The following is a 66942-nucleotide window of genomic DNA, read 5'->3' on the forward strand; positions in this document are numbered from 1 at the left end:
CTTTGTTAGGACCGTTGGCTGAACCTCTGATGCATATGGCACTCAAAATTTAAAACACTTAAGGAGTTTCAAAGCCGTCATTAGAATGTTTGAATTCTATAGGATTTCTGGGAGGTGTGTGTGTGTCGCCCATTTTTGACATTACACCTGGAAAAAAAGATGCCAGACCCCCTTATGGAAAAAGAAAACCGTTGTGTTTACAACTGTGACATTGCAAAGTGATGGTTCACCCAAAACTGAGAAGTTATTAAAGGGGTCATCGGATGCAAAGTTCACTTTTACATGTTGTTTGAACATTAATGTGTGTTGGCAGTGTATGTACAAATCTACCATGTAATGATAAAAATCCATGCAGTGGTTTTTAATTAATCTGTAAAAATAATATCCCCTTTTTCAGATCGAGCCATTCTCAGATGCCTGTCGGTGTGAGGCCACTCCCACGGTAGTTGATTGACATGAGCGTCTTACCTCAGATCAGCTGTAACAGTCCATCCTCCATTGTTTCAATGCCAGAGCAGGGATGTAAGTTAGACAAGAATATCTCTGATTGAGCGATTGAGGTGTTGTGTTGCTGGATGTAATAATGAACATAGTGGTTGTCATTTACTCCTGATATCTGAGCCTGAAGATGCAGTTTGTTTGTGAAGGGAATGCACCTCTTGATCTACATAAAGGCGTCTATGTTCGCGCAAATCATTCGTGATCCAGCTTCACCTACAGCAGAAGTGAGTATAAGGGGTTTATTATGAATCTCTGCAATCACCTTTCCTAATAATGTGCTAGTTAGCAAGTTTAGTGGCTAAACGCGGCTAAAGTAAACAGGCTCGTCACTCCACACAGAGAAGAGAGGGGCGGGGCGAGCAGAGCTCATTTGCATTTAAAGGAACAATTCATCAGAATGGGATGCACAAACACGTTAATGCGCATTAGAAAATACATGTGACTTTGCAATGGGACAGCAACTGGATTAACCAACGAACCGATCTCTTTACACAGCATCCGAAATTAGTAAAATTTTATTGTCATTCTAAAATGTTTAAGCAAAGTCTTGTTGAAGTGCTTGTTATAATTAACTCAGAGATCTGTGTTCCCGAACAGCAGGCTCAGAAAATAGGCTAACATGTTGTATCTGCACGCTCTAAACCTTTTACAGTTCCAAATAATGTCTTACTCTAATCTATAAGTAGAAGTATAAGTAAGTAGAAAAAATGTAAGCGATTGCACTGGAGCCTCTCGTGGGAAATATTAGTATTTCTGCCGAATGAGAGATGCATCAGTGCATTTTAGTTTCTCTTTAAATTTGTTTTGGTTAGACTTTTATATGTTTATAACCAATGGCATTATAATTTGTGTTATATTTTTTAATTTGTCTGTTTTTTGCCATTATTATTTGTTTTATTTTTCTAATTTGTCTGTTTCCTTAAATTTGTTTTGGTTAGACTTTATATATGTTTATAACGAATGGAATTATAATTTGTGATTTATTTTATAATTTGTATATATAAATTTGCACTACAGTTTTACAGGTGCTCATAATTGTGCCCCCCTATGAAAATGAAATGCCCCCCCATTGAAGATTTTCTGGCGACGGCCCTGCTGTCGAAATCTTCAGACATGTTTATGAAGACTTTTATGTAGAGTGTGTGTCTTCTGCTTCTCCAGCATCCTTATACTCTTGTGAACGCACATTGAAGACTGACACAGAAGGAAAAAAACTGTTTAATAAAGTAGTTATTTTTGCTTTCTTTGCATACAAGGAGTATTAAACCACCACCGTTTGAACCACTGATGTCACATGGACTATTTTAACGATGTCCTTGCTACATTTCTGGGTCTTGAACATGTCAGTTGCATTGCTGTCTATGCAGGGTGAGAAAGCTCTCAGATTTCATCAAAAATATCTTAATTTGTGTTCTGAAGATGAAGGAAGGTCTTACAGGTTTGGAACAACATGAGGGTGAGTAATTAAAAACAGAAGTTTAATTTTTGGGTGAACTATTTCTATGCCCCTAAACTTGACGTGGCACAAAACAAAACATGATTTGTTGCTTTACCTGTCAGTCATATGGCCTCTTGGGTGGTCCTTGGCCATTCAAAGCAGCCATGGTTCCCAGACCTTCTGCTCTGTTTTCAGATCTGAAGGTCTGACGTTTTGCTGTCATTTTCTTCATCTAGCCTCCGTAAGGTAGTGTTTATAATTAGTTTTTACCGTGGTAATAGCCGTATTACTGCTTTTTCATACGCGCCACCTATTGTCAGAGTGGGAATCTGCATTTTCACTCAGCCAGTTTAACAATTTAGTTTAGACCAGTATGTATATCATTTATACAGTCTAAAATGTGAGATTTATTTTTACAGTTCAGTTTTGTTTCACAACAATATTGCTGCCAAAACATGTAGTTCTATTTTAAAGGAGAAGTTCACTTCCAGAACAAAAATGTACAGATAATTTACTCACCCCCTTGTCATCCAAGACGTTCGTGTCTTTCTTTCTTCAGTCGATAAGAAATTATGTTTCTTAAGGAAAACATTTCTGAAATGTTCTCGATATAGTGTACTGATATGGTGCCCTGAGTTTGAACTTCCGTTATCTAGCAAAATGATCAGTCATTTTCAAAACAAAACAATTTATATACTTTTTAACCTCAAATGCTCGTCTTCTCTCATCTCTGCAATGCGTAACAAAATCGTCATTGCTTTTTAACCTTTTTTTAAAGGGCATTTGATTTTCTTTGCATGTTCCCTTTGTAAACACTGGGTCGGTATTTCTGCAGCGATGTAGGATGATTTTAAAGTTGGGGAAGAAAACAAGATGGGAGTTTTTCGACATACCCTAACTGTATTGACCGCATTGAACCGGAAAAATTTTTTTTAAACCATTTAAACAGTTCACACAGACTTAGATAAGATGAGCATTTGAGGTTAAAAAGTATATAAATTGTTGATTTGTTTCTAAAATGACCGATCGTTTTGCTAGATAATGATCCCTCGGCTGGGATCATTTAGAGCCATTTGAAGCTGCGTTTAAACTACATTTTGGATGTTCAAACTTAGGGACACCATTGAAGTCTATTATATGGAGATAATTCCTGAATTTTTTTCCTCAGGAAACATAATTTCTTATCGACTGAAGAAAGACATGAACATTTTGGATGACAAGGGGGTGAGTAAATTATCTTTACATTTCTGTTTTGGAAGTGAACTGCTCCTTTAATATCAGAATTTTCTTATTTTAACTGCAGCCTAATGAAGCATGTATTTAAGTGACGTGCACTGTTGCAATATTATGTAACTATATTGTAGGATAAAAAGGGTAAAACCCTGTTCAAGAATAGAAGTATATGAATAACACACAAGACCTTCTACATGTACTGCAAGTACATGGAACGTTTCCATTTCTTTCAGCTAAGTTTAGATGACATTGCAGCATTGTAAAAACAAATACATGCCCTTCAGCACACTTTAAACAACAGTTTACTTACCAGCTCTCAGAGCAGAAAGGACCGTACAAGAATAAACAGACGTATAATGACAAGTCATGATTCAGTCCTCTTGACATTTCGGACATAAACAGTGGATTTTTTTCTTTCATTTTGTTTACACAGAAGATCCTGGATTCTATAAAAATTCTATTTAACACATTAACAATCATCAGTCATCATCAAATTGAGAGCAAATACTGACAAAAGGCAAACAACTGGTGTGTAATATGTTTATTGTTGGTTGAATAGAAAAAAAATTACATTACAGGATCAAAAAAATACTTTTCACATAAACACAAAATTACACATTTCTAGCAGCTCAGCTTCAATAATCCTTTAAAATCGCTAATATTTCATGACGATGAGGATGAAGATTGAGGTTCAGAAATCAAGTGCTACAGTTGTGTAAAGTGAGAACAGTTGAATAAGAGAAAAACAGAGAGACGCTATCGTGACTGGCTTTACTGACCTGTTATGATCATTTAGAATGACAAATGACTGTTAATTGAAGCCCTATTGCCTGTTGAAGGCTTTACAGCACGTGTCGCTATAGTACATGTAAGCACCAGGTGGGACGGACACTCTCCAGACACAAGAGGTCAAAGTGCTTGACCCTTCCACCGACCCCTAGAGGTCAACTCTGTGTGTGTATGCATATATATATACGAGAAGTGTACTTACATGTAAGTACTGTTTTTGTTGTGTCGACAACTGTAAACGATATAATTGAGAAGCCTGGTGGAAATGTAGTTTAGAGGACTTTGCGTGCAGGCACATGGTAACATCAGAAAGGGCAGAGAGCGGTCTAAAGTATCGATCCGAAAGCTAAAGAGACCTTTACTGTGTTTACGCACCAGTTCAACATTTACAGAAAAATAAAGTTTATTGCATCCCCTAGATTAGATTCCTTCTGCAATATGCAGCAACACAAACAGATAAATAAAAGTGTATTATCTGGCCTTTAAACTGCATTTTGAAATAAAGTGGACGGGATAAAAAGGCAGTGATGTGAGGTCAGAAAAAAAAACGTTAAATCATTATTTTAGTAGGAAAACTATGAGATCGGTGAGTGTAACAGGATTTTTAAAAAAATTAACTAGTAAAAATATGTTGAGCAGTAATAAAATGAATTATAGAAAGCAGATTTACATATAAAAAAGAAGCTGAGTGGTTGGTCAAGGTTAAAAAATAAAAGCGAGCTCTCATTTAAGTTACATATTCAGAAAGTAAATAGGGTGAATTTTGCACTGACCTTTAATAATTAAAAGCAAAACCAGAATGAAAGAGAAGAGAGAGACGGACAGACAAACAACAGTCCCTACATACAAATTTGGCAGAAACTGGACTAAATTATCAGTGGAAGACATAATCGACGTGAGTCAGACTGCGTCTGAGTCAGTCTGAATCTAGGACAAGAACATGTGAAATTAAGATTATTATTTAACATTATGACATTTTCATAAATCAAGCATTTTCCTGTCCTTTAATACAAAAACAGCTCATTAATGTAGTGTGAAAAACATGATAGTCATATTAGCTGTACTGCCTTTATACAGATTTTAATTGACTGTAATATTTTTGACGATATCACAATGCATATACAGTCATGTGAAAAAGTTAGGACACCCTATTGAATTACATGGTTTTCTGTATCAGGACATCATTAAAAAAAAACTGGTCCCTGGCTGGTCTTAAAATTTCAAAAATAAAACCTCTGACGAACAGCAACGCATGATAAATTGTGCCGTGTCATTATTTACTGAACAAAAATAAAGCCAAAATGGAAAAGCCATGTGTGACAAAGTTAGGACGCCCTTACTGTTAACATTGAAATTAAGAGGGTAAATATAACATCTTATATATGCCTCTATAAAAGCATAAGATTTGGCAGTTTGCTGGTCTGGAGCCTTCAGGTGTGTGTTAACACAATGCCAAGGAGTAAGACATCAGCAATCATCTTAGAGAAGCACTTGTTGCTGCCATTAATCTGAGAAGAGTAATATGGCCATTTTCAAACAATTTGAAGTTTATTCGCAAGTAGAAGACATTTAAAACAGACACCTCTCCTTCCAGGAGTGGACGTCCCAGAAAATTCACCCCCAGATCAGACCGTGTAAAGCTCAGAGGAATGGCAGACAACCCAAAAACTACACCTCAGACTCTGCAGGCCTCAGTTAACATGTTAAATTATAAAATTCATGACAATACCATTAGAAAAATATGGGACAAAAATGGCATGTTTGGAAGGCTTGGCAGAAGAAAGCCTCTTCTATCTAAAAAAAAAAAAACATTGCAGCACAGTTTAGGTCTGCAAAGTTGCATCTGAACAAAACACAAGTCTTCTGGAATAATGTCATTTGAACAGACGAGACCGAAGTGGAGATGTTTGGCCATAATGCACAGCGCCAAGTTTAGAGCATATCAGCACAAACACCTCATACCAAAAGACAAGCATGCTAGAGGGGGGGCTGATCATTTTGGGCTTGATTTGTATCCACAGGACCTGGGCACCTCATAGTCATTGAGTTGGCCATGAACTCCTCTGTATATCAAAGTATTGTAGAGTCAAATGCGAGGGCATCTGTCCGACATCTAAAGTTGGGCCAAAATTGAGTCATGCAACAGGACAATGATCCCAAGCACACCAGCAAATCTACAACAGAATGGCTGAAAAGAAAAGAATCAAGGTGTTGCAATAGCCCAGTCAAAGTCCAGAGCTCATCCTGACTCAAATGCTGTGGTGAGAGCTGTGCATAAGCAAATGCCCACAAACCTCAATAAACTGGAGCAACGTTGAAAAAAAGAGTGGTCCAAATTCCTCCAGAATGATGTGAGAGACTGATGCTTCAAGTTATTGCTGCTAAAAGTGGATCTGCAGGCAATTGACTCATAGGGTGTCCTAACTTTGTCACACATGGCCTTTCCCTCTTGGCTGCATTTTTGTTAAATAAATAATGACACAGTGTGATATGTCATGTGATGATGTTTATCTGAGGATTTATTTTCCAAATTTTAAGACCTGCCAAGGACCAGATCATTTTTTATTATGTCCTGATACACAAAACCATGAAATTCAATAGGGTGTCCGAACTTTTTCACATGACTGTATATAGAAGTTTGGGATCAGTAGGATTTTTAATGTCTCTTATGCTCATCAAAGTTGCATTTATTTGATCAAAAATACAGGAAAAAGTAATATTTTTAAAACGCTTTTCTATTTTGACATACTTTAAAATCAGGGCTCAGTTTAACAAGTTATCTTAATTAATAATCTATGAAAAATAGCGCAATTATAATATTTTAACACACTAGCCCCGCCCCCAGACCTGTACTTCGTCTTATATTTCATATAGTTGACTGTTGACAAATATGATGCAGGGCAACAACTCCATAAATGCAATTATGCCCTAAATTCAAGATATTTGTGCAAAAAATGCCCTGTATGCGTTTTGTCTCATATTTACATATGGCACACAATATCACACGGGCAGCAAGAGCAATATGACACCAGTGCTTATTTTGTCCTGATCTATTACGAGCTTAAATGTGATTTTATACAACAGTTCATTGAATAAGAAGTTGATAGTGTGTTATTTTAAACACTATATTATGTGTTTTGCCCAATTTTGCAGAGAACATATTACCTTTGAAGCCATAGCAGAATTGTTGCGCGTCTCAGAGCAACACAGTTGTGTTTAGTTTTTGAATGAATACGCATTTTGAACGAATCGTGTGAATCAATGATTCAAAGGCTCATTCATAAAGAGAGCCATTTACTTTCTTCCTCAATCAACCGTTTGAACAAATCGAAGACATTTACCCTCACCTGCTGGCAGATTTACTTTCTTAGAGTGTCATTTCATTAAAAAATAATATCAAAAATAAAAACATTAAAGGGATAGTTTACTAAAAAAAAATTTAATTCTCTCATCATTTTCTCACCCTCATGTCGTGTCAAACCTTTCTTTTATGGAACATACAAGAAGGTATTTTGAAGACTGTTGGTAACAAAGCTGTTTTGGTTACCATTGACCATTGTATGAACAAAAAATGCTGAGATGTTTCTCAAATTATCTTCTTTTATGTTCCACAGCTCATGTTAATTTAGATTAATTAATCAAAACATCATGTAATTAATTAGATTAAAAATTTTAATCGACTGACAGCCCTATTTTAAATATAATTAATTTCTGTGATACCAAGCTGAATTTTCAGCATCATTACTCCGTTGTCAGTCTTCAGTGTCTTCATAAATCATTGTAATATACCAATTTATTTATTCTTTCTTTCAAAGAAAGAAAAACGTACTGGCCCCAAACTTCAAACAGTAGTGTATATTGTTACAAAACCTTTCTATTTTAAATAAATCCTGTATTATTCATCAAAGAATTCTGAAAAAATGATCAGTTTCCAAAAAATATTTATTCAGTTTTCAACACTGATAATAAATCAGCATATTAGAATGATTTCTGAAGGATCATGTGACACTGAAGACTGGAGTAATGATGCTAAAATAAAAATTTAGCTTTGCATCAAAGGAATAAATTCTATTTTAAAGTATATTAAAATAGAAAAGCACTATTTTAAATTGCAATAATATTTCACAATATTACTATTTTTTCAGTATTTTCAATCAAATAAATGCAGCCTTGATAAGCAGAAAACTTCTAAAAAGACTTCTTTAAAAATGTTTGTAATCCCAAACTTTTGTATATATATAGATTCACCCCATTCACCTATTCAGACTCCAAATGCCTTTATCAATAAAATATGTGTTGAGTAACAGTTTATGAATCCAGCGTGCACTAATACGTGGGCGGGTGATGAAAGATGAAAAACTGCACTCCCTGAGTTACTAAAAGTCTGAATGTGTCTGTCTGTCTCATTCTTTGTCCCTCACACATATAAAAATGGCACGACCACAACTCTAAGGAAGGATGATCATTTGAATGCAGGGACTGCTATATATGATGAGCACTGACAATCACATGCTGATCAGGAAGAGAGACATAAATGACAGGAATCATGGCTTTGAGGCTCAAAGATTCGCACGGCAGTGCATGAATCTGCACAAACAAACTACTGCAGGAGGCAAATCAGAACTACTAAGTGCACCAGGGTCTAACATTTATCAGTATGAAACCATAAAACAGACATCTGAGGTATGCACGATTTCGTCTTCTTCCTATAAAGACATCAGTTCGTCTAAAACAAGCATCTTTAGTCACCACATTTACATCATCACACAGTACTAGAATCTGAAGAGGTGTCTTGTGGTCTAGTTGCTTTAGTGTAAAAGCGCCGCCTCCTGGTTAAACCTGCAGGACGGGGTCGGTTGAGGCAGTTTGGTTAAGATCGTGACCATCTCTTGTTTTTTAAACAGGGCATCTAATGAGTTCTGAGGAAAATGTACCCGAAACAACGTTAATTAGCTCATACGGACAGATCTCCATGACAACACGGACAGAAACTGGTGGTTAAAGGGCTTCTGGGAAATAGTTGACAAATGGAAAGATGAAAGCGCAGAGAGAAACTACAGATCTGTTCCAAATACTAGTGAGCTGCCTTGAAGCCTATGGGCTAAATCAGCATCCTAACCTCACAAATCTACATACGCAAATAGTGGTTGATTCACAATTGATTTTAATGTATAATAATTACGGCTGTCAGTTTAACGTGTTAACATAATTAATTAGTTATGAAAAGTAACACGATTAATAACGTGATTCAAATATTTTAACGCAGTTAACACAATCATCTTATATTTCATACAGTTGACTGCTGACAAATATGATGCGGGGCAACAACTCTATAAATGCACTTATGCGCTAAAATTCAAAATACTGGTGCAAAATATACCTCTATGTGTTTTGTCTCATAATTATATATACACATCACATATCACACAATATCACACGGGCAGCAAAAGCAATATGACACAAGTGCTGATTTTGTCCCGATGTATCACCAGCTTCAATGTGATTTCATACAACAGTTCAGTATCAAGAAGTTGATATTGTGTTATATTTTAAACACTATTATGTGTTTTTGTTTCATTTTGCAGAGAACCTGCAAATTTTGAAGCCACAGCTGAATTGTTGTGCATCTTTGACCAACACAGCAGTGTTTAGTTTCTGAATGAATCCGAGTTTTGAACAAATCGTATGAATCAATGATTCAAAGGTCCATTTATAAAGAGAGCCATTTACTTTACACTTACATTCCTGAATCAACCGTTTGAACTAATCGAATCGAATAAGTGAATGACTCATAACGACATTTATCGCCACCTGCTGGCAGATTTAGTTACTTTTTTAGAGTGTCATTTCATTAAAAAAATTAAATAAATAATAGTGCTGTCAAATGATTAATTGTGATTAATCACATCCAAAATAAAAGTTTTTGTTTACATAACATATGTGTATGCACTGTGTATTTATTATGTATGTGTGTGTGTGTATATATATATATATATATATATATATATATACATACATACAGTATCAGTGTACATTTCAGCGTTTCCCCTAGGTTTACTGTACTCTCTGTGTAATAACAAAAACATTTATTTCAGTGAAAAAAGAAGTACCAGAATTCTCAATTTCAACATTTTAAACAATAGGGCCCTACAATCTTTTTCTTTTTTTCCCCCCAGAGATTCTTGTGTTTTAATTTTTCTGATAATCAAACGAAGGCATTAAACATTTTTTTTTAAATCAAATGTAAATGAAACCTTTTTATTAATTTTTTGCAAAACAAACAGAGGTTTTCTGTTAAAATTAATATATATATAAAAAAAAACTGTGTGAATATTCAGTTTAAGAAGTTTTGGTAATAATTGTAGCATTATTTTCTACAATTAAGTGGTTAATCTTGTAGTAATATTTATTTTTATCATTTAATTATTTTATCTAAATTTGGCAGAAATAGGAATATATAAAGACCTGTATATATTTTACTGTACATTTTACTGTACAAAAGTAATACAACACTTACATATTTCTGTTACATGTTAAATTGTACTTTTATATTGACCCCCACAGTACACACATATATATTATGTAAACATAACACTTATTTTTGATGCAATTAATCGCGATTAATCATTTGACAGCACTAATAAATAATAATAATGATAAAATTAAAAACATTAAAGGGACAGTTCACCCAAAAAATTTAAACACTGTCATCGTTTACTCGTTTACCCTCATGCCGTTTCAAACTTTTCTTTTGTGGAACATAAAAGAAGGTAATCTGAAGACTGTTGGTAACAAAGCTTGTTTTGGTTACCAATGATTTTCATCGTATGAACAAAAAATACTAAGATGTTTCTCAAATTATCCACTTTTATGTTCCATAGTTCATGTTAGGACATTCCAGCCTGAATGTTTATGTGTAATAAATTTTATGTCGAATCAAATAAAAGATTTCTTTTTAAAGCTACAGTTTGTAATGTCTACTTGATACTTTCTCATTTAACCCAAAAATAGTTTTAAACAATCTTTTGTGGATATTTTCACAGTCTAATTTAATTCGCGATTAATGATCGACACATCATGTAATAATTAGATTCAAACTTTTAATCGACTGACAGCCCTAATAATGATGTATAATCAATATTTCTCTTGGCTGAATAGTTTCAGCTCACTAGTTTTTGGAAGAGATTGAGGAAAGCTGCTCTCACTAAACACGTGAGACATGTTAATGTAATCAACGATACAACAACAAATTATCAGAAAGAATAAACACAGCTTCAAATGTCACATAGTAACTGATTAATACTCATAAACATGGCCCACTTTGTGTAATACTACTATGTCATTCTGCTCACAGCATTCAGTTCTTTCTATTCTTGAACGAATCACAGATGTGACATGTTTATAGTGTCGTCACTCGGTTCAGATCGCGCTTTGATTGTCTTCGTAAGTCCATTCAACTCGAATCCAAATGCCGGATTGGTTTTTTAATATAACAAGACACAACACATATAACCAAAATATAATTTCTTAAAAAAATACAATAAATGGGAGTCAAATGTGGAGAAAGGACACAAGAGAGATTTTAAAAAATAGAAAATGTAGTGATTTTGTCCTTGAGTGGATCTCAGGAAAATTGTCAAGGAATATCTGGGTCATATTTGACCCCAAAAATAAGAAATTATATTTTGCATAAACGGTGGACAGGAATAAACTGATGTAGAATTTACTTTAAATTTATTTTTAAAGTGTCGATGAAATAATTTTATCTTGCAAAAACTACTCCAATGTTTAATTTGCAACTTTGAAATGTTTTTATACTGATTCATGTACATAAAACGAAAAAAAAAGGATGCAAAATATAATTTCTCTTTATTTTCCTTTGGCATTTTTTCATGAGATTCACCGCCTTTATGAATATTGATCCTTTATTTTTCATCTGGCTCAATGGTCATGGCACAGTTTGTGAACTCCTTACTGCATAGCTGATTACTGAACTAAATGTAGCAGATATTATTAAGGACAGAGGATTAGCTTTTAAAAAAATTCATAAAAATGATTCCTCGTTTAGTTTTCATTTCTACAATAAGTCATAAGCGATACACAGCTGCGGTACGTTATGATAAGAAAATCACGGCTGAGGTTATCAAAGTCGGTAGCAGAAAGTGCACGAAGAAAGACGGATTTGTCTCATAAAAGGTTCCGAAATCAATTCCGAGCAAGTCTATGGAGGATTTTTTAAAAATCGTATTATGAAAACATCTAAAGCTTACAAATTTGATTTGCATAATCTAGACAATAAACTATCAAGCTCAATGAAAACAGCACTTTTCTCCGTGCCGGAAATGCTACTCTCTCACATCAAATTAATGTTTCCTTTATAAAGGTGCTAAAGCTAATTCAACTGACGGCTCCCGCACTACCTGAGCTCTCCGAAACGTGAGCAGGAGGTGATTTCGGTCCAAATCTGCATGCGTAAGTCGTTCGGTCACTCGGGAGCCGGTGGAAATGGCAGTGCGGGCCACTGGAGGAGGGTTTGGGCTCTTGATGGATGATCACATCTCCTCTCCAGAGGAGCAAACGAGCAGGGGGAAAAGCCTTGAGACTTCGAGTCTGATTAGAGCCAAGCAAAGAGGAAATACATCACACACCATCTCTGACACACACTCACGAACACACGCCACAAGCAGTGCTGGTGAGATGAATCCCTGCAGAAAGACAGAAACAACAGACGTCACACACTCAGCTGGGTTGCCAGTTTTTCATATCGCACATCAAATATTAAGCTTGAGTAACCCCTAAAAAAGTGAAAGACAAAAGGCATAAAAAATTCTGAACCATGCATGAAACTCTATTGTGCATTTTCTGTCTATTTCTGTCTTTGGTAACGCCCTAGAAAAGTGAGGTTTTAAACAATATTGGCATGAATAATTTTTAATTTGTGATAATTTTACACTGATAAGGGACGCACAAACTACGAAAACATATTTTATTGCATAAACAGTTTATACATAGAAAAAACTTGCATTTTCGATTAATCAAAATATCCACCATTAGCAGCTATTACAGCTCTGCATAATCTGGGCCTAAATTCATTGCATTATAAACTTAATTGGCAATCAATTGTTGAAGCTATTAAGGTGTGCTGACCCAAAAATCTTTTTAAAAACCAGTAACCAGGCATCACAGCTGGCAAAGGGGCATGTCTGACTTTGACAAGTATATATTGCCATTATTATGTAATCAAAATGAAAATTATTATTGCTGGTCTTCAATGATAATGTCAAGTTACTTTAATGTATTTGCAACAAAAAATGATGAGGATTTATGCTGATATTGTCCAAAACCACTCTGTGCCAGGGGTGTTTCCAAACTTTTGGAGGGCAGTGTATGAAAAACTCTCATCTCATTTTCTCCTCCAACTTCAAAATCATCCCACATCGCTGCAGAAGTGAATGTGCAAGGAGGGACAAACACCCTTTACAAACAAAAAAACAAGATAAAAAATGATGTAGGACGATTTTAAATTGGAGGAGAAAATGAGATGGGAGTTTTTCCACATTCCCCCACTGTCTTGAACAGCAGTAAAGAGACAGAGTACGCATATGCCCCTTTAGAGCTAGACAAGATGAGCATTTGTGGTTAAAAGTGTATAAATATTATGTTTTTTAAGAAAATGGACGATCGTTTTGATAGATAAGACACTTATTCCTCGGCTGGGATCCTTTAGAGTCCTTTGAATCTGCATTGAAACTGCATTTTTTAACCTTCAGTCTGTTGAGCACCACTTAAGTCCATTATATGAAGAAAAATCCTGGAATGTTTTCCTCAAATATCTTACATTCTTTGCAACTGAAGAAAGACATGAACATCTTGGATGACATGAGGGTGAGTACATTAACAGGAATTTTTTATTCTGAAAGTGGAGTAATCCTTTAAAAATTGTTGCTCTCAAAAATTGTGGCGTTCAGTTTCTGAAATGTGCTGCAAGCAGTAGACCAATCACAACAGACCGGGTCATCGGACCAATCACTGCAGATTAGTGTCATTCAAAGGAGTGGTTTGGACAAATCATTTGTTGAGCATATCGTTTGGGAGTCGTTGAGCAAATAAGACAATAAAAGTGTTTTTTGACCTTCAGTGCATGTTAACCTGTTTTTGGGGACTTCTAAAACCAAAATATGAACCTTTCATAATCCATAATAGGGGCACTTTAAGCACTGATTGACTATTAGTTGCACATTTATTAAAGGAGAAGTCCACTTCCAGAACAAAAATGACAGATAATGTACTAATCCCCTTAACATCCAAAATGTTCATGTCTTTCTTACTTCAGTCGTAAAAAAATTATGAAATTATTGAAATTATTAAGAAATTATTGAAAACATTTCAGCATTTTTCTCCATATAATGGACTGATATGGTGCCCCGATTTTGAACTTCCAAAATGCAGTTTAAATGCGGCTTCAAACGATCCCAAATGCGGTTGTAAACAATCTCAGCCAAGGAAAAAGGGTTTTATCTAGCAAAACGATCTGTTATTTTCATAAAAATAATACAATTTGTATACTTTTTAATCTCAAATGCTCGTCTTGTCTTGCTTTTCTGAACTCTGTGTATTCTGGCTCAAGACAGTTAGGGTATGTTGAAAAACTCCAATCGTATTTTCTCCCTCAACTTCAAAAATCATTTCACAATCATCCTACATCACTGCAGAAGTACTGACCCAGTCTTTGCAAAGTGAATATGCAAAGAAGATTAAACACCCTTAACAAAAAAGGTAAAACAGTGATATAGGACGATTTTGAAGTTGAGGAAGAACATGAGATGGGAATTTTTCAACATACCCTAACTGTCATGAACAGGAACAAAAACAGTTCAGGCAGAGTAAGACAAGATGAGCATTTGACATTAAAAAGTATATAAATTGTATTATTTTTATGAAAATAACTGATAGTTTGGCTAGATGAGACCCTTCTTTCTCAGCTGGGATTGTTTACAACCGCATTTGGGATCGTTTGGAGCCACATTTAAACTCTTTTTGGAAGTTCAAAATCAGGGCACCATATCACTCCATTATATGGAGAAAAATCCTGAAATGTTTAACTCAAAAAACACAATTTCTTCATGGCTGAAGAAAGACAGACAAAAACGTCTTGGATGACAAGGGGGTGAGTACATTATCTGTCAATTTTTGTTCTGGAAGTGAACTTCTCCTTTAAACCATATAAATCATAATAATGAGCCTTTAATTGCCTACATAGACTAATAAGCATTCAAACATACAAAAAAAAAAAAGCTTGTCACAGTGCACCGATAGATATAATAATTACAAATGTGTCAAGGAAAAACAGCAAGGAGACTGTATTAACGTTTTAATAATTTATTAATTACACTGACTTTCGTCATCTCCGCAATAGTGGATGTGCCTATATGGATTTTGCGTGTTTCATACGGATTACATAATATAAGATTTTTTTTTCTATTTGAATTGGTTCATTTAAAAGTATTTTACTCTCTATAGATATATTTTTCATGTTTGTAAAGCAAGTATACACAGAGTTTCGGCATTTCATGCTCAACGTTTTGTTGTTATTCTGAGTACACACAAATAAATTTAAAGTCTTTACAGATTTGAAAGATTTATTACTCTTACCTATATGACCAAAAATGACCGCACTGGCACCTCCATCTGTCATGCAGTGAGCGCACTACTATTCAGCTTCCACACTCCGCACACACTTTTCAACAGTGCACATTTTTCTAGGTTATCATTAGACTGAGCTGCAATGTAAAGTTGCTACTACATAAAAAAAGCCATATTTGAGGTTGATGAATGATAGGTGAATGTTTGGACGTCCTGCTCGATGTACTATATTACCACATAGACCACCCGTTAACAATCTGTCCTGCATGACGTTGCCACTTCCAGTGCCACTTCCTTTTTTCTGCAACTAAGCAACTAATACAATTTTGGTCGACCAAGCCTCTTCTCATCAACTAATGGTTAATTGACTAATAGGGGCAGCCCTATAAATAATACTGTTTTTGTGTCATGTAATGTAGTTTTAAGATTTTTAAGGCAAGAATGTACTTGTTTATAGTTCAAGTATGTGGTTTGTTAATAAAGATAACGTCTGTTTAAAAAATTGCGTCAACATTTTTGGAGATGTGAGCTTCAGGGAGTCACCGACCGTTCAGCGCTCATGGAATTTACCTGGAATTTACAACTGGCTCTGATAACTCTATAGTGGTTAAACATGAGATATAATTTGTTTTGGTTAAATCTAAACGGGTAGTCTTAAATCTAACTTCCCAGAAAAAAATTTTTTTTAAACAAAACAACACAAAAAATGACAATGATGCAACACGCACTACCTTTGTGTGGCTGTGGGTTTCATATGTGTGTCTCCATGTCTGTGTATCCGGGCAGCATGTCTCCGTTAGAGCAGTTCTTCAACATCTTGTCCATGCTGGGGTCGTTGGCCTCTTTTCGCCGTCTTTGCATGCGCTGGTGCACCAGAGGCACAAAAAACATCACGATACCGCCCACTATCGGAGGAACACCAGCCAGATAAAACGCCACGTGGTAGTTTCCAAAATAGTCGTGGAGAAGTCCTGAGAAAGAAGACAAGACACAGAAAAAGAACATATGAGAGATAAAAGAGCACTAACAACACATTTTAATTCCAAGTGAAACAGAATATTCAGGCGCAGAACTTCAGCCTGAAGAGGATCTCGTATAACCCAATGATTATATTCAGAATAATAATGTGAATTTTATCTGTAAAGGAAATGTATGTGTATTTGAATTAAAAAAATTAATAAAAAAATACATTTATTTATTAAATAAATAAATACATTTATTTAATAAATAAATAAATAGTGAATTTGGTAAATGCTTATTCACATATATATAATATTTTTTATATTACACACATCACAACATAATACATACTTACATAGTAATGAAATAAATAATATATATATAATATACAGTATATGTATAAAAAGATTAAAATTTATTAATACTTTGATACAAGATTATGGAATTGTGTTTTTTGTGTATTTGTGCACTGACTTCTTCATTTTGTGTGTTACATGATTTATTTAATTAATTTATTGCACATCAGAGTCAGAAACTAGATACTCTTATCAACTGAATTTGTGTGTGTGAAAATATGGAAGCCCTTTTTCACCATTGAAATTTTTTTAAAAAAGGTTATTGTGACTTTTTATTTCACAATTCTGACTTTTTTCTCAAAATTGTGTGATATAAACTCACATTTGCGAGTTATAAAGTCAGAATTGCGTGCAATAAACTCAATTGCGAGAAAAAACCTTGCAAATTCGGACTTTTTTCTCAAAATTGCGTGATACAAACTCAATTGCGAGTTATAACATCAGAATTGCGTGAAATAAACTCACAACTGTGAGAAATAAAGTCAGAATTGCAAGAAAAAAAACTCACAATTCTGAATTTTTTCTCAAAATGGTATGATATAAACTCAATTGCGAGAAATAATCATAATTGCATGTAAAAACCTTGCAAATTCAGACTTTTTCTTAAAATTGCGTGATATAAACAACTACAAGTTATAAAGTCAGAATTGCATGAGAAACTCACAATTGCGAGATAAAAGACAGAATTGCGAGAAAAAAACCTTGCAAATTCAGACTTTTTGTCAAAATTGCGTGATATTAATTCACCGTTGCAAGTTATAAAGTCAAAATTGCGTGAAAAAAAACTTGCAAATTCGTACTTTTTTCTTAAAATTGCATGATATAAACTCAATTGCAAGTCAAAATTGCATGAAAAACTCAACTGCGAGAAAAAAAAGACAGAATTCCAAGAAAAAACCTCGCAAATTCTGACTTTTTCCTCAAAATTGCATGATATAAACTCAATTGCAAGTTATAAAGTCAGAATTGCATGAAAAACTCACAGTTGCAAGAAAAATAAAGTCATAATTCAGAGAAAAAACCTTGCAAATTCTGACTTTTTTCTTAAAAATGCATGATATAAACTCAATTGCAAGTTATGAAGTCAGAATTGCATGAAAAATTCACAATTGCAAGAGAAAAAAGACAGAATTGCAAATTCTGACTTTTTCCTCAAAATTGCATGATATAAACTAACAATTGCAAGAAATAAAGTCAGAATTCCGAGAAAAAACCTTGCAAATTGACTTTTTTCTTAAAAATGCGTGATATAAACTCAGTTGCAAATTATAGTCAGAATTGCATGAAAAACTCACAATTGCAAGAAAAAAACTTGCAAATTCTGAGTTTTTCCTCAAAATTGCATGATATAAACTCACAATTGCAAGAAATAAAGTCAGAATTCTGAGAAAAAACCTTGCAAATTCTGACTTTTTTTCTTAAAAATGTGTGATATAAACTCAGTTGCAAGTCAAAAGTCAAAATTGCAAGTAAAAAAAGAAAACTGCAAGAAAAAACCTAGCAAATTCTGACTTTTTCCTCAAAATTGCATGATATAAACTCATAATTGCAAAAAATAAAGTCAGAATTCCGAGAAAAAACCTTGCAAATTCTGACTTTTTTCTTAAAAATGCGTGATATAAACTCAGCTGCAAATTATAAAGTCAGAATTGCATGAAAAACTCACAATTGCAAGAAAAAAACTTGCAAATTCTGACTTTTTCCTCAAAATTGCATGATATAAACTCACAATTGCAAGAAATAAAGTCAGAATTGTAAGATAAAAACTTGCAATTCTGGCTTTTTTTCTTGCAAATGTGTTTAAATCTCACAATTCTGACTTTTTCCTCCAAACTGTGAGATATAATTCCGAAATTGCGAGTTATAAAGTCCAATTCTGAGGGGAAAAAAGACATGATATGTTCTCAGAGTTTATATTTCACAATTTTGACTTAATAACTCATTATATCTCGCAATTCTGACTTCATTTCTGAACTGTATCACACAATTCTGAGTAAAAAAAAAGAAGTCCGATCTGTGAGAGAAAATGCTGGTGTTACATTTTTTAAATTTTTTATTCAGTGGCGGCAACGGGCTTCCATATGAAAATAAAAAATAAAAAATAAAAAATGTTAAAAAAGATTTACTATAGAATAACATACACCGATTGTTCACAATAAGAGCTGGATGGAAGTAAATGGAGTCAGTTTGGCTTTTATGTTGACTTTAAATAAAAAGACTAAAGAATGGAACTAATCCAATTCAACCGAGACTCCCCGCTATGATGGCCACATTCATCTTCAAATGCTCTCGATTTCAAAATCCTTCTCCAGGAATCTCAATGAGGCTTGCAGTCTGGAACACATCTGAAGCAAAACAACTATGAGCTATTTAGACTTTCAAGACTTTGGTAAGATGCTCCCCAGCCTCCAATACAGAAGATATAAGATCACTTGAAACTTAAACATTTAGAAGTCAGATCGCGGTTCCAAGTATGTGAAATAACAGTACGTGACAGCCAATCCAAACCTAGTTGTAATGCCCCTGCCGTGAAGGCAATGCTTTGAAAATAGATCCTACAAATGATGCATCGCGTTCTCGGATGAGGACTCGGCCTTCCCGTAACCGACCCAGAGTTCAGAAAGGTAACATCAGTATTCCGTAAATGAACCTTGAGACCTGAAAATATAAGGTCCATTTATTGGAGTACAGATGGAGCGGATGTTCCGGTGGGTCTAATTCTTCAAAACGAGGCTGCGGAACTAGAAACATATGGAGATCGTCGTTTAACAAGAGCATTTATATCAGCAGTCCAAACTAAATGTGCTCACGGGGAGACCTTGGAATTTACCCTCCGAAATAAATCTCATTCCTGTCCACCGGACCAGAAACTGGAGAAACACTTAGTCTGCTGTATGTGTGCAAGTCTTATCTGGGGAACGCAGCCAAGATCAGCATGCTGGCTGATTAAATCATGTTTGCAACATATTTATCTACAAGTCAGGGTTCCAACTCTTTCACGAACACCAGATTCAAGGACTTTCAAGGAATTTTAAGTTGTAGTGTCATGAAAGACCTCTTACAGTACTTAACATTTCACTTACACTTAACATTTACGTTAAAAATTACGTTAACAAGGTTCTGAATCTGTAGGTTTCATAAATTTAGACCATTTTGAGCAGTCGTGTTCAAAGTAATTTTGAATTTCTTAAATATTGATAAAAATATCTATTCTTGCATCAAACTGTTTTTTGCTGTAATTCTTGTAAAAGATTTCAATTTGACAGAATTTCTCAATTTTTAAATTAATACACTTACTTGTCTTTTTAGGAGCACTTGTACTTCTAATTCCAAAAAAAATAGGAGCACGGTCAAAAATTTCAGGAGCACCTTCCAATCAATAATCAAATTTTGATCAAATATTAGCTTTCCCATTACAAGACAATATTTGACAGTGATTTACAGGAAATTCTTTTATCTTTGTAATGCCATTTTTCTAACTTTATAAAAAGTATGTCATCTTTTGTCAAATTCAAAAAAATATATAAGCTTATATTATATAAATTTCTAATTAAAACAACACTAAAACAAGCAGAATAAGTTACCAATCAAATGAAATCAGTATAAAAAAAATGTACTACAGAAGTGGCACAGAAGAACACAAAAGTGGCTTGTGGGTGTATTTTCAGATGGTTTAATGAGGCTCAGTGGTCACATGAGTGCAATGAAATTCATAACTTCATGCTGAGGTTAATGTTTTAGATATAACATTTTGAATATAGAAATACTCATTCAATAAATGATTTAAATAACAGAAAAGATACTTTAAAATGAAAGTAAAACTGCAGCAAGTCAATGATTTTCTCACTGAATCGTTTACTGAATTGATTCGTTCGAACGGCTGATTCATTCAGGAACGAAACAAGTGATTGTCTTTATGAATGGGTAATTGAATCAGATTCATTTAAAAACGCCCATTTCATGCATATCATCATATAATGGACTGCTATGGTGCCCTGATTTTGAACTTCCAAAATGCAGTTTAGATGCAGCTTCAAACAATTGATCCCAGCCGGGAAGAAGGGTCTTATCTAGTGAAACGGTCGGTTATTTTCATTTAAAAAATACAATTTAAATACTTATTCTCAAACGCTCATCTTGCCTTGCTCTCGTTGAACTCTGTGTTCTGGCTCAAGACAGTTAGGGTATGTCGAAAAACTCAGATCGTATTTTCTCCCTCAACTTCAAAAATCATTTCAAAATCATCCTACATTGCTGCAGAAGTACCGACCTAATCTTTGCAAAGTGAACATTCAAAGGAGATCAAACACCCTTAACAAAAAAGGTAAAACAGCGATATAGGACGATTTTGAAGTTGAGGGAGAACATGAGATGGGAGTTTTTCGACATACCCTAACTGTCATGACCTGGAACAAAGACAGTCCAGGCAGAGTAAGACAAGACGAGTGTTTGACATTAAAAAGTATATAAATTGTATTATTTTTATGAAAATAACCGATCGTTACGCTACATACGCCCCTTTTTTCTCGGCTGGGATCGTTTACAATGGCATTTGGGATTGTTTGATCGTTGCTGCAATTAAACAGCATTTTGAAAGCTCAAAATCGGGGCACCATATCCATCCATTATATAGAGAAAAATTCTGAAATGGCAAGGGGGTGAGTACATTATATGTGAATCTTTGTTTTGGAAGTGGACTTCTCCTTTAATATTAACTTCTTGTTAGGTGAACTGTTGTATTAAATCAATATAATTTGCAAACTCCCTCAAACAATAAATCTGTCTCTCTCCAGAAATGGATAAATATTATTTCTGCTGCTAAAAATAAATAAAGAAACAGAGTAGGAGAGTGGTTATTATGTGCAAACAATCAGAAACAATATATATGCACAGTGTGCAGATGTCAAAAAAAAAAAAATCAAATTTGAAGCTTGTGACAAACATGCACATCAACCCGATCACTTTATTTAGCGTTCATGTAAACACTACATTCAGATTAATCAACTGGAATTAATTCAGTATGATTGAACCAAAAATTGTGCATGTAAACATAGTTGTGTTCAAGGAATCAACATGTCTGTGATACATTACTCACCGCTGCATTATCACGTTGTAAGTATGTTAGAAACCTCTGAAGCTCCCCTCAGCGCAAGCACAAATATGCTGATAGTATCATTTGCACTGATGCTCTTAAATATTTTTTCATAGTCGCACGCAGTAGTTTTCAGTCACAAATGCACTGCTTCTCATAGGTTCATGCAGGGCTGCACAATGCGTACATCATCTCGCATGCTAAGCTTTTTTTCTAACGTTTTAATTAGTCGTTGATTGCACATATAGGAAAAATTCTGAAATAGCATTATTCTACTAAAAACGTATTTCAAGCACTTTCAAGGACCTATATTTGTTTTCAAGTACTTTCCAGGCCTTGAATCCATGTGTCTGATTTTCAAGTACTTTCAAGAAGCGTGGGAACCCTGACAAGTACTAATGTATGTATTTGTGTGTGCACAACTGTTTTTCTGTTAAAAAAAATATTTAACTTAAACAAAAGTGTTTTTTCAGAATATTGCTTTACAAGATGATATTTACAAGTTAAGACATATATTACATATTTAACTCTTACAAGTTAAAATTACATTTAAGTTCCAAAAATAAAAACAACTCATTCCAAGCAAGCAAATGAAATGCAAATTATAATGTATTTACTCTAACAGATGAAGTTCTTTTTTAAGCTCCTCACCTGCGATTGGTGGTCCCGCTGTCATTGGTATGGCCATGAGGCCAAGGAGGTAGCCGATGGCTTGAGATGCCTGCATGGGCCCTACCAACTCAAAGGCGATGGGGGCCATGATAGTGATGAAACAGCCGTCACAAAGACCCATCAAAACGAAAACCACCACCAGACCTTCGAAGACGGCACACTGAGGTATCATCATGGACATCAGACCCAGTAATATGAATGAGGCCACCTACACATACAGACACACAGAGATCGTCTAAACACATGGACTAACGCAGCGTTCCATCTAAAGTTTGACATTTCCGACTTGCTGATGTTCGGAAAATTAAAAAACTGAACAGGATCAGAATTTAAGGGAGTACTACAGAAAAATACCACAGAAATTAACAACAAAAAAAAGTAAATTATTATTTTTTTTAAATATATTTTTAAATTACATATTATTTTATAATTATAATTAATTATACTAAATTTTATTATGCATAATTTAGTATTTTGCCCCAGAAATGATAAATGTTCTGGCAAAAATGCCACTGCATAGTTTTTTTTAATTAGGAAATATTAATGGTACTACATTAAGAAGAGGAATAAATGAATACAGTGTTTAAATATCCATTAACCTTTCTGCTTTTTTATATATAAGCCATACCAGAACCTCTATTGTCTGATCTGAAATATTACCAGTCAGACATGAAGGTTTTTGTTCAAAATTAAGCCTGCAATGTATTATACATGCTGTAACAACAGGTAGGTTGTAAAATATGCAGTTCACATAGTACCTGAAAGTGCATAATGGAAAAGTTGATATTTATGTCATATTTTAAACAAGTCAGGCATACAGTTTTTATTGTTATTGTGGAAGGTGTAATATTGCAGTATGAATAAACCAAATAGGTAAATGTAATAAAAAATAGAAGATAAAACACACTCTCATAAAACATCAAAATGACATTGAAAATCAATTCCTAGAAGCAAATATTGCCTTAATGGAAAAGGTACTTATGCAGATGTTCAAGTGAAGTTTCCTGGCAACCAAACTGCAAAGGATAATGAAACTGCATTGCAACGAATGAAACTGGTGCTGTCTCTCAGGAAACAGTTATTATATATTGACATCATATAAAAAAAATTAAATGTACGTCAATCTAGAACTAAAAAGAAAAACTAGCTCGAATTTTGTTCCACTTTTAGAACATAGAGACCTTCAGAAACACTAAAGCTACTGACTGGGCTGCTGTGATGTAACACCGCTGACCTTAAAGTGAGACTGTCCTGTCATTGTTTCATGCCAGTTCATAATGACATAGCATAGTTCCTGTTGGGTTTCCGTACCTGCATGTAGATTTTCTTTACTCCCGGTATGAGGTCACCGATCTTCCCAAACAGCAGTCGACCAACTCCAGATGACGCTCCGATACACACAAGCAGCACCCATTCCCTCTGAGTGTCGCCAAACTGCTCCTTCACAAAGTTCATCTGCCATAGAAGCAGGAAAACCATCACATCATTAACATAGAAATAAAAACTACCCATCCATATATCAATCAAATCTATCCATCCATTCATTTATCCATCAATCAATTCATCCATCCATCTATTAACCCATCCATCGATCCATCCAATCAAATCTATCCATCCATCAACTAAATCTATCCATCAACCTTTCCATCAATCAAATCTTTCCATCCATCCATCCATCCACCCATCTATCCGTTCATCAACCCATCCATTAATCAATCTGTCTATCCATCCATCCATTCATCTTCCCATCAATCCATCCAATCAAATCTATCCATCAATCTATCCATCCATCAATCCATCAAGCTATCCGCCCATCCTATCAGTCCATCCATCCATCCAAATCTATCCATCCATCCATCCATCCATCCATCAAATCTATCCATCCATTCATCCACCCACCCACCCATCCATCCATCCATTAATCAAATCCATCCAATCAAATCTATCCATCCATTCATTTATCCATCAATCAATTCATCCATCTATCTATTAACCCATCCATCAATCCATCCAATCAAATCTATCCATCCATCCATCAACTAAATCTATCCATCAATCTTTCCATCCATCATTAATCAAATCTTTCCATTCATCCATCCATCCATCCACCCATCGATCCGTTCATCAACCCATCCATCAATCAATCTGTCTGTCCATCCATTCATCTTCCCATCAATCCATCCAATCAAATCTATCCATTCATTCATCCACCCACCCACCCATCCATCCATCCATTAATCAAATCCATCCATCCAATCAAATCTATCCAAACATTCATTTATCCATCAATCAATTCATCCATCTATCTATTAACCCATCCATTAATCCATCATTAATCAAATCTTTCCATTCATCCATCCATCCATCCATCCACCCATCTATCCGTTCATCAACCCATCCATCAATCAATCTGTCTGTCCATCCATTCATCTTCCCATCAATCCATCCAGTCAAATCTATCCAACAAGCTATCCGTCCATCCACCCATCAATCAGTCCATCCATCCATTCAAATCTATCCATCCATCCATCCATTCATCCATTCATCCACCCACTCACCCATCCATTAATCAAATCCATCCATCCAATCAAATCTATCTGTCCCTCCATCTGTCACTAAAATATATCCATCAGTCCATCCATCAAGCCATTCAGCCATCTATACATCAACTCCATCCATCTATTTATCCATCCATCCATTCTAATTATTCCATCTATCAAATCCATCCAATCAAACATTCATCAATCCCTCAATCCATCCATTCAGTCATGTCATTCAGCCATCCATAAATCAACTCTATCCATCTATTTATCCATCAATCAATCCATCCATCCACCAATCTATCCGTTCATCCATCTATCAATTCATCATCTATCCATATATCCATCCAACCAATCAAATGATTCCATCTATCAAATCCATCCATCGATCATTCATCCCTCAATCCAACCATATATTCATCAAGCCTTTCAGCCATCCATACATCAGCTCTATCTATCCATTTATTTATCCATCAATCTATCCATCCATCCATCCATCAATCTATCCGTTAATCCATCCATCCATCCATCCATCCAACCAACCAAATGATTTCATCTATCAAATCCATCCATCGATCATTCATCCCTCAATCCATCCATCCAGTCATCAAGCCATTCAGCCATCCATACATCAACTCTATCCATCCATTCATCCATCAATCAAATCTATCCATTCATCCATCCATCCATTCATCCATATTAAGGTAATTGACATAAAAATGGATGATATGGAGTAGATTTTATATGGGTAGAAAAAAATGTAAAAATAAATCTCTATAAAACTTGATGTGACAATGAAGGAGGTAACATGTACATAACTGAATATGTACATTTACTATCACAGAAATAGATTAAATTAAAAAATATACTCAAATAGAAAACACTTATTTTAAACTGAAATATTTTACAATATTGCTGTTTTCAGTGTATTTTTAAGCAAATAAATGCAGCTTTTGTAAGCAAAAGAGACTTCTTTCAAAAACATTTTAAAAATCTTACCAACCCCAATACATATCTATCAAACTTAATCTTGAAAAATTGTCCAGTTCCACTCAGTACAAATTTAGAAACATTAGCCTTCTGTTGACATACAGTAGCAGCGCTAGTTAAGTGTGATTCCTGTGGCTTAATAAACATCACTGAACTACTTTGTACAGCCACAGTCAGCCTCTGGGCTTCATCAAAGCCTTTTTTCTTCAGCCTTATCAATGACGGCATTAATGGCGCTTTTGTGGTGGGAACAGAGGAAAAGCAGCTATAAGTTGAATATTTCCGCTCATAGACGCCCTTGCTTCTAAGAAGGGAAAAGGGGGAGGACATGGGGTTAAAAATAAAAAATCCTTCAGAAGCATTTCCTGACCCAAGAGATCACAGGCCTGTGGATTGGATGTCTTTTGAAAACCGCCTGAATGAGTAAACCTTAGGGGCACATCAAAAGCCCTGAGATTTCACATTTAGGTTTAATGTGAAGGAAGGGCTTTCCTATTTCACCACGAGAAGCGAGAGCCAAGCGCATACGCACAACAAAGGCCGGGACTGAGTGTTTACTTCTGGTGCGAAGCCTGAAAAAACACGACTGTAGGTGGAAGAGTGAGACCGAGGCGAAGGGGGAAAGGTCTCTCTCATCAACTTTATACCTCCGCCTACAAAACACACACATGTTGGCTAACTCACACCTAACCAAATAAACACTTGCTTCAAACACATACCAATGATTTGACATATATCAACAAAACACAATCGCAACAAATGCGCACATTAACACACTTCCAGTATGATCTCTTATCAACCACACTAAAGTAATTACTTACTTCACGCGCCGAACAGTTAAAAGTTCTGAATTACTGCTTTTTTACAGGGAGAGAAAAGCACCCATGATGGAACCATCTGCATCAAGCTTTTCTTTCAGCAAACAGTGCATCCTATTATATCATCACATTTTATGGCCTGTTTATCACTGTGACCCAAACTCCATTTGTGCACTTGGTTTAGCAGCTGGAAACTAATTCTCAGCTTAATTCTCTCAGAAAAACAAGAGTGAAGCACCATTACGGCCGAGCACTTCAGGTATCCAAGTAAAAGTATGTCCATCACTATGACAACAGAGAATGAGTGAGAAGGAAAGGTGAAACAAGGATAGAAATCCCCAGAGTCTGACCTGAGATGACACACGCAGAGTTAATAATTCATCATCAACATGTGTGGACTCATCACATAGGCTTTCTGTCATGCAGAGTGCAGTAAATATTTCAGTTCGCGCAACCCTAAAACATTATTTATGCATGGAACGGGTGCCTCGCTCCTATAGCCTCCTCTGTTTTCTTAACGTTAACTACACACCGGCTTGACTGACTGTAAATCGGAGGCGTTTTTGTTCACTTTGTTCAGTGTTTTTTTTAAAAATGGTTGTTGGCTTTTAAAAAACAGCCTTTGTGAAACAGCAAATGTCAAAACCCTGTTTAACATTCAGTTTAGAAATTCAAATGGATTTTTTGCATTGGTAAGCCAAAAACACTAACGTTTTCAGATTTATTGACTGCACTGATAAGGACTTGGTATTTAAAAAAATGTTAACTAGGAAAGCAAATCGCTTCCAAGAAGAGCAGAGCTACTGCAAGTTTCATAAATCACACAAAAACAAAAATTGATATCAATTAGACATCGTATAAACCAATATGGCACCAACACAAAATAAGATGTGAGGTAGAATGTTTTTTTAAACAACAGCATTATTCTGGTAGTATTTATGTACTATAATATTTTTGTTAATATTTTGAATTAGCTTTTATTTTTATATTTTCAGCTTTAATTTTAGTTTAAGTTTTACTAATCTTGTTATGTGCTATTTAGCTTTAATTTACATTTCAGTTTTAGCAATTTTACTACTACTGTTCTTACAGTTAACTAAAACTATTAAAGATCATTGTTGTTAGCTAAAATAAAGATTCAATAAAATAAAAAATATATATATTAGATGTAAACCTTAATGTTACCCTGCCAGATTAAAATAGATTAACATAACTACGTTTGTAAGTACGATGACACATTGATGCCACACTGTTTTTTTTCACTCAGTTGATGTGATAATGCAATGTTGTCATTAAAACAACATCCTTTCTCTTAATAATGAGATGTTATGTCATTAAAACGACATCTTTTCTCATAATAACGAGATGTTTTGCCATTAAAATGACAATTATCTTGTTAAAATGGCATCTTTTCTCATAACGAGATGTTATGCTATTAAAACAACAATTATCTCATTAAAGCGACACCTTTTCTTGTAATAACAAGATGTTATGTCATTACAACATGTTTTCTCGTAATAATAAGATGTTATGTCATTAAAACAATAATTATCTTGTTAAAAAGGCATCTTTTCTCATAAGATGTTGTCATTAAAACGACATCTTTTTTCATAATAACGAGATGTTATGCCGTTAAAATGACACCTTTTCTCGTAATAACATAATATATGCAATTACAACATTTTTTCTCATAATAATGAGATGTTATGCCGTTAAAACGACAATTATTTCATTAAAACAATACCTTTTCTCGTAATAACGATATGTCATTACAACATCTCGTAATAATGTTATGCCGTTAAAGTGACAATTATCTCTTTAAAACAGAATCTTTTCTCGTAATAATGAGAAGTAATGTCATTAAATCAACATTATTTTTGTAACTAGATGTTATGTCCTTAAAACATCTTTTTCTTATTAAAACGACATATTTTCTCATAACGATGAGATGTTATGTCATTAAAAGGATCTTTTCTCATAATAATGTGATGTTATGTCATTTTAAAAATGTTTTCTCATAATAACAAGATGTTATGTCATTAAAACAATTATCTCGTCAAAACTTTCGAGAGATCTTTTCTCATAATAACGTTGTCATTAAAACACCTTTTTTGTAATAACGAGATGTGTCATTAAAACAACAATTATCTTATTAAAACGTCATCTTTTCTCATAATAACAAATGAACAAATTATCTCATTTAAACATTTTCTTATTAAAATGACATTTTCTTGTTATAACAACATATTGTCATAAAAATCAGTTTTTCCCGTTGTAGAAGATATATGGCTACATTATGCAAGCAAGCTAAGCAAATGTCTGCACTGCTGGTGTCACCACAATATCTCGTTATTACAAGAGAAAAACATGCTGTTGTTATGACAGCACCTTGTTATTAGGAGAAAACGTTGTTTTAACAAGATAATTCTGTTGTTTTAATAACAGAACTTCTCGTGATTACAAGAAAAGATTTAACAAGATTTATGTTGTTTTAATAATATAACACTTTGTTATTATGCGAAAATGTTGTTTTCATATCAAGACAACATATCTTGTCATTACAACATAATTGAGTGGAAAAAATAATATGTATTTGGCAGCACTGCATCACTGTATTAAAAAAAAATAGTTCACCCAAAAATTACAAATTGTTGACAATTTACTGTTTTGTTTCTTGATGGGAACAAATTTGGAGAAATGTAGCATCTTGGACAAATTTAGGATCTTGCAAAGCTAATATCTTTGTTTTTGTAAGGCATTTTTACATTAAACACTCACTTCTGTCCAATAGATGAGTCCATAATGCATAATAATATTTCCTCTGGTGAAAAAGTCCATCCTCTGTTGTCTTTAATATCAAAATCCACCAACATGCTTGTTTAGAACTGGTTTGTACTGGTTTTGGCTTGTAAACGGTGCTTGATCTGTGCATATTTCTCTCCTGAATCAAATAAGACTACTTTTATTATTTCAATGGAGAAAGCAATATTGCGGATAGAGGTTTAAAGTTAAAGCGTCTTAATGATGTGAAACATCCAGTTTTTCGCTTCAGAAGACGTTAAATACTTGTGGATTATTGTGATGTTTTTATCAGCTGTTTGGACTCTCATTCTGATGGCACCCATTCACTGCAGAGGATCCATTGGTGAGCAAATGATGTAAAGCTACCATTTCTCCAAATCTGTTCTGATTAAAAAAAAAACTAACTCTGAGGGTGAGTACACTTTTTCAACTTTTAATTTTTCCATAACTACTCCTTTAATAATAATGGACCCTTTTGAGTTGGTTTTTGCTAAAAAACCTTGTCCACCAATCTTGTTCGACAACTGCGACTCTCAACAATCTCATTTGAGTTTGACTACTTTTACTGTGAGCTCGACAGCATGCGTTCGCATCATTTTCACTGTGAGAAAACAAGTAATGAGAACGTTCTGCCTTTTGTGTTCTATGGTTTGATATTAGTTGGCTGTACACAGTTTGTTGACGCTAGTTTAAAAATGTCCTGTCGAGTTCTTAGGGTGATAGAAAGGACAGAAATGTCAAGAGGAATAAATCCCAACATAATGCAGAATGAGGACAGTATGATTTTAAATCATGACCTCCAATGTTTTTAAATGTTTGGAAAAAGAATTTGGGTCACAGCGGGAATTTAGCAAAATAACAGACTGGTAACAATTAATCAGTGATTGCATCTGAATATGAACCATTATATAGCTCGAGGCGATCTTCTTTATTGGATTGTAGTAAATCAGATTAGCATGACATCATTCTTCACTTAGCCAACTGCACTTGCATTATTCTGAGAATTCCAACATGTAGATCTGTGGAATCTATAGGGCTGGTGTTTTTAAGATCCGTCGTGATGATTTACTGGTGGAACTCATTTTACAGCACACCGGGGCTTTGTGCCAAATGTGTGGAAAGCGAGATATTAATTATGCTCAAAATCTGGCATAAAAAATAAAACTCCCTGGTGGGAGTGAGAACTGTTTTTCCACCTGCCGCGCCACGTTTCCAAGGATAAATAGTTCTTGCTACTGAATTACTGAAGTCATTTGATTTTAAATTCCTACACAGTGAATGTTGGATTTGTGAGGGTAATTTATAATTAAAATCAACTTGAGTAATGCGGAATTCATTTAAATTAGCATTTGGAAATGACATTTTTTCCCATGTTGTCCCCACCAATTAAAGTGTTTATATGTGACCCTGGACCACAAAACCAGTCATAAGGGTCAATTTTTTGAAATCGAGAGTTATAAGTCACCTTATAACCTTATAAGCTGAATAAATAAGCTTTCCATTGATGTATGGTTTGTTAGGATAGGACAATATTTGACCGAGATAGGACTATTTGAAAATCTGGAATCTGAGGGTGCAAAAAAATCAAAATATTGAGAAAATCACCTTTAAAGTTGTCCAAATTAAGTTCTTAGCAATGCATATTACTAATCAGAAATTAAGTTCTGATATATTTACAGTAGGAATTTACAAAATATCTTAATGGAACATGATCTTTACTTAATTTCCTAATGATTTTTCCCATAAAAGAAAAATCAATAATTTTGACCTATACAATGTATTTTTGGTGGGGACTAAAATCGTCATGGGAAAATTATATAATTTTCCCATGACAATTTTAGTCCCCACCACTTTAAGCATGGATATATAAACATGCACATTAATAAAGACTTTCTACAGTTGTTTGTTGTTGTTGTTTTCTAATTAAATATATATATATTTTATTTCTATGTTTTTTTTTCTATGTATGTCCCCACCACTTCAAGCATATAAAATATAATTTTTATATTCCTTTTGTTAATTTTTTCTTAATACCTTAAGTAATTTTGCTTCTAACATAAATGTGTCTTGATTTAAAAATGTTTGGATATTTGCTATTAAACTTGTTGTTAAAATGATTTTTAAACAGAATGTTCCTGTTTACATTTCAGATTTGACCTGGAAGTGACCTAAATAAAATTCAAAATAAACTAAACTAAATAAAATAATACAATTAAATATAAACAAAAAAAACTTAAACCTAAAAAACAAAAATTCTAAATATTTCCTTGGCACATAATTAAAATAAATAAGTTGAAGTACTAACTGAAATACTAAAATAAATAAATAAATACATTTTAGTATTTAAATGTTAAAATAAAACAAATTAAAACTAAAATAAAGCTAAATAAAACATAGAAAAACAAGCTAAAAATCTGAAAATGAGCTAAAAAAATTACAATAAGCTAAAAATTACAAAAGCACAAAAATTAAAATAAGAACTAAAAATATAAAAATAAAAGCTAATTCAGAATATTATTAAATACTACAACAACATATAAATAATATTAAAACAACACAGAAAGTGACACTACATGGTCTCAAACCACAACTCACCAGGTGCACGTACGGAACGAAGTATCCCAGCACTGCCGTGGCGACGCCAAACGCCCAAACCCGATAGGTCAGCACCCCGAACACTCGTACATTAAAGTACTTCCTGATTTTGGCCAGGCCCTTCTGCCACCTGCTCGCCGACTCTAGGCCAGACGGGGCGCCTCCATCCATTCCCATGCCTGGCATCGGGCACATCCCGCTGGGCATGAGTGGTTTGAAGGTGAGGGCCAGCAGTGACTGGACCAGCATGAAAATGCTGAGGATCTGGAAGGTTCTGGGAAGGCCCAGCGGTCCCACCACTTTCTTGAGCAGCACAGGGAGCCCCATGGAAAATAGGCTACTGCCTGCCGTCACCACGCCATTGGCCAAACCCAGTCTCTGTCGAAAATAATGCCCTAGGATCACCAGTGACGGCTGGAATGCGAAGGAGGATCCGCAGCCGAATAGTATCCCGTATGTGAAATATCGAAGACCCAGTGTGCTGTGGAGAGAAGACACGAGAATGTGATAAAAGGAAAATGGATAAAAGAACAATACTGATGAAAGGTTGCAAGTTCAAATGATCACTATCACACACTTTTTTTTACTGTTAAAGCAATTTTTTCAATCCCAGTTTATTACGAAGAAGCTATAAATTTATGGCTCTTTTTGAAAGACAAGTATATTTAATTGTATTGAATGTATAATTTTAGTATCATACTATTATAGTTATCTACTACAATAGTATTATTATTTATTATTATTATTATTATTATTAGGGATGCACCGAAATTTCAACTACCAAAAATTATCGGCTGAAAATGGCATTTTTGTTTTTTGGCTGAAAGAGAAAAATGGACGAAAATATAAACCAAAAATAATCTGAAAAAAAAAAAAAAAAAAATCTGATTCTGTTGCATAGAACAGAGTAAAATAATATATTAATATTTAATATTAATATATTTTCTGTCCAATTTCATTGTTTTACTTTTAATAAAAGTCTTTATTTGCTCATATTTTTTATATTCAGTATCATTAAAATTATTGAGTTGAACAAAAAAGTCTTACAAAATTATACCAAGTGCATCCAGAATTTTCGGTTCCGGCCCAGAATTTTAATTTCAGTGCATCCCAAATTATTATTTTTTACTATACTAACTTAATATACTATAATATAATAATTCTAATATATTATAACATTATTAAGGCTTTTGTTAATATTTTGAATTTATTTTGGTTTTATATTTTTGTTTTCCTTCTAATATTAGTTTGAGCTTTGGTAATTTTGTTGTGTGTGTTTGACATTTTTTAATATGCCTATACAGTTTTTTTTTACATTTTTGTTTTTATTTTAAGTTATGAGCCAGGATGCTTTTCTGTGTGGAGTTTTCATGTTCTCCCCGTGTCTGTGTGGGTTTCCTCCGGGTGCTCCGGTTTCCCCCACAAGACATGCAGTATAGGTGAATTGGACAATCTAAATTGTGAATTAGTGAGTGAGTGTGTCCCATCACTGGGGATGCACAAGTTAGTGCACACTCAGGGCTGGGTTGCGGCAGGAAGGGCATCCGGCATAAAACGTGTCAAATCGGCTGTGCAGATCACTCCGTTGTGGCGATTTCTGATAAGGGGAGCAAGCTGAAGGAGAGAGAGAGACAGAGAAAGAGTTTTTATTTTAAGTTTACTGTTGTGTCTTTTTGACTTTTTTTTTTTAAATATGCCTATATATTTTTTTTTTTTTTTTTTACATTTTTGTTTTTATTTTATTTATTGTTCCTTATTTATTGTTGTCATTTTTAGTTTTTTTGTCTATATAGTTTTTGAAGTTTTTAGTTTAAATTTATTGTTGTGTTTTTGACATTTTTATTCTTTATTTTTATTCTTCTTATAATATGCCTATATAGGTTTTTTTTCTTACATTTTTGTTTTTATTTTTTTTAATGTTCCTTATTTATTGTTATGTCATTTTCATTTTTTTTTTAGGTTTATATAGTTTTTGAAGTTTTTAGTTTAAATTTATTGTTGTGTTTTTGACATTTTTATTCTTTATTTTTATTCTTCTTATGATATGCCTATATAGGTTTTTTTTTCCAAATTTGAGTTTTTTTTTTTTTTTTTTTTTTGTTTTGTTTCAGTTGTTTTAATTGTATTTTAGTTATCTTTACCTAATAAAACTAAACAAAAATGAAAAATGTTGCCCTGGCTACTAGATAAACAAAATGAAAGTATGAAAATGAAAACAATAAATAAAAAGTTTTTATTTCAGTCAATATTTATCTTATTTCAAGCATTTTTTATGGTTTTAGCTTTAGTTTTTAGTGAACAATAATAAACTTGTAGTGTATTTCAAACTTCAAGGAACATTTTTAAAAATCTGTACATGCAGATAGTATAACATTAATACAAAAAAGACCATTTAAGTGAACATAAAATTCTTTTAAAGTGTATTATTGCCATAAAAAGTAAAAGTTTTTCTCAAGGGTCCATAAGCAACCTCTCCAAGAAATAAAGTCATGTTTACAAGGTGCAGGACTGACATGAGCACTTTTCATGTTTTTCTCTCCTTATTAAACTGAAAAATTTCACTTCCAAATGACCTGTGACACCTGAAGCTAGAGAATGCGCAACACACACGGCCAGCAGGACACATTATTTGGTTAATGAGCAAACAGACATTAGTGTAAATGATGCATTGTGAGATGGAAGAGAGAGTCTTGACCCTGCAGGAGACACTTGTGTTCAAAGCCTGAGGAAGGGAGGGAAATAGTGTGTGTGTGAGTGTGTGTTTGCATGCACTTGTTAGCGTTTGTGTTTGTTGAGTGTTTCAGGCTCGAAACGCAGCAGGACCAAGCTGACTGTTTTTTCCAACCTTTTCTAACAACAGCAAGAGCTTTTTCAGCTTGGAATAAAACCAGAACTCTCAAGGATCTCAGAAAGAAGGCACTGTGAGAAAACAACGAGAAGGAAAAGAATGAAGGAAAGAAGAGAAGAGAAAGAAAGCAAAGATTACATAAATGCTCTGCCGTACATGTCCTGCTGCCCTACGTGTGTTTGTGCTTTTCTGTTTGCTTAAAAGACTGTCAGCGCATTTCAGTAACCTTTTATATAAGCACACTTAAGGAGGCAAAGTGATTTGCTCGCCTCCATCACTTCGACCTCAACATCTCTGCAAAACAAAACCTCTGAAGACATGAACGTGCAAAATGATTGTTTGGGAGAAATTTTGATTTCTTTTTTGTTCTGCATATATATGTATGGTATCAACAGTTCAACAATTATTTTAAAAATGCATAATATGACCATCTTGTAAAAATATGGCAAATGTCCAAAATGTTCAGCACAGCTGCACATCTATGGCGAGCGGATGTTTAAAAATCTCTAACATGGCTTTATACATGCCAGTAGATACACTTTGATGTAAACAGATACAGATTCACACTGTAAATACACAAATATATAGAATACACAGCTGTGTATGTTATGTTATGTAGTGACAGCGCTAAAGTACATGTATTGGTAGAATCAAAGTAAACTTAATTTTCAGGAAATGATGTCATTTGTGTGTCACATTACCTGAAATAGTCACATTATTTGATTGGTTTCATTTTGCCCTGTGTATATAGTTATACAGCTTGTATATAGTTGGTATATTTGTCAGTTCTGTTCAAAAAGTGTGGAATGATTTAAAATAATGAATATTTTATAATAAAAGAATGTTTTTGGAAAAATTTGCAAAACAAACAGTGTATAAAAATAGTTTTAAAAAAATCATAATAACTAATATTTTATAGAAAATATTTTGCAAATTTATATTTAAGTGATTTCATTGTCTTCCGTGTATATAATTATAGTATACTTGTACGTTTATATAATATAATATATCAACAGTTTATAATATAATATAATATAATATAACATAATATAAGTGTTAATTTTTCAAAATTGAGATTTATACATGATCTGGAAGCAGAATAAACAAGCTTTCCATTGATTGTTAGGGTAGGACAATATTTGGCTGAAATTTGAAAATCTGTAATCTGAGGGTGCAAAAAAAAATCAAAATATTGAGAAAAATCACCCTTAAAGTTGTCAAGTTCTTAGCAAAGCATATTACTAATCAATTAAATTTAATTTTTGATATATTATGGTAGGAAATTTACTAAATATCTTGATGGAACATGATCTTTACTTAATATCCTAATGATTTTTGGCATAAAAGAAAAATAATTGTATCCATTTTTGATCCATTTTAATTTGTATTGTTTGCTATTGCTACAAATATTGCTACTGTGCTACTTACGACTGTTTTATATAATATAATATAATATAATAATATTTCACAATCATAATATTTTACAAAAAATGTGTTTCTAAGAGTAATGCACAAGAAAAAAAATTCAGTAATAAAAATTTACAGGAAAGTACTGGGTTTTAAAAAAGTATATTAAAAAACTATAAACTGTTTTTGGAAAAATGTGCAGGAATTGTTCAAAAATACAATGAACAAGAAAGAAATCATACAGTAGTCAATATATTAGAGAAAAATACTGCTTTTAGAGAAATGTATACGTAAAAAAATAATATAATACGTATTTTAATATGTATAAATAAAGATGTGTGGTGTGCTAGCAAAGGCCATAATTAGACATTTTTGCACTCATATCCAACCCTGTAACATTGTAATTTTTGGTGTGTAGGTATGTATATGTACACACACACACACAAATTTGTTTTTGTGAATTGTAGGGACTTTACATCTATTGTTTTTATACTGTACAAACCATATTTTCTATCGCCCTACACCTAAACCTAGCCCTAGGAAACTGTGCATTTTTACTTTCTCAAAAAAAAAACTCTTATAAGCCTTTTGAATTATGGGGACACTCAGAATGTCCTCATATTTCACCCTCTCCTTGTAATACCTATGTCATACCCATGTCTTTATACAAATTTGTGTCGTGATGGGTCTCAAAAACACGCACACACACACACAAAAGTTTATATATACAGTACACAGCATAAATAAGTACACCCCCTCTAAAACTTAACAAATTCAGCAATTACACTTTACTTAGAAGACATGTTGGGGTTCTCTGAAGATACAGTTATCACAGAGTAATAACTTATGCTATTTAACTGATTAGAGATCTCTAAAATGCAGCTATATTGAACATGGCACCTGATGACTAATTTACTCTTTTTTTTGTTCAATGTAATTTCGCTTTATTTGATGTTTGATTCATCGCGGGTTCCCTCTTACATCATACTCCGGGGTTCCCTCGCATGTGCGCTATTGAAAGGGGTGCTTACAGAGGAATCTTAAAAATACATGGATTGAAATGCATTAATATAAATTATGATGTCAGCGATTGCCTGAAATATGACTGGACACAACCTCTAACATAAACATACACTACTGGAAGCAGCATGGCCAAGAGAAAAGCTATGAAATAAACAGAATAAATTATTGGGAATAATTTATTACACATTAATGGAAAAAATATGCAGTAGAGTCAACATTTGAAGTGGATCAAAACCTTTCATCAAAGTTGTCCTAAAACCAAAACATTACACGTTCTTGTTTCAGGACAAATTTGATGAAAGGTTTTGATCTACTTCAAATGTTGACTACTATATATTAAAATGTAAGTCTGTGATTCTGATAGTGTTTAGGCAAGCAGACGGCCCACCACTGACATTTTTATGAAAATGTGAAATTGTGAAAATGCTAAAATAACAGAAAAATGTTTAAAAGGAAAAACTAAGAAAGAAGAAGGCATTTACGTTGCGAAGGAACTGGTGAGAAGACCAAGGAAAGCCACAAACGCTCCACACACAGCCGTCTTCCGGCATCCAAAGTGATCGGTGAACATACTGACCACTGGAGAGCAGAAAAATATCATTCCCATCGCCAGAGCACCAACCCATGCTGAAAAAAAGAAAGAGAAAAAGATTTAATCAATAAATGTTAACATACGTAACTCATTTTTCATTTGCCAAACTCACTGCCATGATGCTACAGAGTTCTCAAAAAGGATGCCAGAACTTTGCTATTCTGTTGCTAAAGCGTTCTGGGTATTTTTAGTGCACTGCTATGTAGTTGCTAGGTGTTTTTTACTGGCCTGAGGTCTCTACGGCTCAGTGTAAGTCTGTGGGGTTTTTGCCTGTTTAATCAGTTAGAAAAGCAACAACACACCTCTTTTCAACAAGTCACACAAACTATGCAAACCCCAACCATAAGCATGACAACAGAAAGCCGAAGTCAGCAGCACTAATAAGATCATTGACAAAATAATCAGCTTTGAGATTCATTTGTGTGAACTAAGTGTTCTCGTGTGAATAATGTGGAAAAACTCACTTATCTGACAATTTTGAATCGATTTTGAAGACGTAAATAATATTCACATAAATACATTCGGTTATGTCTTAGGTGAATGTTGTTAGAAAACAGGATGGGTGTCAGTATATTAGATGCATGTATTCGGTCTTAAAGTGACAGCCTAATAAAACTGCTGCTGTGTCATTAATGTTAAAGGGGTCCTATTATGCTTTTTCACTTTTTCCATTTTAGTCAGTGGTGTGTATGTTTGGGCATAAAAAAAGATCTACAAAGTTACAAATCTCAAAGTCCACTCCAAAGGGAAATGGTATAAACACACTCGCTGACTAGAGTGGCCATGATCAGCTCCGGTGGCCATGTCGGAGTAGTAACGCACCGCAGACGTGTGCAGTGTGTGTTAAGAGATTTATTCATCATACAGTGTAGATAGCTTCACTTATAATGCAAGATTTTAAAATGCATAAACATGCCCTTGCATCTTTGCTTGTTTTCTGTAGCTGCTTTTTAAATAACTAAGGAAATGTGAGCATCAAGTTCCACAAGTTTCCTACGCCCCATGAAGCTTTGCGTCAAAAGTGGGAGCGTCTTCCGGTTCTTCCGGGACGTGACACTTATTCATTCAACAGTTGACAGGAGTGATGGGCAAATGAAGCCTCGTGAAGCACCGAGACTTTCCTCTGACTGTTTCGGGAAAAGATTTAAAGCTTTGAGAGTGTCGAAAAAAACAGCGCGATCTGGTGGTTAGTAAAAAAATAAAGCAGCCAAAAGACTGTAAATCTCCATCAGAAGATGCATTCACCACAATTTCCATAGATCGGTCCATGTTATATGCACAAATAAAAGCCTAACCGTGTGTTTTTGTTTGTTGAATTTCTGACTCTGATAAATTAATTTACCCATTGAACAGTGCCATTAAATGCAATACGAATATCAATATGATATAACAGAAGAATAATATATTAATTGCGTATGGCATATATTTAATTTTCCTGAAATAATTTGTATTCTTCATATTACTTGTATGACTGGGTATTTAAAAATGTAATTATTAAATAGGTCCCAATTGAAATGTACTCGCAAAATAAGATCTGGGGGTCGAACATTAGGACACGCAAAGTGAATCGCGCACATGACTGGAGCGAAAGTGAGGTTTCTACGAAAGTGATTTCTACGTTAACAAGCCTCGAATTGAGGCTTCATCTGGCATGCCCTTTAACACAAGCTCTGATGTCTCGGTTCAAATATCATTTCACTAGTTGACAGTCATCCAAGATTTAGCGATCCAAACTTGCTAATGATGTGGGAACAAATTCAAAAAGCATATGTTGTCCATAAGAACGTAATGACATCTTTCATAAAGGTGTGCATCTTTACAAAGTAAACAATGGTCTAAAAAACACTAAGCCTCTTTGCTAATTTGCATACAAAATACCATTGGTATACTACGTCCGCCGCCTCACCGGAAGTTGTACCCACATTCTTTTTTACAGTAGCGCCCCCCGGAAACTTGTGGATACAGTAATTAGTAACTTACAATGTTTTTATTAAATTGTTGTCATGGTAAATGCAAATTAAGTCATATTAAAAACATTAGGCTGCTTTTAGCCTTATGCTGAGCTGGTTTCAGGCAATGATACTAAGTATGTAAATAATTAAATAAATTAGCACGATAATATCATGTATCGCAATCTCGCAGGCTGACGATAGGACCCAACAATACTGTAGCATCAACTATACCTCAATATGTCCTAAACCCTTAAAGACCTAGGACATTTTTGGGGCACCTGACACGCCTGCACTTTTCTTTGTTTTTTCAGACCTATTCTAGTAGTCAGCATCAAGTGCTATATATCATTGTAAAGAGGAGAACTTGAAGTTTCAGTCTAGCTAATTTAAAGGCACAATTTTCCTTTTGTCTTCTCTAAGAATTAATGAATTTCCAAAATTTTAAGAAAGTCGCAAGCAACAATTGAAGGTTTTTTACTGTGCACTCAAACAGAAACTCATGAAGTTTGGATTTTTTTCTTTAGAAAGGTGTATTTGGGTGTTTTACACTTCAAAATAAAATTTAATCTACATATAACATTCCCCAAGCAAGTTATAGCCATTTATTACAATATTGGTATAGGCGCATTTCAGTAAAAAAGACGTCTATTTAGTTTATTGACAATATAGATGTGTTCAAAAATGTTTAGGAAGTAAAGTAAATGGAAACAGTATTATGTAATAAGAAAACACAAGTAAAAATAAATAAATAAATAAATAAATAAAAGGTGAGGTTTTTTTCAGATAAATATATTTTCAGAGTATGAACAACAAACGCAAACAGTGCAGCAAGTAGTGAAAACAACTGTACAAATGGTCTTGTGCAACAAATATACAAACAGCGCAAATGATTCACAAACTACACACAAAATGAGAGAAAATATACAGAGTGCAACAGAAAAAAAGTGCAAATGATCTTTATAAACTATATGAGAAGAATTACCATAATAAAACAGTCAAATGGATCGATCCACTGGCTGTATTCGCGTTTTACCGGGACAGCGCATAGCGACGTGGAAACAAATTCCAGCGCATTATCGGATATGTACTGCTGTTTCATCTTTGCTTTTCTTTTGTTATGTGTCAAAGTGCTCTGTCGTGTGTTTTTCTATGCTTTTTCAGAGAGTGCTGTCATGCAAATGTGCTATTTTGTGTTTGTTTTCATGCACGCACGACGAGTTTGTTCAAATTTCCAAAGAAAGATGCTAACTGGTGGTTCAAAAGTCCAAAAACTATGCTTATTGGTTGAATAGATGACAGTTTGAACCAATCTGGGCACGGGGGTGGGACTAAGCATCAACAATCGTTCCTGCTTGGCTAAGAGGAATGAAATGCATTGGTTTCCTCTGACGAATCAATGCGATCAAAATGTGATGACGTAATCACGTTCACTACGGAGCCTCTGAATATCCAAATGAGACAAACGTGATACAGGAAAACAGTGAAACGGTACTTTTTAAATTATTCAGATTGGATGAGCGGTTCAAAAGTTATTAGATATTTAATACCAATAGTTATTTTTAGCCGCGGGCGGCTGTCTCGGTCTTTGAGGGTTAACTATAACGGAGCAGATGGAACTTGATGCTTTGGCAAAGGGCGTGGCAGTACTGAAACACTGTCTAAGCTGTTTGCCAATCGCAACGCAGTGGGACAGCCAACCAATCAGAACACATTTCTTTTTTCGGAAGGCGGGCCTTCATTAAACCCGGAACTAATCGAGCCATTTGTGCCAGGCTGGGGAGAAAGGTTATTGTAATCATGCAAATTATGTGAAAAATACTGCGTTTTTCAAACCACCAAGCATGAGAGCATGTTCTAGTATACCACTAAAACAAAATCAAGAGTTTGTAAAAGAGCATAATAAGACCCGTTAATCAAACATCAAAAGACAAAATCAGCAAATATTTATGTAGCTTTAATAAAATCAATGTATATTTTATTCATCCAGTACATCTATTCAATTTCTGTATTTTGTTTGCCATTTCTCTGTTTACTTGTCTTCAAAAAGCTAAATATATGTTTTACTGCTCAGTAACTTGCAATAATAGTCATAAAATCCAACACTGTGATAAGACTGTGGTCCTTCCTGAAGAAATTGCGATATATTTTTGCCATATCACCCACCCGGTATATTTTACACATGCATGCACCCACACACACGTCCTTTGTTCACCCAGATAATTCTGCACAGAGACACAGATGAAAGTCCATCATCTCTGTATTTAGAGCAATGGCCGGTTACAATCGATGTCAAGCTCAGACAAACAAACACACTGCATGTTTTTCATGGTTCAAAGGTAGTTTAATGTCTGCACAGTATGTCTGGAGTCTAAGGACACTGGTTCAATATTTGATGCTGATCCGTGTGTGTGTATGTGTGTGAGCCCTCCTCGGCGAGTCATTCTTGGCTGAGGTTCAGTGGAAATGTGGCCCCATGATTCCAGAGAGGAAGCGGTACGTTAACAAACCAAGCAAATGAGTGTTTACCCGTATTTTGTAGAAGAACACAAGGTCAGGGTTTACATAAGGGTCCTCCGACTCCTGCTGGCTTATGGAGTCGTACGGGACGTATGTTTTCCACAGGTTTCACAGTCAGGGTTTTGTTTGTTGTTTTGTTAGCTTTGCAAATGACCGATCTCTCTGTGATGTTCAGTTGGAACTACGAGCTCGGAACTTTAGAACAATGCAAAGAGTCTCTGTTTAGGAATAGAGTGTTCTGGAAGTCCAGGTTGTACAGCTTGGATAAAAGATCACGCAGAAAACATGAGGTGGATAAAGTCTGTGTGTGTGTGAGTCTAAGGCCATGTTTGAAGGATTAAACATTCCTGTGACTATTAGCAATGGATTACCTTACTTCTCAAAAAAAAAAAAAAAAAAAATACACAGAAAGCAGAAAGTGTCAGAGTTTTTTAGTTTTAACACATTATAAATAATTCACAGCTAACAGCACAAAAAAAAAAAAAAAACAAAAAAAAACAGAAAAGGAGTCTAAATAAAGTTTGAATAGATGATGCAAGTGTTTTCGATGAGAGGGTGGTAGAATCAAACCTGAACCAGTCTGCACTGGGCCTGGACAGTGTTTGCTTACAATATTCATATCTCATATCTCATTATTCTGATCTTAAATCTTTCATTTGGGATTTCTGAAAGCAATCCCAATGGATTTAGCTGTTATGCTGGAGGAAAAAAATCAACATGAGTGAAAGCAGAATAAAAAGAAAGCCCCTTATGAAAAAGAAGTACACTTTAGCATACTTTCAATAAGAGTACTTAAAGAAATTATACATTTTAAAAGAAAATGTAATGTTTTCGGACACAAAAGTGCACGTTAATTGCAACTGAATGGAAATTTATAGTAGGCAAAATTTTAAATATTAAATGCTATTAGTATTGCTTTTTTTGATGCATTTATGTAGGGCATTAAATATACATATGTTTTATGTAACTTCATGAATACTTCTATTGCCCTTAAAATATATTTTCTGAATGTGCTGACAAGCATTTATTATAAACTAAAATATAGTTTAGTTTTATTTAAACTTGTAGGCAGGTAAATATATTTGTAATTACATTTACATACAGTCATTTTGCAGACACATTTTTATCCAAAGCAAATTAAAACAGAGGACAATAGAAGCAATTAAAACCAACAAAAGAGCAATAATATGTAAGTGCTATAACAAGTCTCAGTTAGTCTAGCAAAATTAACATAGCAAGGTTATTTTTTATATTGGATTACACAGTTAATTTAAAATCAAGTACTTTACATGTGCTTTAGTATGCAAGTCAACACATCAAAATAACTGTACTTTTTAAAGGATGACTAAAGATTCAAAAAGTCATTATTTATAATGTACTTTAAAGTAAAACGTTGAATTTGACATTATTACGAAGTGCACTTTTTAAAAGCATACTTAATAGCCATGAAAGTATCTTTCTTTAAAGGAGAAGTCCACTTCCAAAACAAAGATTCACATATAATGTACTCACCCTATTGTCATCCAAGATGTTAATGTCTTTCTTTCTTCAGTGGTAAAGAAACTATGTTTTTTGAGTTAAACATTTCAGGATTTTTCTCCATATAATGGACTGATATGGTGCCCCGATTTTGAACTTCCAAAATGCAGTTTAAATGTGGCTTCAAATGATCCCAAATGCAGTTGTAAAAAAATACAAATTAAAAAATACACTCGTCTTGCCTTGCTCTCGTTGAACTCTGTGAATTCCGGCTCAAGACAGTTAGGGTATGTCGAAAAGTTGAGGGAGAACATGAGATGGGAGTTTTTCGACATACCCTAACTGTCATGAATCAGAAAAAAACAGTCCAGGCAGAGTAAGACAAGATGAGCGTTTGGCATTAAAAAAAATATATAAACTGTATTATTTTAATGAAAATAATCGATCAGATTATGCTAGATAAGACCCTTCTTCTTTCTCTTTACAACTGCATTTGGGATCGTTTGAAGCCACATTTAAACTGCATTTTGGAAGTTCAAAATCGGGGCACCATATCAGTCCATTATTTGAAGAAAAATGCTGAAATCTTTTCCTCAAAAAACAATTTCTTTACGACTGAAGAAAGAAAGACATGAACATCTGGGAGTCCTAGATTATGATTTTACTTTTTTAACTTTAGTTAGTGTGTAATGATGCTGTTTGATCATAAACAACATCTGTAAACTTACTATGCTCAAAGTTCAATGCAAAGGGAGATATTTTCTTTTACAGAATTTGCTTTTTAAGGCCTACAACAAATGGCTGGTTGGTACTACAACGAGCTTCTAAAATTCACATAAACCCCACCCCCAGGAACATGCAACAGAGGGGATGAGGCCATATCAGAGCGCATGCAACTACCCAAAATTGTAAGGGGCGTGATGCTTCCAGACAACGTGCACTAGCGAATCACAACATATTGGGACAGCCAACCAATCTGAAACCAATGCATATTTCTAAAGAGGAAAAAAAAAATGAAAATAGCCTTTGAAAATAGTTAATTTACCACCTCTTCAATATGCCTTAATATTATATTATAAGTAAGCACAGCTGATGATTTGGATTTGTAGTGCACATTCAATACAGTTATGTGCGCTTCTTTGTTGCAAGCGTATAGATTTTTTACATTTTGTGAAATTTCATGTAAAATTGATCTCCACGATACTACAGTAGGATAAAGAGCATTGCTATGCAGATGCTAAGAAGTCATTTCTAGCACGTTGTGGTGTTTTTTTGTGTGGCCGTGTCAAGACAGAGTGTGTCACACCATATGACCCCATTGCAGCCCATGCGGCTGACAGCTGAGACAGACCACTGAAAAACAAGAGCAGACACACGGTTCTCTCCTGTCACCCTCTGACTGATTTTGTAAGCAACGGCTTCTATTTGTTTACATTTTTCCCGGATGAAAAAGGCTTGAAAAATAAACCAGAGAAACCCAAAACTGCCAAAAAAGGAACACAGCTACAGTTTATGAACTTGTCAACCATTCTTTCTACCTCTAACCTCCCCTCACCTTCCCTTTCAATTCTCCAATTCTACAAAAAGCATAGCATTTGCCTACTATTAATGTCTAATGTCAATGTCTAAGCATAATTTTTTAAATGTCAAAGATCTTAGTTATTTTTTATAAAAAATAAAATCAACATAATAAATGTGCCTCATTGTTAAAATCAATTTTTCTAGGAAGAAAATGAATGGGATTTTATTTTAGGAAGTCGACTCTTGCCTCTGTTACTCTATTTCACTTATGCCAGACTCCTCTGCTTTTCATTATATCACTCTCTCATTCTCTCTCTCCTTTGTTCCAAATCACCCAGTCCTAATTCTCACTAATGAGTTTGCTCCACATGTTTTATTATTGGATCATTTGTTAAATGAGGTAGAGAAAGACAGAAAGGACAGCAATGAAAGCCGTTTCCATCTAGAACATAAATAAAAGAGGGAAGAGAAGAGAGAAAACAAGGAAACGAGTGACCCACTAACACTGACAGATGCTCTTTGACAGATTGTGGATAAAGACACTCAGCCGCGGGGAAGCACGGATCACTCTCTCTGTACGTCCCTTTCTTCCTCCTACATGCGTTATTCCCTCGGTTTTCTCTCTCTCTCTCTGTTCATATCCATCCGTCCTTACAAGACCCCTCATGTCTATCTGTCACAGTGAATCTAGGAAAACCCGTCAAGAACACATCCGGGTCATAAGTCACAGCAAATCTAAAGAAAAAGCAAAAAACTGTAAAACAATTTACATGTAATGACAGAATTTGGTGTATTTCCTTTAATTTATGGTATTTCAATAATGAGAACCAAACTGAGAATATAACCTGTGTATAAAAATAACCTTAAAGGAGAAGTCTACTTTCAGAACAACAATTTACAGATAATTTACTCACACTCTTGTTATCCAAGATGTTCATGTCTTTCTTTCTTCAGTCGTAAAGAAATTATGTTTTTTGAGTTAAACATTTCAGGATTTTTCTCCATATAATGGACTGATTTGGTGCCCCGATTTTGAACTTCCAAAATGCAGTTTAAATGCGGCTTCAAACAATCCCAAATGTGGTTGTAAACAATCCCATCCGAGGAAGAAGGGTCTTATCTAGCAAAATAATCGGTTATTTTCATAAAAATAATACAATACATACTTTTCAATGTCAAAAGTCCTGACTGTCAGGGTTTGGACTTTTGTTTCCATGTTTTCCCCCTAGCCTTAGTTCCTGTTTCTCCATATTTGGTTCTGTTCCTGTTCTTGTTTGGTTAATTCATTACTCCTCCACCTGTTCCTAATTATCCTGTGTATTTTAGTTCTTTCCTGTTTAGTTCTCCCTCATCTGGTCTACAAGTTTCATACGTGTGTTTTCCCTGTTCTTGTGTTTTTGGTTTTCTTTATTAAATTCTATGTAAATTTATTTCTACATCTCCTACGTCCCTCCCTCCATCAACGTACTGTTACACAGACATAGCAATAAGAATTTGAAGGTTAAATATGATTAATCACAATAAAAATGCTACTTACAAAAAGGACTTTACAACAGGCCTAATTTTCTTTCTGCAAAATGATAAAATAATACAAATTTCTTCATGTATATTTTAACTGCAAAAGCTGTAACTGTAAAAGCAACTTTTGAATTTCTATAAAAATCAAGGAAACTTAAATGCAAAGGGCATTTGTGAACTACAAAAGCATATACAACATAACAAAAGATAAAAAGACCTTTAGGTCACCACTGCTTTGCATGTTCTCCACAAAGAGCAGGACACAAACTGAGGCGGTTGTGCTATATTACCTGCATAGCTAACTAGTTACAATTGAAACAAAACCCTTTTAGCAGCGTTTAGCCTGAGTAAACCGATTATCTCTTCTAGTGGCGCAAAGTCCGATTCATTTCCGCGAACCGTTTCTTTTTCGGACATTTCGGCTCACTGAACCGGTTCAAAAAGCCGATTCATCGGTTCCTGACGCCGTCAAACAATGATGTCGCTATACGCTTCTCCTTTCTAACAGTAAAACATTCAAATAAAGTAATTTGTGTCAACACATATTAAAACATTAAAATACAAAATATTGTGCGAACGCAAATAGCTGACTATGGCCTTTTATTCACTAAAGTCAATGGTATTTGTGGTCACAGTTTCATTGTGGTCAGTGAAACAGCTTGTAAACTATAGCATCAAGTAACGCCATTACATTTACCTCAGGAAAGTACATACAATGTCCATAAAGTCATTAGTTACCTTAAAAAAATCTGTAGAGATGAGCACTTGCTAAATATATGCAGTATATTACATACATATGTTATATTTGTACATAACCTGTGTCTTTATTATTTAATCTAGCCTAAACCTGTTTTTATTACAGCCACTGTTTAAATGTTTATATTTAAAAAAAAAATTGGAGCCTGGAACATAATAATGTAACTAAAAAGTTGAAAAATAACTGTGGTGCATCACTATTTAAAATGCTATCTTTATTGTTATTGTAAGAACAGCTGCAGTCATACTGTAACTTGAATGTGTGAGGCTTCCGGTGTTGCTTCTGGATATTTTTAGCTGTACAACAAAACAAAAGTCAGTTATGAAACTTGATATTGTAAACTGGTAGGCCCTATTTCTTATCATATATTACTTTATTATCGTAATCATGAACACTGATTTACAGCGCAAATATTTTTACTGTCTACTGCATAAGCCTATCATTCTACTAGATATATTTACCCAAAGCGGCTAATGAATAGCAGGTCTCAGAAAATAGGTTACTTCTGCATTGCAAAATAGTGCTAGAATCAGTGTATTACCTCATATCTCTACACAACTTAATTCAGCAAAATGAGAGAAAAGGTGTACTGTATTTAATACTGTAATGAATACAATATCAAAAGGAAAAGCACAGGAAATGTTTAATTAAATCGATTTATATGTTCAGATTTTTAAATGAATGCTGTGAATTACTTTCACTCCAATTCAGATGTATTCACAATTCAAACCCTCCTGGGTCACTGACACGCAGCGTTCAGATCCAAAGTGGATTGCTTTATAGCAACTGAGAAATCTGGCTCTGATCCATCCCTTCTGTCCTGTGCAGTGAAAAATTGACTTAAACATCTATGGCTAAATACAGTATATGAATATGTGAACAGCTGACAGTCATAATCATGTTACATGTGCGAAAGCAGGAGGAGAAACATTTCTCATCTTTGCCTCTGGGTTTTCAGCAAAGCAAATATCAGCAGCTGAGACAGAGCGTTCCTTCAATCCAGCCAAAAAATGATTGTGTGCCTCAGCTCAGTCAGCTCGCACATACAATCCCCATCTGCACATATTGAGGGGAAAAATCTCTAATCAGCAAATGACAGATTCAGACACACTCATCTGGCAGCAAATCTGTGAAGCTGGCACCCTTCATCTGCACTATCACACTGCTGAGTTGTGTGAACATGTGCCGTGACCATTAGCAAAAAAAGACGGATTGCTAATCTAGGTATGGCACTAGAGTTTAAACAGATTGAGATGTTTTATATTAATACATGGAAGATGTTCTCAAAGGGCAATATTTAATTTTTTCTTTCTATAGGGATTTTCCAGCAAAAAATACATCTACATACAAATATTCCTTCAGACTGGGGCTATTATAGTTAAATAAACTAGCATGAAAAATATATTCATTACTTAAAATAAAATATGAAAAACCTAAACATTTTGCCAAGGCAACATTTCTTATTATATGTTATCATGTTTAACCTGATGTACTAAAATAATAAAACAATTAAAAAAACCCCATTTTCATTACATGAAATATAATTAACATTTCTTATAATTTAGTTTAAACCTGATGTACTAAAATAACTAAAATAAATATAAATAAATAAATAACATAGACATATTAAATACTAAATTAAATAGTAAAAATGAGAAAAACATTCACAACAAAATCACTAAAAAATGTGAATTAAAATAAAACAGAAAATAAAAATAAAAAATAAAAGCTGAAATTATTAATAAAAACCTATAATACATACTATAATAACACTACTTCAGACATATTTTAAAATTACTAAAATATACAGCTGTAAACAGCAATTACGCATTAAAAAACACCTGGTGTGCAATGATGCATAGCAAGCTTTATGTCAATATATCAAAACGCTTCACCCTTGCTTTAAAATGTATTGCTGTGTCACAAATTGTTTGGTCTATCAAAGGGATTTGAATAACTTCTGACCAGCTTGATCTGAAGATTATCTGACACTATAGTGGAAAGTCCAGTTGAGTTAAAAGAAACAGCATTAATCAGAAGGAAAAATCTGGGTCATTTGGTTTGAGTTACAGTACCTTGCGAAAGTATTCATACCCCTTCTTTCATCCTCCCCCCACGTTTTGTTACGTTGCTGCCTTTTGCTAAACTGCTTTAAATCACTTTATTTCCACATCAGTCTACACTCCATACACCATAATGGCAAAGCAAAAAACAGGTTTTAAACAATTTTGCAAATGTATTAAAAATTAAAAACCTAAATGATTTAATTGCATATGTATTCATACCCTTATCTGGAACACTTCAAATTTATCTCAGGAGCATTCATATTGCTTATAGATGTTACTACACTTTGAGTGAAGTTAACCTGTGGAAAATTCTATTGAAACCAAAAACACACGTCTTAATAAAAAATGCATATCAGAGCAAAAACCAAGCCCTGAGGTAAAAAAAAATAATAATACCTGCCTGTAGAGCTCAGAGATAGGATTGCAGATCTGGGGAAGAGTTTAGAAAAAAATCTGCTGCATTGAAGGTTAACAGAAGCATGTAGTCTCTAAATGGAAGAAGTTTGAAACAACTAGGAATCTTCTTAGAGCTGGCCTCCTGGCTGAAATGAGCAATTGATGGAGAAGGGCCTTGGTTAGACTGGTGACCAAGATCCTGATGGTTACTCTAGTTGAGCTCCACAATCATATATGCAGATGGGAGAAACTTAGAGGAAGACAAACATCACTGAAACACTCCACCAATCTGGGCTTATGGCGGTGTGGCCAAACTCAATCATCAGTGAAGACATATGAAAACACACTTGGGATTTGCAAAACAGCACCTAAAGGACCCTCAGACTGTGAGAAACAAGACTGTCTGGTCTGATGAACCTCAATTCCAAGCATCATGTTTGAAGGAAACCAAGCACTGCTCATCACCTGCAGAGTACCATCCCAAAAATAAAGTGTGCTGGTTGCAGCCTCATGCCGTGGGGTTGTTTTTCAGCAGCAGGGACTGAGGGACTCGTCAGAGTAGAAGAAAAGCTTGATGCACCAAAATATTGAAATACCCAGATCAAAGCATTCAGAACCTCAGACAGGGCAGAAGGTTTACCTTCCAATAGGACAATGACCCTAAGCACACAGAAAGAGTGGCTTATAGACAATTCTGTGAATGACCTTCAGTGGCCCAGCAAGAGCATAGGCTTGAACCCAAACAAATAATTCTGGAGAAACCTGAAAATGTGTGTCTGCCCCCATCCAAGCTGACAGAGCTTGAGAGGTGAAGAGGTGAGGTGAAGAATGGCGGATAATTGCCATATGTTGGTGTGCAAATCTTGTTGCATCATACCTAAAAAGACTTGAGGCTGTAAAGGTGCTTCAGCTAAGTGCTCCGTTAAGGGTATGAATACTTATGCAATGTACCCATTTCAGTTTTTTAATAAGACAGTTCTGTTTTTGCTTGTCGTTATAGCGCATGGAGTGTAGACTTATGTGGGGAAAAAAGTAATTCAAAGCAGTTCAACATAAGGCAGCAACATAAAACGTGAAAAAAAAAAAATGAAGGGTTATAAATACTTTCGCAATGCACTGTATAAGCTAAAATGTACTCAAACATTTAAACTGGTGGAAGCACTACAGAGTGCTTCTAGTTGCTTAAAAATAAGCAAATGAACAGAAACAATAGGTGAATTTGCTCTATTGTTGCTTGACCCATCAGTCAAACATATTCACAGACTGGCTGTCTCTGAGTGTGTCCTGGATACACTAGTGTTAACCAGTGCTCGAAAACTATCAGTTACATGCCAGACGGCCAATGAACGCTTTCACCTTTCACCAACACTTGTCTACTGTTCTCAGTCCTTCAACTCATTTCACCTGTGCTTCAAGAAAAGGCCGTTTCACTGAGTTTTCACTGAGTTTGAGTGCTCAGACTTGTTTGACACAGAATTTAACATTTTAAACTGGAAGTGAAAAAAAAATCTTTCTTTAAGTCTACAAAGCCAAACTCTCTCTAAACAAGTATGTGCTCCAGAGAGAGCGAGCAGAAACAGAGCAGAGAGCATTTGAGTTCATGCGCTCCAGATATATACATATAGGTAACTTGAGCTGAGTCTATGCAGTACCGGCAGTCCTTCTGTATGCGCGCGTGTATGGGCACATAAGGAGATATAGCGAGGAACACAAAGAGAAAGAGAGGGAGGGAAAAAAAGACATTCGGGAAACTGCAGGTGTGTATAAGGTGACGTAAACTACAGCTGAATGCCAGTTAAAGGTCAATGACGTCATGCTTATTTTGGCATCTGCATTTTTAATGTTTTTTTTTAAATGAATAGATAGAATTTCATCAGACAGTGATCTAAATACAACTCTTACATGACAAACATGTTTTCAGTTTCAGAAAAAAAATTAATTTTGATATTTTGCAACAAACTGAAATAACTAAGAAAAAAATGTACAAATGTTTTAATGAATTTTAACACTCACATACATATATTCTCATTATTTTCAATTACAATAACAATCTTTAGAGTAATTGACAATTATTTTACCATATATATATATATATATATATATATATATATATAAGGAATTTTAAAGAGACAGGGTACAATAAATAATGTTAAATAATGTACATAATTGTCTGTTCAAATTGGATCTGTCACACACACACACAAACACATATACACACAGATACATATAGAGGATTTGCACTTTCATCACGGTTTGGTCAGTTACCCAGATGCACGGCCACATTAGAGTTCTCGGATGTAAACAACAGCATTGATTGCACGGTTAATGTACTATTAAATGCATTGCTCTGCTAATTTATGCTGTCTAAACCATGGAATAAACATATGGAAGCTGCTAAATCATATCGAGAAGGACTTAGTAAGCAGAAAAGGGCACAATATTGAGACAAACTAAAGTTAATAGGTGGTAAAGATACATACAAGCAGCATTCATTAAGATATTAGCCTAATATTTCACCTACCTGACCGGAAATGATAAGAACAAACACGAATGTTGTCAAGTTTCTTGCTCTGGAAATCCTGGTTCTGTTTGGCCAACCACAAACGCCTTTTGTTCCTAAGACTAAGAGTTTTTTGCACTCTTCTCCTTGATTTGTTAAAACTTTTAGCAGTCTGTAGTACTCCAAATGTTTTTTTTCTGGTCCGACTGATTAGCACAGCCGAAAACATGACAAAATAATTGGCCATTTTCAGCAGCAATAATCAGCAAAATATGCAAGTTTTGTTCGGTTCAGTGGCATTGTTTACATTCAGTACCACTAATATGGCTGAGCGTTGTGACAACACACCATATGTGTGTACATCTATATACATTCATTTAAATGTCCGCTGAGGAAAGCGATATCTTTGTCATAATATCCTTTCATTTGTTAAGAGTGATTTTCAATGAAAGCGCTGCTCTGTCTTACAAGCTGTTGTGAAAAAAAATAACTTCCTTGTTTACAACCCCATTTCAGTCTCTTTCAGTATAAAAGTCTTTACAGCTGACTCTCGTCACCATCTAATGGCGAAATAATGTAACTAAAAACACCATCGTAAACACACAAACTTTTATTAAATACTAATGTTATTTATATAAAATATCATTTATTGAATAACAACATTTAAAAAAGAACAGCCATCATAAAAGTTGCTAGGCAATTCAGTCAAAAGTGCAAAGGCAGCACTCTGATATACAGCATTCAAGTTACATAAAATATAACATGATGAGATTTTGCACTTAAGCTGCCAAACCTATTTGCTCTGGAACAAACAGATTAATGAGACCAAAGACCATTAGATTTACCCCAAACCAGCTCCATTAAATCAGACCTATCTAAAAGAATACAAAAATCAAGCCATCCATTGCAAAATGACCTGAAATGTTTCAAAGTTTATGTTTTTCCCAACTGAGACAGAGCTGCTTTTGTGTTAACCGGCATGTAAAGTTGTGTGGGAGTGTCTGTTGTAATCCCCTATTGAGATTAAACATAACTGTTGTGTTGTGCGTGTTGGGACAGGCTGAACCATGTGAGCGAGACAGGGGGACGCAGGACACGCCCCTTTAAGGTCTGCGTGATCCCATACTATCCATGAGCCCCTCACCGACCAATCAAATCCCTATTACACGCCCACATCATAGCCATCGCAGCAGATTAAACAAAGGGCCGTCATGCAGAGAGACAGAATGAGAACGACAGAGTAGGAGAATTTTATTAGAAATCCTCAGTGTTGTGAAACAACCTCGTTGGCTGTGAAGGAAAGATTTTAACATTTGAAATGTATGTAAGTGTAAAAACTGAAGGGATATTTCGCCCAAAAATGAAAATTCTATCATTAACTCATCCTTGTGTCGTTCCAAACCTGTAACATCGTCGTTCATCTTCAGAACACAAATTAAAATATTTTTAATGAAATCTGAGAGCTCCCTGGCCCTGCATAGACAGCAACGCAACAGGGCCCAGAAAGGTAGAAAGGACATTGTTCAAATGTCACAAAATTAATTTATTAATCTTAAATTCCTTTTTCTAAATGCATTGACCCAGAAAACTGAATCAGGCCTTAAAGTAGAAAGAGACGGAACACACAAACACACTCACAACAGGCACTGTCACAAATAATTCATGCACATATTTTCATTCTTCACATTACCACTTCATAAAACACAAGGGAGAAACAAACGAACGCACTTTCTCCATAATGCTCATTAGTACTCTCCTCAAACCACTCATTTGTCCTCCTGTGGGCCTGATTTTATTAATATTCAGATGTAAACATCAAATAATGATGTTGTACTGCAAAGTGGGAGTCGGAACATTAAAACTAACTGAGCTTTTACAGCGTGCTGGCAGTAAAAATCGAGCTCAGCATGGAAGACAGATGGCGATTTCCTGAACAACAACCAGAGGCCTGCAAGACATTTACGAGATTATTAGCATGTGGACTCGTCTTGTTTTCTCTCACGTTGGCTCGGGCAGAGGATCAGAAGTGAGCTCAGGGGTTGTCGGGTACATTTACAGGTTCAGGAGGGTTCGCGACAGATACTGCTTTCGACTGCATTGAGAACTGAATTGATTGCTTGGTCTGGTTTGCACAATGTGGGGGCTGCTAACACGCTGTATTATCATACCAGTGCACAGCATATGGACGATGTATTATAAATGACTGGGAAAATGCAAATGATTAAACATCAGCACGAGAACTTTTCACTGTTTGCTTCACATCGCTGGTCTGTGTTTATGAGAAACGTGCGGATACATTAAGGATTTGTCTGACCTGTGAGCATGCAGTGAGAAATGAAAAGCCTGGATGAGAGCGAGCAATTACAAAACGCTTTGAGCAGTGAAATTGCTGCTACTGTACAATTGCAATGACCAGAATAAAACTTTTTGTAATAATAACCAGAAATTCAGTTTCTAATGAGTTAATGTTATGAGCTAATGAACAATGCCCAAGGCTGCTTCTAAGATGTTTTTTTTTTTTTAGAGTGAATGAAAACAGTTCTTTTTAGGTGAATCAATAAAGGGAATAAGTTGGATTTTCAAGACTTATGAGAAACAGCTGCACCAAGTACATGACCCTTATTTATAGTAAGTAAAATAAAATGATGTTATCAGATACCATCAGTAATGTTCTGGTTTGATATATTTGATATATACATGACAGGTCTAAAGTTTCAAATAATTACGATTTTTAATGTTTTTGAGAAGACGTCTTTTATGCTCACCAAGGCTACATTTATTTGTTTAAAAACACAGGAAAAAGAGTAAAACGGTGAAATATTATTACTATTTAAAAGAGCTGCTTTCTATGTAAATATATTCCAAACTGTAATTTATTCCTGTAATGCAAAGCTGAATTTTCAGCATCATTACTCCAGTCTTCAGTGTCACACGATCCTTCAGAAATCATTCTAATATGCTGATATTTCCTGGAATTTTGGTGTATTTTTTTTTTAAAGGAAGAAATTAATAGGCTACTTATATACAAATATGCAGTGCTGTCAAACGATTAATCGCGATTAATCACATCTAAAATAAAATGTTTTGTTTACACAATATATGTATGCGTACTGTGTATTTTTATTATGTATATATAAATACACACACATACAGTATATATTTTTAAAAAATTTATATTCATTTACATTATTATATTCATTTAATTTATATTATATATAAATATATCTAATATATAAACAACATATTTTTCTTAAATGTATACGTGCATGTCTGTAATGTGTGTATTAAGAAATATACACAGTACACACACATATATTATGTAAACAAAAATTTATTTTAGATGCGATTAATCGCAAATAATCGTTTGACAGCATAACTAAGCATCAGTAATTGGTAATAACTGTGCACCAAATCAGCATATTATAATAAGAATATATAATAATATAAAAAGAATATATAATAAGAAACTGATAATAATATTTAATGTTTCTTGTGCAGCAAATCAGCATATTGACTGATTTTTTATTTTTTGCAGAAAATTAAGCTTGGAATCATAGGAATAAATTAAATTTAAGATATTTTCCCATATTTTAAATTACAATAGTTGCAACAGTTTTACTGTTAATACTGTATTTTTTGATCAATAAATGCAGCCTTAGTAAGCATAAAATACATTTTAATTATTCCACACTTTGGACCACCAGTATATTTTTGTCTTCAGAAATTCTCTTTTGTTCCAATAAAAAATAAATATCCGACTTTTGTGATGACATAAGTAATCAAATGATGCTATCCTTTTATTTTGCCCCCAAAAATTCTCCTGTGTTTTCCCAGTAGCTGATATGGGAGCAGGTGTCAGTGTGTGATGTTAGTGGGCGTCTCCCTCTGTCTTTGGCGGGTCCAGAGAGCAGCTTGAGGCGGCTGCCACCAGACTCTGGGGCTCTAAAGATCAGGTATGATCCCTTAAGCCTCTCAGGATCAAGTGTGCCTGGAATCTCCTTTCACCTCACACTTCCAACACTTAGTGAAACACTAAAACACACTCACCCACTTTAAACTGAGACGCATGGTCCGTCGGCTCCTGATGGTCTTTCACCAGCATCATGTGCAGAATCCCGAATGAGTTCTGGATGCCGAAAATCGAGCCGTTGCACCATGTAGCGGCGAACACCACGACCCAGCCGAAGCCTCCCTCAGGGGGAACGAACCCCGGACCCGGGTGTGCGCCGGGCGGCGGCGTCTCCGGACGCTTGTCCGGGCAGCCGGTTTGTATCAGCTGCACCGTGCTGTCCTCCGGGGCGAGTTTACGCTCCGGTTCCTCGTACTCCCGCGGGTCTTTGTGCTCCATTGCAGAGCCTTCAGTATGTCCAGCCTGCGGTTCAGTGGTCGATTCTTCCGAGTCGGGTGTCCCACTGGCTACTCCTGCAGTGTTTTCATCGCTTTCTGGGTGCATCCTATACCGAACGGATGCAGATGTGTTTCCAGAATAACTATTTTATCATAAGCTTACGAACGAGTGGAAAGAAGAATAGAAATAAATCCCCTCAAGATCTGAAACTAAGTCAATCTCGTGTCACTTTGCATGGATGATCACTCATAATCCGATCGATAATGCCCAAATCCTGTTATGAGAGATCACTCTTCATAATAAAGCAGCAGCAGGACTTCCAGCAAACTGAGGAGAACACAGTAAGCGCGCGCTTTAAACCGAGTCCAAAGCTCTTTGCTCTCGGTTCACATCCCTTTTATCGTGCACCGACTCCTCCTCTATCATTTGTTGAATATTTACACCGGATCCCGGTGGGCTGCTGCTCAGCTCAGCTCACTTTTGCACTGTGTAACAGTGAAGCGTTCCGAAACGTTCCGAAACGCTCATTCTGCGAGAGCTACAATGTAACTATTCAACGTTCTATACATTATCGCCATCCTGCAGAAGTTACAACATAACATTTAAACGTTCTAAACAACGCGAGTGCGACAATGTATCAATTAAACGTTCTAAAAATAACAGCAACTCGCATTCTGCGAATGTCACAATGCAACAATGAAGCGTTCTAAAGAACAATGCAGTGTAGCAGTTCCAGTAAACAATCTCCACTGAGCAGATCCCGCTGGAGGAACGGATTTAAAATTCCACCGGCGCAGGATTACGGAAAGAACCGGATACCGGAGACCACCCCCTCCTCTGTGGCTTCAGCCCGTCCCGCAATTGGCCTGAAACAAGGAAGCGCGCGAGAAACTGTATTTATGACGCGAGGAGAGCGGATTTACAGTCTTATAGCTGCCTCCTGACACATTTACAACCAGTGAACGGATGAAACCGAGAGCATCCGGTGAGAATTGCATTTGATTTCCCGGCCGGTGTCGTTGCATTTGCAATAGCAAGTGCACAATCGATTAATGCTAGTCATAAATCAGACAGTTCCAGATTGGAAATGGGTCAAGGGCATCGTTTTGAACGCTCTCCGGGATCGCGGATGACAGTTTGGTCGGCGTGGAATCGGTGCATATAGAGGCGTGTTTGGGAAGCCATGGCGGGTTATTATGGTATGGAGTGGGAGGATCCGTGACGCGCTTCCCTGTACAGTAATGCCTCTAATGTGACCAGAGGGACACATCCACACATCCTTCCATACATAGGCCCGTGCGTGCTTCCCTAATATCGCGCTTTTACATTAGACAGATGATTTTAGCCGGACTCAACTGAAAATGTTTTAACTATACATACGTGCTTTCGAAATCGCAACGCTCTTTCAGTTGCACTATAGTATCGTGTTTTGGTAATGCAACACCAAGGGTGTAGAAGTTCATTTAATATGTGATCATCTTGCATATTTTGCTTGCATATACTGACACCATACGCGTCCTCTCCAGCTGTTTTCTTTGGTTAATATGCAGTGTGTTAATTATGTTTGAGTGATTTTATAAATCACAGGTGCGTGTTATGTATCAGTTCAGATCGCAATGAGCGCTCCTGACCACTAGAGTGCAGAACAGATCAATATATGAGCCCTGATGAAACGCATTAACAGGCCACAACCTTTCCAAATAATCCGAATGAATAATATTAGTGGAAGTGCTTTATGAAAGCTTTTGCAATGTAACAACATACAATGGTTGTCATTAAATTATTTGATCAGCAAATAAACTGCTGTTAAAGTCCTTTTGACTTCATATTTTGTATGCAAGCGACCAAACTCAAGAACCAAAATCTTTTATTAGCTGAGATTATTTAATTATGTCTGCCCGTAACATTTCTTTGTAATGTATGTTTAAATATATTTCGTAAATTAATATATATTATAAATATTATATTTTATTGTGCATGTATGGTAAATATTTTTTATTAAAAACATAATATTAAATATTATAAATATATATTTTATCCATTTATGCATTTAGCAGACATGTTGAACAGTAAGATTTAAATGTTTTTTTTTTTTAAAGAAGTCTCTCCTGCTCACCAAGCCTGCATTTATTTGATTAAAAGTACAGCAAAAACAGTACAATTTTGAAATATTTTTACTATTTAAAAAACTGCTATTTAAATATATTTTATTTAAAATGTAATTTCTTCCTGTGATCAAAGCTAAATTTTCAGCATCATTACTCCAGTCTTCAGTGTCATGATCCTTCAGCTAGAAATCATTCTAATATGCTGATTTGCTGTTCAAGAAACATTTTTTTTATTATTATTATCAATATTAAAACAGTTATAAAACAGTATTTTTTTTTCAGAAATATCCAAAAATCAGCATTTATTTGAAATAAAAAAGCTTTCTGTAACATTATACACTATACCATTTGAAAGTCAGTATATATTTTTTTTACTTTTATTTAGCAAGAATGCATTAAATTGATCAAAAGTGATTTCAAGATTTCTATTTCAGATAAATGCTGTTCTTGTGAACTTTCTATTCATCAAAGAATCCTGATTCTACTCAGCTGTTTTTGACATAATAATAATAATAATAAATGTTTTTTGAGCAGCAAATTGGAATATTAGAATGATTTCTGAAGGATTGTGTGACTGGAGTAATGATGCTAAAAATTCAGATTTCAAATCAGGAATAAATTACATTTTAAAATATTTTAAAATAGAAAACAGGTGTAACTGAAAAGCAGAATTTCACAGAAGTGTGTTTGGATCTTAAATAAAACAACTATAAAACTTTGGAATGGGGAAGAACTCAGTGTGTGAACTTAGAACTGCATCTAGATTTTTCCCTTATTTCTGTTTTTAATACAGTTTAATATGCACAGACTTCTATGTAAAAAGATAAAAAAAATAATAATAATATAAGAAAGGCATATTTAAATTAAAACTGATTTTTTTCCACAGAAAACTGAAGAGTCTTGTCTGTGAATGCTAATAATCCACAAACTCAGGAACACTGTAAGTGAACATGTACTTTTAATGAAGAATGTCATCCAAGAATATGTGATAACAGAAAAAAACATTGAGTTGTTGGAAATCTATCTGGGTCAGGATGTCATATTAATGGAGTTCATTCAATCAATAAAACATGCTTTTTAAAAATCAACATCTACGTGATAACTTTTCAAAAGAGTTTGTGCTTATTCATTGTATTTTTAGCTCAGATGATGTAAAGAAACAAATAAAGCATTTAACATGAGTGACGGCTCATTATCACGGGATTATCGATACACACAGCCGTGAGTTAGTGCTTGTGCTGGATCATTTATTCATAGATCTGTGGGTGGATGTGTTAGTAATTCATGAGGGAAGTTCTGAGAACAGCATTGCTTTACGGGGAACAATAACATTTTCAAAGTCTCCTGTTACATAAAGATCTGAAGCATTTAAACAAATGTAAGAACTGCTAAAGTTTATAAAGTCTGTTCACCTGTCTGTCTATCTATCTATCTATCTATCTATCTATCTATCTATCTATCTATCTGTCTATCTATCTTTCTATCTTTCTTTCTATCTATCTATCTATATATCTATCTAGCTATCTATCTGTCTCTCCATCCATCCATCACCTAACTGTCTGTCTGTCTGTCCGTCCGTTTCCTGTCCGCCCGTCCATCTATCATCTATATGTGTATCTGTCTATCTATCTTTCTGTTCATCTATCCATCATTCTATCTATCTATTTATTATCTATCTATCTATCTATATATCTATCTATCTATGTGTCTGTCTCTGTCTGTCTGTCCGTCTATCTGTCCATCCATCCATCTATCATCTGTATGTCTATTTATCTACATATCTGTCTCCATCCGTCTGTCCGTCATCTGTCTGTCTGTCTGTCTATCTATCTATCAATTATCTATCTATCTATTTATCGATCCATATCTATCTGTCTGTCCATCTGTCCATCCATCATCTATCTGTCTGTCTGTCCGTCCATCCATTCATCTGTCTATCTCTCTGTTTGTCTGTTCGTCCATCCGTTATCTATCTTTCTCCATCCGTCCATCACATAACTGTCTGTCTGTCCATCCGTTTCCTGTCCGCCCGTCCATCTGTCTGTCATCTATCTATCTGTCCGGCTGTCCATGTATCATCTGTATGTGTATCTGTATATCTGTCTTTCTGTCCGTCTATCCATCATTCTATCTATCTATCTATCTATGTATCCATCTGTCTCTGGCTGTCTGTCCGTCTATCTGTCCATCCGTCCATCTATCATCTGTATGTCTATTTGTCTACATATCTGTCTCCATCCGATCCATATCTATCTGTCCGTCCATCATCTGTCTATCTCTCTGTCTGTCCGTTTGTCATCAATTTATCTGTCTGTTTGTCCATCTATCTATCTATCTATCATTTCTGTGTGTCTATCTGTCCGTCCGTCATCTATCGATCCATATCTATCTGTCCGTCCATCTATCATCTGTCTATCTCTCTGTCTGTTTGTTCATCATCAATTTATCTGTCTGTTTGTCCATCTATCTATCTATCTGTCTGTCTATCTGTCTGTCCGTCTGTCCAGCCATCATCTATCTGTCTGTCTGTTCATCCATCCATCATCTATCTATCTATCTATCTATCTATCTGTCTGTCTATCTGTCTGTCCGTCTGTCCAGCCATCATCTATCTGTCTGTCTGTTCGTTTTAAACTCACTCACGCGACGCCACGCTGTGAAGGTGGCATCAGCGGTGAGTGTGGAGGAGGCTTGCCTGGCAGTGGGTGAGGTAGTGGGGCACGGGAGTGTGCTCTCAGCCTCTCGAATGAACAGCGCCATCGTTGTGTTTTTAGACAGCATAGACAAGGCTAATAATGTTGTTGAGCATGGTATAATCGTTAAAGGAGAACTCATCCCCGTTCTTCCCCTCTCTCTACCTGCTAAGAAAGTCACCATATCTAATGTGCCACCTTTTGTGAGTGATCTTATTTTAACCCAAGCTTTATCCCGGTACGGGAAGCTGGTTTCACCCATCAAAAAGATCCCGATTAACTGTAGTTCCCCTCTGCTGAAACATATTGTTTCCTTTAGGCGGTTCGCATACATGATCATTAATGATGACGCTGATCTGGATGTGTCTTTAAATTTCGAATTGACGATTTTGATTATGTTGTTTTTGTGACCACCGCTAAGATGAAGTGTTTTAGCTGAGGGACTTTTGGTCATCTGATGCGAAATTGTCCAGAAATAATTGCAGAAAAGGAAAGGAATGTAGGAGGGCGCTCTGACAGTGGTGATCTAGCGGGGGTTAGCGGTGAGGCTGATGGGGCTCCCCCGGGAGAGGGCTCGGTGGCGCCGGCGGCGGCAACTCCTCCTCCGGCCTCTTCCAGTGAGACGGTGGAGGGAGCAATCGCGCCGACACACGCCGAGACACGCCGAGACACGTTCGGATGAGGGTCGTAAGGACGTAGATTATGTGACATGGGGCAAAACTGGAGATGGACAAGCTGATAGGGTTTCAGAGAATAGTGCAGAGCATTTTCAAGAAATGTGTGAAATAGCTAAGTGCTGTGGAAGGGAGGAAGAACAAGCCATTTTTAAAACGCCCCAAAAAAGAAAGAAAAGTAACGAAGTATCGGATGCTAAAGTAAGCAAAAAAATTGAAATGCATGACGATGAGGATCTGGAGACTGAGAGCGATGCAGAGTCTTCTGACTCCAGTGTGACTGTTTCTCAGAATGAGTTTATCGGACGGAGCTATGAGCTTGACGATATCAAATTATTTCTCAGATCAACCAAAAACAAGAGAGGTGTGCGAGTGCGGGAATATTTTCCTGACTTAATACAGTTTGTTGATAAAGCAAGAAGTCTAATGGCAGAAGGTTCATTCACAAATAGTGTATCGTTTAAAGAAAATTGTGAGGAATCTTAACATTGCTTTAAACAATGACACGGGTTAATTTTAGGAGCAGGACTGGTTTTTGCTCTTTGTGTTTTGGTGTGTTTTTTTCTTTTTTGTTATTTATGAGTGAAGTACATTTAGCCACTTTGAATATCAATGGCGCAAGAGATGTTAGAAAAAGAGCAATAATATATGAAACAATAAAACAGAAAAATATTGATGTCACTTTTTTACAAGAAACTCACAGTGACCTGAACAATGCTGTTGATTGGATGAGGGAATTTGATGGCACTTCTGTGCTAAGTCACAACACTTCAGTTAGTGGAGGAGTGGCTATTTTATTCGCAAAGAATTTCAGTCCTGCATCTTATGTGGTTGATGAAATTGTTAAAGGTAGGCTTTTAAAAGTCAGAGCTGTTTTCGAGAATTATGTTTTTGTTTTTATTTGTGTGTATGTTCCAACTGTACCGGTTGAAAGGTTAGTTTTTTTAGATTTACTATCTTCCACCTTACAAAATTGTTGCTCTGAAGAATTTCTATTTTTAGGTGGTGATTTTAATTGCACAGAGCTAAATTTAGACAGGAATCATGTTGAACCTCACTTAGCTTCACGCAATCATCTTATCCATTTTATAAAAAAAATATGAATTATGTGATATTTGGAGATCTTTAAATGGCAAGGAAAGACAGTATACTTGGGTTCATACACGGGATAATATTATTTCTTCGGCAAGATTGGATAGGTTTTACAGTTTTAATCATCATCTTCACATTTTTAATAAGTGTTACATCACACCGGTTGGTTTTTCGGACCACAGCATGGTGCATTGTAATTTTTCTTTGTGTTCAGTAAAACATAAGAGTGCATATTGGCATTTTAACACTAAACTGTTAAATGACAATTTTTTTAAAGAATCTTTTAAGTTTTTCTGGGAGACCTTCAGAGCAACAAAAGGCTCTTTTCATTCAGTACAACAGTGGTGGGACTTCGGTAAAATTCAAATTAAGCAGTTTTCGCAACAGTACACTCGCAACGTTACTAAAGAGCTACTTCTGTCCTTAGAATTTTTAGAAAAAGAAATAATTGAGTGTCATAATCTAGCCCAGTCTAGTGGTGAAACTAGGCACATAGAAGCCTGCTTTAGGAAGAAAGCACAACTAACAGATCTACTGGGGAGTAGAGCACAGGGGGCTTTGGTCCGTTCACGTTTCCAGAGCATCGATCAGATGGATGCACCATCTAAATACTTTTTCAGCATGGAAAAAAAGAATGGGCAGAAACGTTTTATTTATGCACTTCGCTCTGAGGATGGAGTGTTGTTGTCTGATCCTGCCGATATTCGTGGGAGAGCAGTTATGTTTTATCAGAACCTGTACAGAAGTGAGATTAATTCAGGGCATGGCGTGGAAAGTGTCTTTTTTGACAATTTGCCGAAAGTCTCAGAAGAGGCTAACTTTGACCTCTCAGGAGCGTTGACCCTGGAAGAGCTCTTCAAGGCCCTGCAAAGCATGGAGTCTGGGAGGGCACCAGGAGTGGATGGCCTCCCGGTCGACTTCTATAAGGCTTTCTGGTCGGAGCTGGGAGATGATCTGCTTGAGGTACTCAGTGATAGCTTGACAGAGGGCAGGTTGCCTTTGAGTTGTCGGAGAGCGGTTATCACTCTGATTCCAAAAAAAGGGGACCTCACTGATGTTAAAAACTGGCGCCCTGTCTCACTTCTTTGCAGCGATTACAAACTGCTTTCCAAAGTTTTGGCTACTAGACTGGCTGGGGTGTTGGATCAAGTCATCCATCCGGACCAAACATATTGTGTACCCGGTAGATCTATATTTGATAATGTTTCTTTAATTCGAGACATTTTTCATATTTCTAAACTTTTAAATCTGAGTTGTGGCTTGTTATCCTTAGATCAAGAGAAGGCTTTTGATCGGGTTGAGCACTCTTATCTCTGGAATACTTTGGCAGCTTTTGGTTTCTGCAAAGAGTTTGTGGACATGATTAAAGTGCTCTATTGTGACGTTGAGAGTGCACTGAAAATTAATGGTGGTTTATGCGCTCCATTTCGGGTTCTGAGGGGTGTCAGACAAGGTTGTTCCCTCTCTGGAATGTTGCACTCCTTGGCCATAGAGCCATTACTTCAACAAATAAGAAACAATTTATGTGGCTTGTGTTTTCCCGGTTTTAATAATAATGTTTGTTTGTCAGCATACGCTGATGACATTGTAGTGTTTATAAGCAAAGGAAGCGATGTACAGTCTTTGCTTAACTTAATTGAAGATTTTAGAACACTGTCTTCTGCTAAAGTTTAACTGGCAAAAAAGTGATGCGTTTTTACTGGGTCAGTGGTCTGATGGGCCACCTCGTCTTCCTGATGGGTTGTGTTGGGGAAGGGGAGGTATAAAATATTTGGGAGTTTACTTGGGGGATGATGATTTTTTACAGAAAAATTGGGAAGGGGTGCAGGAAAAGGTCAAAGGCCGATTAGATAAATGGAATTGGTTGTTGCCAAATGGGTCATTCCAGCTGGAATCATCAAATTTTGAAAAAGTTCCCCACCTGACCTCCTCAGATTTGTCTGAAAAAAATCTGTGTGATGGGTAATATGCCCAATAGATCATATACAAAATTTCAGATCTCTACTGTGCATACTTTTTTCCATAAAAAATCTGTAAAAAAGTTTGTTTTTTACCCCGTTTTGGCATCACTGTCTGAGTGACCATGTTCAGACTAAAATATCTCCAGAACTATTTGTGCCAGGTCCATGAAATTTTCTGGGCTAAGAGTCCTAGTCCAGAACTGCATAAATTACAACTCACAGCATTGTTACTGAATTCACACCTGAATGCTGGCCCTCTACTTTTCTTTGAAACTATTACTTCAAGGGTTTTCAGATGTCCATAGAAACCTCAATTTTCAATGTATAAGCATCAAACTTGGTAAATGGTCTGATATGTACCATGTCTTTCACATCCTTTGATATCAGACAATAGAGTCTGATGGATGTTGAGATATTAAGGTCCAAAAATGGAAAAAAACTGATTTACACCAATGTTCAGAGCAATATTTCCCATGAATGACACTAGGTGTGAACATAAAATTTGTTTTTTTGAAAGAGCATATTGTTATTGATAAAATATAAAAAAAAATTGGGATGGGGTTTTGCCTCATTTTTCTGTAATGATTTTTTTTAAAACTCAGAGTTTTGTCACTGATCCTATTGTTCACTTTTGCTATTCAACTTGGTATGGGCATTTCAACAGAATTTATTAATGTTCCACTTATACAAAAAATACAAATTACAAAAAACGTACTTCCAGACATCAGTCACTTTAATAATGTATACCACCAACACAAATAAATGTGTGACATAACAGTTACTGAAAGTTGTTCATGAAAGTGTCTGAATCCACAGTTTCATTTTCTTTTATGACATAGCATCGTCCAGTGGAAGTAACTGGCACATCAATTTTCATTATGATGTGCTGGAGAGGCACCCAACAGACATCTTCCCTTTTTGGCCAAAAGTAGCCTCTAGCTGGGCCATGGGGATGCAAAAAAAGCACTTGAATGTCTTGCTCTGTGTTAGAGACGTCTCTGATTATACCAACCCACCATTGTCGGTCATACACACAAGTAACATATTGTCCTGGGGCCATA

At 35.2% G+C, this 66942-nt stretch overlaps 1 protein-coding gene across 1 annotated transcript; it reads right to left on the reverse strand.

Moving 5' to 3' along the window:
- Positions 1-3698: 3698 nt before the first annotated feature.
- slc16a2 (solute carrier family 16 member 2) lies at positions 3699-58115 on the reverse strand. The gene is made up of 7 exons (XM_051127320.1): positions 57053-58115; positions 38190-38334; positions 32430-32910; positions 23996-24139; positions 22664-22892; positions 16336-16575; positions 3699-12666 (listed from the first exon to the last, which is right to left on the reverse strand). Exons 1-6 carry the CDS (start codon positions 57456-57458, stop codon positions 16355-16357), a joined length of 1626 nt encoding a protein of 541 aa, XP_050983277.1. The 5' UTR covers positions 57459-58115; the 3' UTR covers positions 3699-12666; positions 16336-16354.
- Between the last annotated feature and the right edge of the window lie 8827 nt (positions 58116-66942).

Source organism: Labeo rohita, chromosome 14, assembly GCF_022985175.1.
Source record: "Labeo rohita strain BAU-BD-2019 chromosome 14, IGBB_LRoh.1.0, whole genome shotgun sequence".
Classification (NCBI taxonomy): domain Eukaryota; kingdom Metazoa; phylum Chordata; class Actinopteri; order Cypriniformes; family Cyprinidae; genus Labeo; species Labeo rohita.

Coding starts and splice junctions, on each gene's coding strand:
- slc16a2 (XM_051127320.1), bottom strand. CDS start 57,458: ATGCACCCAGAAAGCGATGAAAACACTGCAGGAGTAGCCAGTGGGACA. Junction 38,335..57,052: donor TGCGTCTCAGTTTAAAGTGG/GTGAGTGTGTTT, acceptor TCTTTTTTTCAG/CATGGGTTGGTGCTCTGGCG. Junction 16,576..22,663: donor AGCGGGACCACCAATCGCAG/GTGAGGAGCTTA, acceptor CTTCTTTCTCAG/GACTTCTCCACGACTATTTT.